The 72,089-nt window shown below is 37.8% G+C and overlaps 1 protein-coding gene and 1 pseudogene across 2 annotated transcripts; both read left to right on the top strand.

Moving 5' to 3' along the window:
• Positions 1-1,004: 1,004 nt before the first annotated feature.
• On the top strand, positions 1,005-3,776 carry LOC145802800 (uncharacterized). The gene is made up of 5 exons (XM_082895593.1): positions 1,005-1,013; positions 1,290-1,893; positions 2,011-2,194; positions 2,693-3,330; positions 3,718-3,776. The coding sequence occupies exons 1-5, from the start codon at positions 1,005-1,007 to the stop codon at positions 3,774-3,776; spliced, it is 1,494 nt and encodes a 497-aa protein (XP_082751719.1).
• Positions 3,777-15,704: 11,928 nt separating this feature from the next.
• LOC114283819 (peroxisomal acyl-coenzyme A oxidase 1-like) lies at positions 15,705-60,867 on the top strand (annotated as a pseudogene). Its single transcript, XR_014344847.1, has 13 exons — positions 15,705-15,896; positions 17,727-17,835; positions 17,956-18,017; positions 18,279-18,489; positions 18,787-18,874; positions 18,998-19,160; positions 24,734-24,932; positions 25,383-25,580; positions 32,816-32,936; positions 38,901-39,011; positions 39,085-39,154; positions 39,332-39,515; positions 60,386-60,867. The product of XR_014344847.1 is annotated as a peroxisomal acyl-coenzyme A oxidase 1-like (transcript).
• The last annotated feature ends 11,222 nt before the right edge of the window (positions 60,868-72,089 follow it).

Below are 72,089 nucleotides of genomic sequence, written 5' to 3'. Positions count from 1 at the left end.
ACCTACATATATATAGAGGGGTGAGTACAAAACTCAGTGAATGGTACTAAAAATAAAGGTTTTGCATGAATAAAGCCGAGGTCCTTCAAAACGAAACACATCAGAACTTTAACAAGACAAAGGATGAACCGTATTCATCAATCAATTATTACAAGTATCCAGAGATGTTTACTGACATAGGCAAAACAAGGGATGAACCGTATTCATCATTCAAGTATCATAACATCGGCGAAACAAGGGATAAACCATATTCATCATTCAAATATCATAACATCGGCGAAACAAGGGATGAACCATATTCATCATTCAAGTATCATAACATCGGCGAAACAAGGGATGAACCATATTCATCATTCAAATATCATAACATCGGCGAAACAAGGGATAAACCGTATTCATCATTCAAGTATCGAAACATCGGGGAAACAAGGGATGAACCGTATTCATCATTCAAATATCATAACATCGGCGAAGCAAGGGATGAACCGTATTCATCATTCAAGTATCGAAACATCGGCGAAGCAAGGGATGAACCGTATTCATCATTCAAGTATCGAAACATCGGCGAAGCAAGGGATGAACCGTATTCATCATTCAAGTATCGAAACATCGGCGAAGCAAGGGATGAACCGTATTCATCATTCAAATATCATAACATCGGCGAAACAAGGGATGAACCGTATTCATCATTCAAGTATCGAAACATCGGCGAAGCAAGGGATGAACCGTATTCATCATTCAAGTATCGAAACATCGGCAAAACAAGATGACATCGGCTCAAATCAAGAATCCGGCGACAGGATAGCAAAACATCGGCTAGGGAGGACGACACTTGACTAAGCTGTGCCACACCTTGGTCGGGGTGTGCCACATCTCGGCCTAGGCCATTCCTGCCTGCGGACAAGGTTCAAGTGTAAAACACCTCGGCAAAGAATGCCCGAGGTGAAGATGGGGTTGAACAAGATCTCAAAACAAGTCTAAGTACAAAGGTTCAAGGGCGGACTATGCTCAAGGTGATCTCGGCTACGCACACACATACACAAAGCAAGGAACAAAATTATGTAAGCAACTTAAGCGAATCAAGGCAAGATAAGACCTTCAAATTAACATAACAAGCAAGACCATGCAAGAATGTATGCAAGTATGGCAAGAGTAAGGTGAGGGTTGTTACACATTGGATGGATGAAAAATTGACAAAATCATCTATAAAGCGTCCCTTATTCGGAACTTGATGTTTGGAAGGGAAGATTAGGCTACCTTTACTTATTACACCCCCTCCACCACTTCAGGCATTGTATGATGGGAATAATGATCAATCAAAATCCTTTCGAAGTTATACTCGAGTGTACAATGCAGCCAATGCTTTTACGAGTCTTGGTGCTACATTGGATCCTAGAGTACTCAGTGGAAGGGGCCCTACATCATTCACAATTCATGGGGAATTGCGACATCGAACAGGATCACTACAACCACAACCAGGGCAGGATGCGAGTTATGCTCAGCTGTATATCTATGACCCTTATTCAGCTTTAGAAATTCGTAATTGTAGAAATCCTAACTTGAGAAAGGATGTTCTCAAAACTATTCAGGATAGTTTGTTGCAAGTCAATGCATTTATAGATAAATATCGCCAGGCTCGTGCCATTTTACATAAATTAGACTCGGCAGGACATAATCTACTTGCTCATCTTCATTACAGTTCAACAACTGATCGACGTCGATATAACCTACCAACTACAAATGAGATTGCAATTGTAATACCAGGTGATGGAACAGAGGTAAATGGAATGAGAGATATTATTTTACATTTCCGGGGAAATAATGAGTTGATGCAAATTAATGAATGTCACCCAGCATACTTGCCATTACATTATGTTCTATTATTTCCATATGGTGAGCTTGGATGGGAATCTGAGTTGAAATTGTGGAATGTTCAGTATGATCGACCTTCAACTGATCGACTTACTCAAATGAATTTTTATAGTTATCGTTTGTTTGAACGACCCACAGAGTATTCAACAATTTTGAGAGGTGGGAAACTATTTCAAGAGTTTTTGGTAGATGGTTGGGCTGCAACTGAGCAAAATCAATTGACATACTACAAGCTTAATCAAGGGAAACTTCAGGCTGAGCTTTACCAAGAGTTGTCAGATATGGATCCAGATTATGTGCGACCTGGACAAATTGGTCAAAGGTTTGTTTTGCCATCTTCATTTACTGGTAGTCCTAGACATATGTTTGAAATCTTTCAAGATTCAATGGCTATCACACGATACAACCAACACTCAGATATTTTTCTTACCATGACTGCAAATCCCAATTGGCCATAAATTACTTCAGCATTATTACCATATCAAAAACCTATTGATTGTCCTAATTTAATTGCCCGTGTTTTTGAGTTGAAAAGAAAATGTTTGATGAAGGAGATAGAAACAAATAAAGTGTTTGGAAATAAAGTTTCACATTTTTTTACAATTGAATTTCAAAAACAAGGCCTCCCTCATATGCATGCACTTTTATTTCTCAAGGGTCCAGACAAAATTCGGACATGTGCTCAAGTAGACAAATTGGTCTGTGCAGAATTTCCAAACCCAAAAGATGATCCTATGCTTTTTGAAACTATCAAATGTTGTATGGTACATGGACCATGTGGTGCTCGAAATCCACAAGCACCATGTATGGAAAATGGTAGATGCACTAAGAGATACCCTCGAACTTTCACAGAAACAACAACTATGGATCAAGATGGATACCCTATCTACCGTCGTCGCAATAATGGTCAAGTACATACTGTGAGAGGGCAAGAAGTTGATAACAGGGATGTCGTACCATACAATGCATATCTTTCAAAACTTTTCAACTGTCACATAAATGTGGAAGTTTGTGCCGGAATGAGATGTGTCAAGTATATACATAAGTACATTTATAAGGGTTATGATCGTACAACGATAGTGTTAGGAATGATAAATGAGATTCAACAATATCTCGATGCAAGGTATATTGGACCTCTAGAAGCTTCTTGGCGAATATTTGGTCATCCTTTGCATGCAGAGATGCCAACAGTTGTACAATTGACACTTCATTTACCTGGAATGCATCGTGTTGTTTTTAACCCAGAAGAGTCATTACAAACGATTCAATCTAGAGCTGATCAGCAAATGTCAACTCTTACTGGCTTCTTTGCATATTGTGCTGCCAGTGAAGATGAATGTCCATTCACTCATCAAGAATTTCCACAACATTTTGTTTGGCTCAAGTCAGAAAAGAGATGGAAATCAAGAGAAAGGGGATATGCAATTAGTAGAATATACTTTGCTAGCCCTAATTGTGGTAAAAGATTTTATCTACGTTTGTTACTAACCGTTGTCAAAGGACCAAAGTCGTTTCAGTCTTTACGCATGGTCGATAATGTTGTGCATGATACATTTAAATTAGCATGTGTTGCAAGGGGGCTTTTAGAAGATGATGAAGAATTGATACAATGCTTGAAAGAGGCTACAGTCATAAAAACTGGATATCAATTGAGGAGATTGTTTAGTATTATTCTCACACAGTGCTCTCCACTAAATCCATATGCATTATGGAATCAATTTTCAACGCATATATGTGATGATCTTGCACATAAGATTTGTACATTGTTTGTCATTTTTAAACCAACTGAGGCTCAAATTGAAGATTATGATCTCCATCTTTTGAATCAAATGCTTCATGAATCAGGAAAAAGTTTAATTGACTTCCCACCCATGCCACAACCTACTGCAAATTGGAGTGCGTAGTTGGTAATCGATTGATAGTTGAACATCAACAACTGCAGAGTGAGGCACAACATGCAGATCCACAAATTACTATTGATTGTCTCAATAATAGACAGCGGAATGCTTATAATACAATCACTTCTTCAGTTTTCCAAAATAAAGGAACTATTTTCTTTCTGAATGGGGGTGCAGGAACAAGGAAAACATTTATATACAATACGATTACATTAAAATGTCGTAGCATTGGGCATATCGTTGTTACTGTGGCTTTGTCTGGAATTGCATCACTGTTACTGGTAGGAAGTCGCACTATACATTTAACATTTTCCATTCCGTTAGATGTATTGAAAAATTCACTTTGTGGGTTTAGCAAACAATCATTACAAGCTGAGTTATTTAGAGAAACAAAACTCATAATTTGGGATAAAGTTCCTGTGCAACATAGACATTGTGTTGAGGCGGTTGATCGTACATTGAGGGATATTTGTGATAGTGAAAAGCCATTTGGGGGTATTACTGTTGTTCTTGGAGGAGACTTTCGACAAATTTTACCAGTTATACCCAAAGGAGTTCGTGAGCAAATTGTGAATGCATCATTAAGACACTCTGTTCTATGGAAGCATATATATATATATATATATATCTTTACTTTGGATTTGAATATGCGCTTGAATCATGAAGGCCATGAAAATGTTAATTTTGCAAATTTCTTGATAGAGGTAAACACTACTTTAATCTGTATTATAAATTGTAACGCCCTCAAAATAACAACAATAAACCCATCAGATAAGACATGCATTTACATATAAACTAACCACACTCTTTTATTCATTAGAGTTTCATTACATAAGTATTACATGTTACTATCAAAAACAAAATGCCCTACGGGCTTACAGCTTTCCAAGTTAACACTTGGTTACAACAAAAGAGTACTAACTCGTTTACACATTAAGCCCTAGGCTTGAAGTTACATGTAATACATCAAAAGTTAAGCGACAAAAGTATGTCCGCCACTAGCCTCCCAGCTATGTCCTTGGAGGTGGCATGCTTCCTGTACCTGAAAATGATATTCCCATATAGGGTGAGCCACAGCCCAGTAGAAATACACTAAACCAACCATGGACAATGACTAAAATATTAGCAATTGATAGATGGTCAACACTGATACAATCACATAAATCACATATTTATGTCTTACAACTTATGAGTCTAAGTTACCTTTCATTTTCCCTTTTTCAACAGATAAGCATGCTAGCTCTATCATCATTTCCACAGATATGTATAAAAACTATATCTCACATTCAGATAAGCATAAAAACTATATCCACATTCTCAACAGATATGTATAACAACAATATCCCACATTCACAGATAAGTATATAAACTGTATCCACACTTCACAAAGATAAGCATATGAGCTCTATCTTCACTTCTCTAGACAAGCATATGAGCTGTGTCTACGGAGTTCATCCCCTATCTCCTCCCAATACTTATCCGGTTTAGAGGTACATCCCCTATCTTCCCCTAAACCGCGGAGTACATCCCCTATCTCCTCCTCTACACATAACGTATATAAACACATTGGTTCTATATACAATCATCCAATACATACAATTAATGTATTCTATCAACCGTCAAGTTCCATGACACATTTCATTGATTAGTTTCAGTTTACCTAATCATCATGCATTGTCTACAACAATCACGACTATCCTCCACCGATAGCCCAAAGCAGTTATTTCTAAACAGAAAATAAATGCACAATGGATATTCAATCAACATTTCATTTCTTCATTCTTCTCAATTAATTATCCCAATTAATTAAACAATGTAATTAGGTCAATTCCCATAATTAACATTTCAACCCTTAGGTCCCATTTTCATCAATGATTCAACAATCATTCCATTTTTTTCATGCCAAACATGCATCTAGGTTTATTATGAATAAAACCCCAACTTTTGTAAAATTACACAAAAGTCCCAAACTTTCACAAAATTACCAAACCAAGCCCAACATCTCAAATACCAATATTTAAAGACAAAACCCATAGAGAGGAGTAGGATATCCCTACCTCAAATTCGGAGTCCCAAAGGAGAAGACGACAAAACCCAACGTGCTCCAAAACCCGAGATTTTCAGATTAAAATGAAGCCCTCGACGATCAATAACTTTTTTGTAAAGGCCAAAGGAGAGTAAATCACTCATACTAGATCAAAACCTAGAGAGAAGGTAGAGTCTAGAGTGAGAGGCTCAACAATGGTGATTTTGGAAAAGTAAGAGAGAGAAGAGAAAGTAAAAAGTGATTTGAAGAGTCACAAATTCGGGACTTTAACCCAGGTCTCCGCTCGAGCGTAAAACACCCAGCTCGAGCGGCCACTCACAGACTTCCGCTCGAGCGGCCAACCGCCCGCTCAAGCGCAGAATGCACTCGCCCAGCACTTTTGCAGAACCAGGCCTCCGCTCGAGCTTCCAACTCTACGCTCGAGCGACACTCAGACAACCCCGCTCGAGCGGCCAATAGCACGCTCGAGCGTACAACGCTGCACAGGAAAATACTGAAAGGGTGTAATCTCCGCTCGAGCGCCAACACCCCCGCTCGAGCGTACAGGCCAAAACCTGGGCAACTAGTTTTGGTTTCTAAACTCAACCAACCTGAAACAAAACCGCCCAATACATCCTATAACTCAAATACGAAGTAAAAGAATGTAAACAAAATAATAAACAACTACCAACATCCACGGACACATGTCCGGATCACGGTATAACAAGGGTAAACCCGGGATCGCTATAACCTCCCCCCCTTAAAGAATTTCGCCCCCGAAATTAAGCACACGTTTTCAAAACAAGTTTTCCTTCATTTTAGACAATGTTACAATTTAACATTCAACAATTCGACCCATTACCGGTCATCCCATCCCTTTAACAAGAGACATATCACAATATGTAAACAACATATGTATTTTCAATATGCATCAACATTATGCACTATCTTTCCAATTTCAACAATATATTCAACACATATAGTGTCACATTCAACTTCCATATGAGGCAAGTTCCAACCATACTTTCAATAATCAAAACATTTTCAATGTTTCACAACTTAAGACATATATAAAAGCTCTTAAGCTCAACAAAATGTAAAATTTAAATACAAGATTACATATCAACAAACAAGTCCGGATATTTCTCACGGACTCCCAACTCACGTTCCCAAGTGGCTTCCTCCACTCCGTGATGTTTCCACAAGACTTTTACCAAAGGAATGGTCTTGCCACGCAGGATCTGATCCCGCCTATCCAAGACCCGTACCGGTCTCTCCTCATACGAGGCATCCTCATCTACCTCTAAATCAGTCCAATCCAACACATGTGATGGATCTGGCTCATACTTCCGAAGCATACTCACATGAAACACGTCATGCACTCCGGACAACTGCGGTGGTAAGGCTAATCGATAAGCAACCTCACCAATCCTCTCAAGGATCTCAAAAGGACCAATAAACCGAGGGGATAACTTCTCACTCTTCCCAAACCTCATCAGGCCTCGTCTAGGTGATATCTTCAGAAAGACATGATCACCTACCTCAAACGCCAAAGGCCTCCTCCTACGGTCGGCATAACTCTTTTATCGACTCTGGGCTGTAACAAGCCTCCTACGGATAAGCTTAACTTTCTCCGTCGTCTCTCTAACTAACTCTGGACCCAACAAAGGTGCATCACCCACCTCGGCCCAACACACTGGAGACCTACACGGTCGGCCATACAAGGCCTCAAACGGTGCCATACCGATGCTAGACTGAAAACTGTTGTTGTAGGCAAACTCTACCAATGGCAAGTGCCTCTCCCACGTCCCACTGAAGTCCAGGACACAACCCCGAAGCATATCCTCGAGGATCTGAATAGTACGCTCGGACTGCCCGTCAGTCTGAGGATGATAAGCCGTACTAAAGGTCAACTTAGTGCCCAGGGCACTCTGCAAACTCTGCCACAACCTAGCAGTAAAACGAGGATCTCTATCTGAGACGATCGTCACTGGGACCCCGTGCAATCTCACTACGTCCCGAATATACAGGTCGGCAAGATGATCTACCGAATCTCTCACGCGCATAGGAATAAAGTGCGCCGACTTAGTCAACCGGTCTACAACCACCCAAATAGCATCACTACCCCGCCGAGTCGTCGGAAGACCTACAACGAAGTCCATAGTGACATGCTCCCACTTCCACTCGGCAATAGGCAAGGGTTGCAACAAACCCGCTGGCCTCTGAAGCTCGGCCTTCACTTGCTGGCAAGTAAGGCACTTCGATACGAAAACAGCCACATCTCTCTTCATACCCCGCCACCAAAACTGGCGACCCAAATCCTGATACATCTTAGTACCTCCTGGATGCACCGCAAGGCGCGAATGATGAAACTCTCGGAGTACTTCCTCTCGGCAAGACTCTGGTACAAACAAACGGTCTCGGTATCTCACACTCAGGTCGGGATACACCGTCAAACCCTTCTCAACTGTCCCACTAGAGATCTTCTCTCGGAGGGATTCTACCTCAAGGTCACCTCTCTGTGCCTCTAACACTCTAATCACAAGTGTAGGCTGCGCAACAACAGAAAACAAGGCCGCAGCCTCAACAGATTCGCCCAGTAGCAAATCAAACTCGCCAAGTGCTCCCAACATCTCCCATTCCCGGATGGCTATACTAGCTACATCACTAATGGTCTTCCTACTAAGGGCATCGGCCACAACATTGGCCTTTCCCGGATGATAATGCAACTCAAAATCATAATCCTCGATGAACTCCATCCACCTCCTCTGCCTCAAATTCAAGTCTCTCTGTGTAAACAGATACTTCAAACTCTTATGATCCGAGAATACCTCGAACTTCTCACCATAAAGGTAGTGCCTCCAGATTTTCAAGGCAAAGATCATTGCTGCTAACTCTAGGTCGTGTGTAGGGTAATTCTTCTCGTGTATTTTCAACTGACGTGAGCCATAAGCTACCACTTTTCCCTCTTGCATCAACACACAACCCAAACCCTCTCGTGAGGCATCACAATAAACCGCATAACCCAACCCTCTCTCCGGAATAATCAACACCGGAGCGGTGGTCAATCTAACTTTCAACTCTTGGAACGACTTTTCACAAGTCTCACTCCACACAAACTTGACTCCCTTCCGAGTCAGTCTAGTCAACGGTGACGCTAACCTGGAGAAATCTTTCACAAACCGACGGTAATACCCAGCTAATCCCAGAAAACTGCGGATCTCAAACACACTCTTAGGCTGTGCCCAATCCTGCACTGCCTCAACCTTGGATGTATCAACAGACACCCCTTCCCCGGATACCACGTGGCCTAAGAATTTGACTTCCCTCAGCCAGAACTCACACTTCCCAAACTTGGCATACAGCCTATGGGCTCTAAGTAACTCAAGCACCACTCTCAAGTGTGCCTCGTGCTCCTCCTCAGAAGGCGAATAGATAAGAATGTCGTCCACGAAGACGACCACAAATCGGTCTAAGAACTCCTGGAAAACCCGGTTCATCAAATCCATAAAGACTGCCGGTGCATTGGTAAGCCCGAATGGCATCACCAGAAACTCATAATGGCCATACCGCGTACGGAATGCCGTTTTCGGAATATCCTCTTCCCTGACCCTCAACTGGTGGTAACCCGATCTCAAGTCTATCTTAGAGAAACAACGGGAACCCTTCAATTGGTCAAACAAATCATCTATACGGGGCATAGGATACTTATTCTTAACCGTAGCCCGATTCAACTTCCGATAGTCAATACACAATCTCAAGGCACCATCTTTCTTTTTAACAAAGAGTGTCGGTGCTCCCCACGGTGAAACACTAGGGCAAACAAAACCCTTATCTAGCAATTCCTGGAGCTGAACTTTCAACTCAACCAACTCTGCTGGAGCAAAACGGTAAGGTGCCATAGAAATCGGCGCCGTGCCGGACACTAAATCAATAGAGAACTCTATCTCTCGGTGAGGTGGCAAACTAACAAGGTCTTCGGGAAAAACATCCGAATACTCACAAACCACCCTCGGCAATACATGCTGGGTCTCACCACTCTCACCACTCCCAAAGCTAGCAAGTAGACTACTAAGTTCACTTCGCCCTCGCGAATCATACCCCGGTGGCAAAACACTACCAACCCGGTCTCCCAAGAAATGGAACCACTCCCCGCTCAAGGTACATAACGTGACCCTCTGGCGGTAGCAATGACGATAGCCAGTCCATACCCAAAATAACATCAAAACCCTTCATGGGCATGACGACAAACGGAAAAGGAAGCCTATAGTCGGCGACCTCTATATCACATCCTCTAACACCCTGTTTCAGGATCAACTCACCACCCAAAGGCGATACCACACAAATAGGAGATGCTAACTGTGCTAACTCCAATTCCAAAATCGATGCAAATGCAGCAGATACAAAAGAATGAGATGCACCCGTGTCTATCAACACACTAGCAACTGAGTTGCAAAACAGAAAAGTACCTCTCACTACTGATGGAGCCGGTACTAAATCCTGCGCGGTAACAGCATACACGCGCCCCGTAGGCCCCTGGTCTACCTGCTCACCTCTCGGAGCAAAAGACTGCTGCACAGACTGGGATGACGAAACTCCCGGATTGGCCCTCGAGGCCTGCACAGACTGAGCTAGCTGAAAACCCTGCGTCTGCCTAGAACCAGACGCTCCCGAAGTGGCACTCAACTGTGGGCAAAACCTCTTCATGTGCCCAGGTTGTCCACACTGATAACAAGTCAAGAGCTGCCCCCTGCCCAAACTCTGACTCTGCGGTCTAGCTGAAGAAGAAGCAGCTTTCTGACCCCCACCCTTCTGCGGGCAAACCGAAACCTTGTGACCCAGCTGGCCACACTTGTAACAAGTGAATTCCCCCTGACTGCCTCTCCCCGAGCCTACACTCGGCACTGGAAAGGTCGATCTAGAGACTGCACCCTGAGACTGCTGAGGGTTATAACCCTTCTGTCTCCTGCCATCACTCTGACTATCCTGGCTCCTCTTGGAGCCCCTCTGTTCTTCCTCCTCCTCCTGCATCATAATCTCCATATGAGCAGCAGCATCAACCAGGTGTCTATACTCTCGAATGTAAGACCCACCAACTCTCAACTTGAGGCCCCGCCTCAACTTCCGCTCAAATTCATAGCAACGGCGTTCCTCAGACGCCACCAGTTCCGGTGCAAACCTGGACAGACTGGTAAAAGTAGCCTCAAACTCGGCCACTGACAAGCCCTGCTGTTTAAGCCGGCTAAACTGATCCCTCAGCTTCTCCCTAGCTGCTGCAGACAAAAACCTCTCCTGAAAAGCATTTATAAACGCCTCCCAAGTACTGCCCACACGAGCCTTCTCGTACTTCCACCATTGACCCGCATCTCCCTTCAGCTGGAAGGATGCCAAGGTCACTTTCAGTGCTCCGTCCTCAATGCCAAGCATCTCGAACGTCTTACTCATCTGTTCTAACCACTCATCAGCCTTCAGTGGCTCCTTCGGATCCCCGATAAACTCATCCGGATTAGACCGGAAGAACTCCCTCTTCAAAAAAGAAGGCCCTGTCTCAGCTGCCTGATTCCCAGCTCTAAGAATACCTAAAGCTCCTGCTATCTCTCTGGCCAAGTCACCCATAGCCTGCTGACCTACTGGCTCGGCCACAGTGGCCTGCCCAACCCCCTCCTGTACTGCCGGAATCTCACCAGGTAACGGTACTTCCTGCCTCGCAGGTCTACCACGCCTAGCACCTCTTCCTCGTCCTGACATCCTAATAAAGGCAACACAGAACATTAGCACATTCATAAATGTGCCAAAACTAAACACTCACGTCCTAACACATGGACAACTGTAATTCACTCCACATAAGCACATAAACACATAAGCACTTACGAATTTCATTTCCCGGATAATGATAGTCCCGAGGCGTTACTAGAGTTCCGGTTAGAAACAGCATTGATCAAGTGCTTTTCCAACAAGACTCCCAGAAACTCAAGGATCCAATCAATATCCCAGAAATTAAATCCCATACCCACATAGTCACATAAGCATGTTATCACTTAAGCCCATAGCATATGATACTACATCTAAGTCTCTATCAAGCGAGACAAACCCATTGTGATACTAATCACTTCCCACGTACCCAAAGTATTCGAACCCGGTACGCTCTGATACCAAGTTGTAACGCCCTCAAAATAACAACAATAAACCCATCAGATAAGACATGCATTTACATATAAACTAACCACACTCTTTTATTCATTAGAGTTTCATTACATAAGTATTACATGTTACTATCAAAAACAAAATGCCCTACGGGCTTACAGCTTTCCAAGTTAACACTTGGTTACAACAAAAGAGTACTAACTCGTTTACACATTAAGCCCTAGGCTTGAAGTTACATGTAATACATCAAAAGTTAAGCGACAAAAGTATGTCCGCCACTAGCCTCCCAGCTATGTCCTTGGAGGTGGCATGCTTCCTGCACCTGAAAATGATATTCCCATATAGGGTGAGCCACAGCCCAGTAGAAATACATTAAACCAACCATGGACAATGACTAAAATATTAGCAATTGATAGATGGTCAACACTGATACAATCACATAAATCACATATTTATGTCTTACAACTTATGAGTCTAAGTTACCTTTCATTTTCCCTTTTTCAACAGATAAGCATGCTAGCTCTATCATCATTTCCACAGATATGTATAAAAACTATATCTCACATTCAGATAAGCATAAAAACTATATCCACATTCTCAACAGATATGTATAACAACAATATCCCACATTCACAGATAAGTATATAAACTGTATCCACACTTCACAAAGATAAGCATATGAGCTCTATCTTCACTTCTCTAGACAAGCATATGAGTTGTGTCTACGGAGTTCATCCCCTATCTCCTCCCAATACTTATCCGGTTTAGAGGTACATCCCCTATCTTCCCCTAAACCGCGGAGTACATCCCCTATCTCCTCCTCTACACATAACGTATATAAATACATTGGTTCTATATACAATCATCCAATACATACAATTAATGTATTCTATCAACCGTCAAGTTCCATGACACATTTCATTGATTAGTTTCAGTTTACCTAATCATCATGCATTGTCTACAACAATCACGACTATCCTCCACCGATAGCCCAAAGCAGTTATTTCTAAACAGAAAATAAATGCACAATGGATATTCAATCAACATTTCATTTCTTCATTCTTCTCAATTAATTATCCCAATTAATTAAACAATGTAATTAGGTCAATTCCCATAATTAACATTTCAACCCTTAGGTCCCATTTTCATCAATGATTCAACAATCATTCCATTTTTTTCATGCCAAACATGCATCTAGGTTTATTATGAATAAAACCCCAACTTTTGTAAAATTACACAAAAGTCCCAAACTTTCACAAAATTACCAAACCAAGCCCAACATCTCAAATACCAATATTTAAAGACAAAACCCATAGAGAGGAGTAGGATATCCCTACCTCAAATTCGGAGTCCCAAAGGAGAAGACGACAAAACCCAACGTGCTCCAAAACCCGAGATTTTCAGATTAAAATGAAGCCCTCGACGATCAACAACTTTTTTGTAAAGGCCAAAGGTGAGTAAATCACTCCTACTAGATCAAAACCTAGAGAGAAGGTAGAGTCTAGAGTGAGAGGCTCAACAATGGTGATTTTGGAAAAGTAAGAGAGAGAAGAGAAAGTAAAAAGTGATTTGAAGAGTCACAAATTCGGGACTTTAACCTAGGTCTCTGCTCGAGCGTAAAACACCCAGCTCGAGCGGCCACTCACAGACTTCCGCTCGAGCGGCCAACCGCCCGCTCGAGCGCAGAATGCACTCGCCCAGCACTTTTGCAGAACCAGGCCTCCGCTCGAGCTTCCAACTCTACGCTCGAGCGGCACTCAGACAACCCCGCTCGAGCGGCCAATAGCACGCTCGAGCGTACAACGCTGCACAGGAAAATACTGAAAGGGTGTAATCTCCGCTCGAGCGCCAACACCCCCGCTCGAGCGTACAGGCCAAAACCTGGGCAACTAGTTTTGGTTTCTAAACTCAACAAACCTGAAACAAAACCTCCCAACACATCCTATAACTCAAATACGAAGTAAAAGAATGTAAACAAAATAATAAACAACTACCAACATCCACGGACACATGTCCGGATCACGGTATAACAAGGGTAAACCCGGGATCGCTATATAAATTGTAGATTTTAAATTAATAAATTGTGTTTACACTTACTTTTTTATTGATTTCACTTTTTTTTAGATTGTGACCAATTCTCAAGAAATCGTTAACCTTCCATCAACAATACACAAATGTCAAGATTTGAATAAATTACTCTTTACAGTTTATCCACAATTGAATATGATACAGACGTCAACCCTAACATTTTTAATTGAACGCACAATTCTGTCTGCGCGTAACGACGATGTCAGTGACATTAATACTACTGCGTTGAATATCTTTCCAGAGAGATTATATATTTATCTTGCCGCAGATAAAATGTCTGAAGATAATGAAATTGATCCTATCATTACAAATAGATATCCTAATGAATATTTAAATTCATTGGATCCTCTTGGGTTGCCAACTTTTAAGTTAGAGTTGAAAGTGGGTTGTCCTATAATATTGTTGAGAAACATTGCACCGAAAGATGGACTATGTAATGGTACAAGATTGATGGTTACTAGGTGCGGCACTCGCATAATTGAAGCTCAAATTTTAACTGGAGAAAAGTTTGGCAATTTGGCATTCATGCCAAGGATATCTTTGACACCATCTTCTTCAGAAATGCCTTTCCAAATGACAAGACGTCAATTTCCAGTCCGATTGGCATATGCCTTGACCATTAATAAATCTCAAGGACAATCTGTGAAATTTGTTGGGGTTGATTTGCGTATACCAGTGTTTAGCCATGGGTAATTATATGTGGCATTGTCTAGATGTACATCTTTTGATCCTATAAGTATTCTCCTCCCTAAAGATAATTTGGATTCTACTACAAATATTGTTTAACCGGAAATGTTGCTGTAGTATTCTATGCAGATTAAATGACGTTTTATTATAAGGTAACCATGTAGATTTATGTCTGTTGATTATATAACTTTTTAAAAAATTTCAATTTAATAATATTTTGAAATTTGGACTTTTGTAGGATTGGACCGAAAAATCTATGGAGCTTAAACAGAAAAATACGACTACCTTGCTTCGATGGGAATGTAATAAGGTAATTTCAATCTCAAAGTATTTTGACATGTATATTTCCAACAAATGTACTAATCTATATTTTTTTTGTTTCCACAAATCATCATATTGTTGTGCATATTCCTCATTGGGGATATATAAAAGTTGATACAAAGACTTTTTGGAAAGTAATGAGGAGGAAGTTTAGGCAAACGCATATTTGAAGACATGTTATTGACACATCTTTTGTAAAGCATACATATTTTTGGTATATGACAATATAATTTTTGGTGTATGACATGTTTGTGACACATCTTTTGTAAAGCATATATCTTTTGTAAAGTTTTAACCCACTTTTTGTAAAGTTTTAACCTACTCTTTGGTGTATGACAGTATAACTTTATTTCTGTTTTTCGTTCAGTGTTTACACATTTATTTACGGCTTTTTATATTTTGATATGCAATATAACTTTAAATCCTATATGTTTGTTTTTTAATTTACATTAAGATTAATGAGAGTTGTTATTTTATTTGAGTTTTATAGAGTGTGTAATACAAGTAAAATTGTTATAAATTCTTTAAAAAAAAATATTTTAATATATTTTTTCAGTATCTTTATCAAAAATGACACAAACTTTATAAATTTCAATATAATACGTATAAATTATAATTACATTTTAATCTTAAAATTATTTACGCGCGTGCTATACACTAGCACACATATATATTGCGATTTGTGAATTAGGGTTTGTGTTAATTTTGATCTGAAGAGAGAAATGGAGGTAGTGGATCATTTAGCTGAGGAGAGGAGTAAGGCAGAGTTCGATGTTGAAGCCATGAAGATCGTCTGGGCTGGTTCTCCACAAGCCCTCGAAGTCTCCGATCGCATTTCCAAGCTCGTCGCTAGCGACCCTGTGACTCTCCCTCTCTCTCTCTCTCTCTCCCTAAAATTTCTTGGTCAAATTATATGAATCTAATTTTGTCTCAATTTAGTCCACTAATTATATCAATTTTGTCCTTTTCAAATTAAACATTAATCCCTCGGTCACTTTGAAAAGAGAGAATGTGCTATTTTATCCCTTGGTTTTGGTTTAATTAGTTTACAAAATGTGATGTTGAATTAAATTGACACAATGTGAAAATGTAAAATGTAAAATCGCTGTAATTACAGTATCACGAGGACTAAATCGAGATAAAGAGACAAACTATAAAGACTGTCAGATATAATTTGTATAAATTTATTTATTATTTTTTCATATGTTGACGGTGTTGCTGAACTCAGATCGTTTATTGAAAATGCTCACCAGGAATTATGTGAAAGGTGTCTTCGAAATGTTTTTTTTTGTTTTTTTTAAAAAAAAAAAAAAAAAATCTTGTGAAGAAGTGCTTTGAAATTTGTGAAAATATCTGTGCCCTTCGTCATTTTTGTCTTTTTCTTGCGCGCAAGGGCACTGATTAGCAAGATCCTTGTTTATCTTATTGGGTTAATCCATCTGTGTTGTTTATTTTGTTTCTCTTTGATGTAGCTTTGGTCAAATTTCTGTTTTGGTTGGAGTACTATTCTGTTGGTGAAATGTGTTATTTTGTAGCAAGAAATCAAAATTTGTTGGTTTTGTAATTTTAATACTGATTAGAAGCAATTAGCATTTAATGGGCACATTCTCTGTTCACCAAATTCCTATATCGGGGGACTAAGATAATATACTAAAGATATCCACACAAAAAAATTAAAAATTAAAATTAAAAAAAAAAATTGGTGGGTTATAAATAGATTTTTTTTTTTTTTTTTGTGAATATAATTTAATTTTGGTGCTTTTGTATCCTTAATTTTAGTTTTTCATTTTTTTATGAGCATCTTTGGTGGTAATATTGAAGGGATTACTGTTTATGGATTTGTACAGTTCAATTGAACTAATTTCTCATATGGAACATTGATTAGGCACTTTGATTAGTTAGTTCATTTCAGATGGTCTTTCAGGGTGAGTCCATCTTTTAATTTTCTAGTATCCTTTAGTTTTAATTAATTAACAATATATCTTTTGGATCGAGCTAGTGCATTGGACAAGCATGAAAAAAAGCTAAACTGATTAGATGTTATAATTTTTATGCTACAAAAAGCTCAAAAGCGAAAAGGTTGGAATGGGGGACTTGTGCTCAAATTGAGCGTCATCCTTTTTGCTTTTTTCTTTTTTTGAAAAAAAAAGATAACTATTGTATTACAAAGGCACCAACATAAGGGGTTCACATAAGGGGGCCGAACCCAATATACCATCATTCTTATTTTTTGAAAATGAAAAATGGTTTTAGAGTCATCGGAATATTTTGGACCTTATAGAGGCTTGATAGATAAGTTTTATAGAAGACACGGATCAACATGTGCTCGTTGTCTAGAAATGTTAGAACCCGCTATTTCGTTGTCCATTTACTACTTTTTTATTTATATGTTTCGGGTTTGGGGAACCCACATTTAGTGTGACTTGTCAATATATTGGATCATGAGATTTCTCCGTTTTCTGGCCCGACCAAGATATACTCTACTTCGGCCAAAAGAAAGATTAATTAAATCCCTTAAAATTTGGAGTGTGAAGTGCAATTAGATACCTTTTTGGGAGGAATCCTATTAGCATCTGTATGCTGCTTTTATATTCTGAATTTAATGAACAGTGATATGATTCTTATTTATTGGCACTTTGGTGGTTTCAGGTATCTAATTTTTATTTTTTCTGCATTGTTTTGGGATTTAGGTCTTCCAGAAAGATAACAGACCTATGCTTAGCAGAAAGGATTTGTTTAAAAATACTCTTAGAAAAGCAGCTTATGCATGGAAGAGGATCATTGAGCTCCGCCTTTCTGGTATACCTTCATCTCAGGTTTTCAGGTTATTGTCATAAATTTCATTGGCTGATCAGATTTATGGGACTTTTGAATTTTGTCTCATTGTGTAATCTTGGAGCTCAATTTCCATTATTGCAGAAGAAGAGGCAGCTACGTTAAGGTTTTTTGTGGATGAAGCTGCTTTCACTGATCTTCATTGGGTACATTCTAATTCCTAATTTTTGCCATTTTGTAATTGTTTGTGGGTCATTTTCTTAAGTTCAAGTGTATTGAAGCCAAATTGAAGTGTATTGACATCCTCGTACTTTTAACTGATCTTTTAATAACTTGCTTGATAGTTACTAGTTAGTTTTAGGGTTCTTCGGAGTTATAAATTCTTCTTTCATGCTACAAGGCTTTAAAAATATGAACGCATATTTCATCACTCTCACTTATTCTCTTGTTCCCGACTACATCTGTAGGGAATGTTTGTACCTGCTATAAAAAGGACACGGCACTGAGGAGCAGCAACAGAAATGGTTGCCATTGGCATATAAAATGCAAATTATTGGCTGCTATGCACAAACTGAGCTTGGTCATGGCTCCAATGTACAAGGTCTTGAAACCACTGCAACATTTGATCCCCAAGCCGATGAATTTATCATTCATAGTCCTACATTGACTTCAAGCAAAGTGAGTAAAATGGTTTATAGGAGTTTTTACTTGATTACTGGGTAAACATACATAATTTATTTAGAATGTGCATAAGATAGCATGGAGAACCAATGCCTACTCGTTGTTCATTATAGGACATCTTAACTGAAAAACAAGTAATCCTTCTGCATCTGCCTTATATAGTTAGCTTTTCTTATGCTCTGTTTATTGTCTATTAAGTGTTTTCTTCATTACCTTCTGTTGCTAGTTTTGATAATTTTATTGAAGTATCTCATGGTGGGTTCTTATAATTCTTACTTGTACTGTTGTGTACAGTGGTGGCCTGGTGGACTGGGGAAAGTGTCCACACATGCTGTTGTTTATGCCCATCTTATCACAGATGGTCAGGACCATGGAGTGCATGGTAACTACCTCATCCTCTGTTTTTAAGCATGACAAAATCATCTATTTAATTTCATATGCTAAACATCATATTTTTCTCAGAATAACTATTGTGACTTTCTTTTCATTTTTTTTTTTCTTTTAGGTTTTATTGTCCAACTACGGAGCTTGGAAGATCATTCACCTCTTCCTGGCATAACTGTTGGCGATATTGGAATGAAATTTGGGAATGGAGCATACAACTCCATGGACAACGGGGTCTTAAGATTCGATCATGTGCATATCCCGAGAGATCAGATGTTGATGAGGTGTGTACTTGACCTTCTATTCTATTTACTTTGCCACAATATTTCTAGAACTAGCTATCTCATTAAAGTTTGGAAGGCTAAATTATTGTATCCAAAGCAATTATGGTGTGGTCTATTACATGGAATCAGACACAAGGTTGTTGTTGTTAGAATGTATTAGGAATGGTAAGATATATTAGGAATATTTCCTATTTCATCTTTATGTATATTTGGTATCTTTATTTCTGCCTTAGAGAGCTCTTGTATTTTTGGCTAATGATCTAATATAAAAGGGGATGAGATAGGACTCATACCTCTACCTTTTCTCTTCTCAAAACTTACATGGTATCAAAGCCTCTCTAAAAATAAAGGAAAAAAAAACCCTAGCCACGACAGCACCACCAACACAGCACCGCCACCATAGCACCGCCACCCCAGCCACAGCTCCCCTTCGGGCTTCGCCAGCACCAGCGATCTTTCCTAGGGCTCCGACAGTCCTAGTCGAAGCCACCTAGGGCTCTGTCAGGCACAGTCGGCTCGTTGGAGCCTTCTTTCTCCAGCCCAGGTCTGTCGGCTGGCTTGGCAAAAAACAAAAAACAAAAAACCAAAAAAAAAAATAAAGAAAGAAAGAAAAAAAAAATGTTTGCTTAAATTCATTTGTTTAAATTTATTAGTATATTCTCCCATTTTCCGGGTTTGTGATTCTTTGTTTGTGAGGGTTCCGTCGCAAAGTCTTCATGGCCGAATTGACTAGTGAGTCAACCACTTCACTGCCTGCTACACAGGGCGCGAGTCCTGTTTTGACTACTCCTATGACCGATTCTCTCCACCCTAGCCAGAAAATCACCACTTCTCTCTTTAATGGTCAAAACTATCTAGTGTGGTCGCAGAGTTTGACTATATTTTTGAAGAGCAAAGGGAAGATGGGATATGTTGATGGGCGAGTTCAGACTCCCAGTATTACCAATGCAGGGTATGATTAGTGAGAGATTACTAATTCTCTTATCATGGGTTGGTTGATACACTTCATGGTTTCGGAGATTGGTGAAGGATACTTGTCTATGGACACAACACAAGATATTTGGGAGGCTGTGGCCGCTATGTATTCCCGCAAAGGCAATTTCTCACAAATATTTGAGTTACGACGCTCCATTGACCGATCAGTTCAGGGTGAGATGACTATTCTCTAGTATTTTACTTTCCTTAGCAATGGGTGGAAGAGACTTGATCATCTTTAGGACTACAAGCCTATCTGTCCCACAGATTCTGCTGGTTACCGGAAATTTGTTGAACAAGTGCGGGTCTTCAAGTTCTCGAAAGGTTTGAATGTGGAGTTTTATCCTGTTCGGAGTCGTGTGCTTGGTATGGATGCGCTTCCTTCTCTCCAAGAAGCGTTTGCTTATGTGCAGAATGAGGAGAGTCGGCGTTCTGCTATGCTTTCAGCTGCCTCTTCTGATCGGTCTGCCCTTATTTCTGCCCCCACTCGAGATGGGTATTGTGATTCCCGTCTTCTTTCTGAGAGGATACCTTTTTCTGTGATTTTTGTCGTTGCCCTTGCCACACTCGTGAGACTTGTTGGAAGTTGCATAGGCAGCCATCTAGGGGTTGTGGTGACCGTTCTGGTTCTCGAGGAGGTCGCTCCGATTAGTCTCGAGGCCGAGGGCCCAATGCCTAGTTGAGCCACAGTCCACCACTCCAGTTGATCCATCTACTGATATCTCTGAGTTTTCTACTTCTGAGTTGGAGGTTGCTCTTTGCCACTTGCTAGATTCTCGGGCATCTAGTTCCTCTTCAGGTAACATTGCCCATTCAGGTAAGTTAGCCTCTTCTACAAGTGCTTTTCTCTCTCATCAAGCATTGCCTTGGATTATTGATTTTGGTGCTTCCGACCACGTCTGGGTCTTTTGATTTGTTCTCTGCATATACCCCTTCTTCAGGATAGGATGCAGTTCATATTGCTGATGGTACATCTCTTCTGTGTCTGAGAAATGTTTAATTCATGCCACTGTTTCTCTTCTTTTATCTTCCGTCATACATGTTCCCAATTCTAGTGTTAATCTTTTATCTTTGAGTCGTATTACTCGGGACGTAAATTGTAGTTTGGCCTTTTGTCCTGATCATTGTCTGTTTCAGGACCCTATCATGAGGAAGATAATTGGTAGTGGTAGAAACGCAAATGGTCTCTATGTCCTGGATCAAGCAGACAAGCTGGCTCATTCCTCCATTCAGTTACCATCTACGGAGGAAGACCTATGGCTGTGGCATTGTCGTCTTGGGCATCTATCGTTTTTGTTACTTAAACATCTTTTTCCTTCAGTTGTTTTGAAATCAGTTTGTTTGGTTATAGTTTTCAAAAAACAGTTTTCAGAAAATTTTACTTTTTTATTTTTCATATTTTAATGTTTTCAATGATTTTTTTAATATTTTAAGCAAATTTTTTTTTAAAAAAAATATTCACTAAAAACAAAAAAATACGAAAAACAAAAAGCTCAGTTTTCAAAAAACTGAATTCTGAAAACTGAAACCAAACTCTGAGTTTCACTGTGAGTCGTGTCAACTTAGAAAACGACACAGAGTTTCTTTTGCTCCTATTAATAAAAGTTTAGTCCTATTTTCATTGATTCATTCCAATGTATGGGGTCCATCTCGTTTTATGTCTTTAAAGGGTCAAAAATGGTTTGTCAGCTTTATTGATGATTGTTCTAGGACCACCTGGGTATATCTTATGAAGGACAAATGTGAGGTTTTTTCTGTGTTTCAACATTTTTATAAAATGATTTGCACTCAGTTTAGGGCAGTTGTCGAAATTCTGGGTTCTGATAATGGGGGGGAATACATTGACTCTGGCTTTGCTAGTTATATTTCCATTCATGGTATTATTCACCAAACTTCTTGTACCAATACCCCTCAACAGAATGGTGTTGCCGAGCGTAAAAACCGCTATCTTCTTGATATTGCACGTTGTCTGTCCTTTGAAATGCGTGTTCCTCGATCCTATTGGGGGCAAGCTGTTCTCATTGCAGCCTTCTTCATCAATCGTCTGCGTACCCAAGTTCTCCCTAAACACACTCGTCTTCAGGTTTTATTAGGGTCCTCCTCTTCTGGTTTCTCCATTCCTCCCAAAACCTTTGGGCGTGTGTGCTTTGTTCATAACTATTCTTCTATCCGTGGTAAGTTGGATCCTAGGTCTCTTCAGTGTGTCTTCCTGGGTTACTCTGCCACCCAAAAGGGCTACAAGTGTTATCATCCACCCTCTCGAAAATAGTTTGTCTCTATGGATGTGTCGTTCTTTGAGTCTCAGTCCTACTTCTTGTCCTCACCGGTGTCCCGATCATCTCTTCAGGGGGAGCCTTGGTGTGAAGCGCTTCCTGTATCACTATCATCCGTGATTGATCAGGATGTTAAGGTGACTTAGCTATTGAGACTGTTGAGTCTAAATCTGAATCCACAGTGAATGATGGCAAAGTGTATGTCAGGGACAAGAATAGAAAACAAGTTACTTGGGTACAAGAGAGCAATACGGATTCTCCACTGCTATCTTCTCCTTCTGATGAGTGTCCAAAATCCTCTTCTGCTGATGAACCTCTAGGTACCTCTATTCTTTCTGATCTAGATGTTCCTATTGCTCATAGAAAGGGGGTTAGGTCTTGCACTCAACATCCTATTTCTCATTTTGTCTCCTATACTAATCTGTCTTCTTCCTATAAAGTTTTCCTGTCTAAAGTTTCTTCTGTGAGTCTTCCTTCTCATTTTTAGGATGCTCTTTCTACTCCTAAGTGGAAGCATGCCATGATGGAGGAGATGAGAGCTCTTGCAAAAAATGGCACTTGGGAATTGGTTGAGTTACCTAAAGGCAAATGACCTGTTGGATGTAAGTGGGTGTGCACTATGAAGCGCAAAGCCGATGGTTCAATTGAACGTTACAAGGCAAGGGCTTTACTTAGATTTATGGAGTAGACTACCAGGAGACATTTGCACCTGTTGCTAAGTTTAACCCTGCCAGAGTCCTTCTCTCCCTTGCCTCTAATCTTGACTGGCCTCTTCATCAATTTGATGTGAAAAATGCTTTCCTCCATGGAGATCTGGAAGAAGAAGTGTACATGGACATTCCCCCAGGTTTTGAGGATGTCAAAACCAAAGGCAAGGTGTGCTGATTACGCAAGTCACTTTATGGTCTTAAGTAGTCTCCTAGGGCTTGGTTTGAGAGGTTTACTCAGGCCATGCTGAGATATGGTTTTAAACAGAGTCAAGTTGATTATACTTTGTTTGTGAAACACTCCTCACATGGTAAGACTACAACTCTTATTGTCTATGTGGATGATATTATACTCACAGGGGATGATGTTGAGGATGTTCCTCGGTTAAAGGAGTATTTGGCTAATGAGTTTGAAATCAAAGATTTAGGCAGCTTGAAGTACTTTCTAGGGATTGAGGTTGTTCGGTCCAAAGATGACATCTTCATATTTCAACGAAAGTATGTACTTGATTTGCTAGAAGAAACGGGAATGCTTGGAAGTAAAGTTTGTGATACACCACTAGAGCCCGGATTAAAGCTTGGTGAGGATCCAGATGGCGAGCCTGTAGACAGGGGGAGATACCAGAGACTAGTGGGTAAGCTTATCCCATTCGCGTCCTGATATTGCTATTGCAATAAGTATGGTTAGTTAGTTTATGCATGCTCCACGTGTAACTCACTTAGAGGCGGTTATGCGGATTCTGAGGTACTTGAAATCTTCTCCGAGAAAGGATCTCTATTTCTCAAAGCATGGTCATCTTAGTGTGGCGGCATATACATTGGGTTGGGTCAGTCACTGATAGAAGATCCACCTCTGGCTATTGTACCTTTGTCGGAGGAAATCTAGTTACTTGGAGAAGCAAGAAACAAAATGTTGTTGCGAGGTCTAGTGCAGAGGCCGAATTCAGAGCTATGGTTCAAGTTGTGTGTGAGTTTTTATAGATTCGATTGTTCTTGCGGGATTTGGGGATTTATCATACAGATTCTATAAGACTATACTGTGACAATAAGGCCGCCATCAATATAGCTCACAATTCGGTTCAACATGATAGGACCAAGCATGTGGAGATTGATCAGCATTTTATCAAGGAAAAACTTACTAGTGGCATTATATGTACGCCATTTGTGCGGTCTGGGGATCAATTGGCTGATGTTCTTACCAAAAGATTAGGGACTAAACCATTCCGTGACATTCTCAACAAGTTGGGCATGAGAGATATCTTCGCACCTGCTTGAGGGGGAGTGTTAGAATGTATTAGGAATGGTAGGGTATATTAGGAGTATTTTCTATTTCATCTTTATGTATTTTTGGTATCTTTATTTCTGCCTCCTGTATTTTTGGCTAATGATCTAATATGAAAGGGGATGAGCTAGGACTCATACCTCTTAACTTTTCTCTTCTCAAAACTTACAGTTGTATGCGAGTGTATTTCGGTATCAGTTTCAATAGAGTTAAAAGAACTGAATTTACTCTTCCTTCATACCATTTAAATGATAAATCAGAGTCTTTAGTCTTGCTACTATTTGTATATTTGAATATATAGGATGGCTGTCTTAAAGCTTCTTTTAAATGCCTCAGGGTTTCACAGGTTACACGGGAAGGGAAATATATGCAGTCTAATATTCCCCGACAGCTAGTTTATGGTACTAAGGTATATGTCCGACAAACAATTGTAGCCGATGCTTCCTGTGCTTTATCACGGGCAATTTGTATTGCTACTAGGTACAGTGCTGTTCGTAGACAGTTTGGATCACAGAATGGTGGACCTGAGACCCAGGTAATCAAGAATGTTGAATGCAAGCTATTAAGGAATTTGACTTTCTTTGAAGAATATATTGGTGTGGAGTTCATTAGAAACATTGAACATCATCAGATTTGGTTTTTGTGAACTGTAGAAGAAGCTTTGATATTATGCTTTAGTAGTTAGGCTCTTGCAAGTTCTCAAATTTAGTTGAATTGACTACTGTTTTTTCGCATTCAAAATAGAATCTAATCATGCATTGTAGTGGGTGTCTGGTTTGGACAACTAGGGTTATTCAATCGACATGATTGTGTCTGAGAATATCCTCCTCTTGGTGAATTTCAGAAATTAGTTCTTGATTGTTGTATCAGCTCTAAAGATATCACTAAATTAGTAATTCAGCTCTGGAGATATAACTACATTACTAATTCAGCTCTAAGAATATTACTATATTACTAATGCTTTTGTTGCCTGGTTGTTCTATAGGTGATTGATTACAAAACTCAGCAAAGTAGGCTCTTTCCTTTGCTGGCTTCTGCCTATGCTTTCAGATTTGTTGGTGAGTGGTTGAAATGGTTATATATGGATGTGACCCAAAAATTGCAAGCCAACGATTTCTCGACATTGCTAGAGGCTCATGCTTGCACTGTCGGCTTGAAGTCTTTGACTACTTCTGCTACTGCTGTAAGTTATAAAAACTGACTCTTATTACTATGTGCAAGCGCATGTGTACGCCTGAATGATAGGGGTAGTTCTTGAAAATTTTCATTGATTGATATACTCATATATATGATTGTTAATCACTTGAATCTCATAAACTGGCTCCTTGCATTGATAACTATATTTTGAAGACAGGAGTGTGGTAACATACCAGCATATATTAGCCCCTGATATTATGAACTCTAGATACTGACTCTAGCCAATTTTCTAAATGAATATGCTATTTCCTTCAGCTTTGACACACTGGTAGGTTTGCTTTTTATTGACCAATGTATGGTGGAATAGATCAGACTTGTATTATTCATCATCTCATATTTTTGTTTTCATTATGAATAATCCCCACCACTACATGCAGTTAATGGTGGTTCCCTGTAGCATTAGACTTGTACCTGTGAAGCGAGGTTCCACATTGCCTGAATACTAAAGTAATATTAAGCATATAAGGATGAGGGCACCCTCATCTTAATAGCTAGCTTTTGGGGTGAGTTCTATCTAAGACCATGTATCATGGTATCAGAGCCGCAGAGCCGCAGTAATCAGGGATGGGTAGAGTGCATGTCCCTGGCTTGCACACTGCAGGTGTTGCCGAGTGAGCACGCTAGGGTGAGAGAGGGTGTGAAGCGAAGTCCCACATCGCCTATGTATCAAAGTAATATTAAGCATATAAGTGTGAGGGCACCCTCACCTCTTGAGCTAGCTTTTGGGGTGAGTTCTACCCAAGACCGTGTATTAGTACCAACACACAAAGCATCTGTTAATATTTTCCAGCTAATCTTTGTATATCTGGATTTCTTGTTCCTTCAAAAATTTTTAGAATTTTACTCTTGAGATTATTGACTCAAAAACAGCAACCAAGAATGCTCTCATTGATTTTTAGGGTTTGATGACTTATCATTATTTTTTTAATTGACTATAACCACATGTTTGATCTTTCATATAAGATGTATTTGTTGTTGGAAAAGTAGAGTGTTTTTTTCTTCTTTTGGGAAAATAAATGGTAGCACTGGCCTTGAGGTTGTATTTTGTTTTGTTTTGAGGTGGGTTGGGTTTTTTCTTCTTTGGGAAAATAAATAAAGTGAATTTTGTTGCTTTTTAGTGACCAATGTATGTAGCACTAGATTCTTGCAACCTATTTGTAGCATAGACTAACAGGTAATAACAAACTGAACCATTATATTTTTTTGCATTAATATTAAACTACTGTAAGCCTTAAAGATGTCAAGTAGTCCAATGCGGGGAAAATGTATGAAACTGATTTTTGTTCTATTAAAGATCCTTAATTTTGCACCTAGGGTATGTGTTGTATGGCTGCTCTGCCGAGTTTGTTTATTCCATGGGTACCATAATGTGTATACACAGACCATAAGTGAGAAGTACCTACAGCGATTCATTGATTTTTATGCATGTTGTGCTGCATAGGCTACGATAATGACAATAATGCTTGTCAGTATTTCACAACATCTAATGTTTCAATTTTTGTCAACGATAGTTGATTTATAGAATTGCATTACTCTGGAATTATGTGGTGGCCATGGCTACCTTTGTAGCAGTGGGCTTCCTGAATTGTTTGCTGTTTACATCCCAGCCTGTACATATGAAGGAGCCAATATTGTGCTGCTTTTACAGGTACATGAAATGAGTTATTTATAACGTTCTTCTTAATTGCTTTTATTTCTCTTATATATTTCACATGGAAGGCTTTGAGATGCAAGATACTGAATAAACTGCAATAGTAGTTACATGGTCAATTTCTGTTTCAAAATTCTAGCCTGTAATGGCACTAAGTTGGACACTTAGTCTCAGCCAAATATATGAATACACACACACAAAAGTGCTATAACAAATAAGAGAATAGGCAACAAGTGATTACAGGAAAAACTCCCAACCTTTATTAATTGTACCAACAATACAAAGGATGCCTATGGAAACTCTTATCAACACTTAGTTAATTTTCGAGTTCCATGGCTTATGCCTAAATAGGCTTACAATCAGTTTCAACTTACAACCAGCATTACAAGGAAAGCATGCCAAGTGGCATGGCAGTTGACACCCCCAACTGCCTAGGGACTTAGGAACATTTTTGGAGCATAACTGCTCTTAACTGCTGCTATGTTTCAGCCTTGGTTCCAGATGTCCAGACTTGCCTTGTCTTTGCCCATCATGGATAACTGCTGCCAACTGACATGCATAACTGCTAGAAACTGCCATGTTGTTTGCCTCATCAAGTCAGCCACGAATTTGGTTGTCTTGGCCCCCAGACCAAGTTTTGCCTACTGATTGCTTTGAACCCCCAAGCATGCTACAGCCCACATTCGGGTCATGTTAATGCCTTGCATCTGTGCAACGGCTGCACATACTTTGGCCAAGGGTTGTGCTGCTGCCTCAGCACTTGGACAACACTTCGCCTTGCTGTCTTGGCATGCCACCATCATGCCTTGGTCTTGGTTGGTCATGGGCACAAGGTGCTGCCAATGCCAACCATGCAGCCTTCAAGTAGAAGGTGCTAACAAACCACCCCCACCAGAAGAAGCCGACGTCCTCGTCGGTAAAGCCTCTAAGTAGTCCGTAATTTGCTTCTCAAACTGCCATAGAGTCACATCCTTTTCCCAACTTGCATTTGCTTCAGGAGAACCCTTCCACTTAACCAAGTAATGAGTTCTTCGATTTTTCTTGCTTTGCCCCTCGGTCTTGTGATCCAAAATCTGTTCCACCTCTTTGTCAAACTGTTTCCTGATCACCGGAGGGGCGCGTCGAGCTTGCGTCCGTGTTAGGTTAGCCTGATCCTCGTTATAAGGTTTTAGGTAGCTAACATAGATTGTTGGGTGTATCTTCAACCGGTCAGGCAATTTCAGCTTGTAAGCAACATTTCCCACACGTTTTAGAATTTCAAAGGGTCCATATTTTGGAACTAAGCCACGGTGCGCTGTCTTGCTACTGATCTTTTTCCAAATCTGTGGAGTAAGCTTCAGCAGCACCTTGTCTCCCACTTTGAATTCCAAGGGTCTTCGCCCTTTGTCAGCATACTTTTTCATCCGCTTACTTGCCTTAGCCAACCTGTCTTGTGCTTCATCTAGCATGTCTTGTTTATCTCTTGCAAACCGGTATGCTGCGGGATATCTACCTCCTGAGCCAGTCCTTGCCACTTCATGCGGAGTGAGGGGCTGCTGTCCCGTGGCTAATTCAAATGGACGCATTCCTGTGGCAGATGACCGATGCAGATTATAACAAAATTGTGCCCTATCCAACAGGTCAACCCAATTCCTCTGACTTGCAGTCACATAATGTCGGAGGTATTCTTCCAGCAACGCATTCATTCTCTCGGTCTGTCCATCCGTCTGAGGATGATTTGCTGTAGAAAACTTTAATTCGGATCCCATCAAGTTAAATAGCACAGTCCAAAACCGTCCTGTAAAACGGGTATCCCTGTCGCTAACAATATCCTCAGGCAAACCAAAGTATTTCACCACATACTTATAAAAAAGGTTTGCCACAACATCGGCGGGACAAGCATGAGGAGCAGGGATAAATACAGCATATTTAGAGAAACGATCAACAACAACCATAACAGAACGCATACCATTTACCTTTGGCAACCCGGATATGAAGTCCATGGAAACAGACACCCATGGCTTCGTTGGAATAGGCAACGGTTGCAGCAGTTCAGCGGCCTTCTTTCTTTCTGTCTTGTCCAATTGACACACCAGGCAAGTTTTGACGTAGGCTTCTACATCTTCCTCCATTTTTGGCCAGCAGTAGGAACGAGACAGTAAAGCCATCATGCGTTGTTGTCCGGGGTGACCCGCCCATTGCGGATCATGAGTTTCTCTAAGCAACTCTAATCTTAGTCCACCAACACTAGGGACATATAGTCTATCTCCTTTGCCGTGGAGTAGATCGTTTTCCAACCAATAGCGACGCACAGTGCCATCTTTCACTTGCTGAACCAGCCTTCGATATTCAGAATCAATTGCAGCACTTGCCCGAATTCTTTCCAACAGTTGAGTTTCAATGTTTGATATCGCAGCAACATAGTCCACAATTTCCTTCTGACTCAAAGCATCAGCAACCTGGTTGTGGCGTCCAGGTTTGTGTCACCATTCGAAGTTATACTCCTCAAGGAACTCTTGCCATCTGGCCTGCCTTGGAGACAACTTCTTTTGTGTTTTGAAGAAGGTATTTGCCACATTGTCCGTCAATACCATGAATTTGGTTCCCAGCAGGTACACTCTCCAAATCTGCAGACAATGCACAACCGCTGTCATTTCCTTTTCATAGGCAGAATACTTCTTCTCTGCATCATTCAGCTTCCGACTTTCGAATCCAACCGGGTGCCCCTCTTGCACCAACACACCGCCAATAGCCTTATCAAAGGCATCAGTATGTAATTCGAATGGAAGTTCAAAATTAGGTAATCGCAAAATCGGTTTACTTGCAACAGCCACTTTCAATTTGTCAAAGGCCGTTTGACAATTTTCATCCCACTTCTAGGGTCTGTCTTTCTTGAGCAAATCTGTGAGAGGTGCTGCTTTCTTTGAGTATCCCTCAATGAATTTTCTATAATAGTTGGCCAAACCCAAAAAAGAACGCAACTCAGTCACTTTGCTTGGTGCTTGCCAATCCATGATTGCATGCACCTTCCTGTTGTCCATCTTTACGTGGCCTTTGCAAATTACATGCCCTAAGAATTTAATCTCCCGCTAGGCAAACTCACATTTTTCCTTCTTGACATACAACTGGTGTTCTCGTAACCGAGTGAACACCTTCCGAAGATGGGACAAGTGATCCTCTAGGGACTCACTATATATTACAATATCATCCAGATAAACAACAACAAACTGATCGACATAATCATTGAACACATCATTCATAAGATTACAGAATGTAGCTAGGGCATTAGTTAACCCAAACGGCATTACTAGGAACTCAAAAGACCCATACCTAGTAACGCATGTGGTCTTTGACTCGTCTCCTTCAGCCACTCGAACTTGCCAATAGCCAGCACGTAAATCCAATTTTGTGAAGTAATACCAAACTGTCACGCCCCAAAATTTGGACAATTAAATATTAAATTAGGACTAAACCCCAATTAATATTCCATCATCCAAATCCTAGGGGTGAACCAAAAAAAAACTAAAACGCCAACCAAACCATTCACCATAAATTCATAACTATCAAATACCTCCAACATTAAAGTAGCAACTAGTCCAAACAACTTAAATAAAGTACGGTTACAAATCATGCCAAATTATTCCAATACTAAAGCCATATAAAAAAAATAATAAATACATGAACTACTAACAACCCTAATCTCAAGAAAACAAAAGAAATCCAAGAGATATGCCCAAAACCTATAGTTACTTCTCGTCACCACCGTAGCCTCAACTAATCCTGCAAAGGAAGCTCAGCTGCGCTCAAACAGAACGCACCCTAGTTGCCAAGAGACAAAACGGGTCAGTATACGGGTATACTGGTATGAGTATAAGATTTAACACCCACGTGTCCACCAAACATAGACAAAAATACATTTAATTCTTATCACGGTACAAGACAAGTAGTTCCAACCGTACCGAGACGAATGGGTAGTTTCCCGAGATACGATGACATTTAGTTTCTTGTCCATACACAATGAAATATAAATTGATTATAAAATAGACAAAATAGAAATAAAAAATATGGTGGGTCAGCCCTGCATAAAAAGTTAGTAAGACCCACCATCCTACAAAACAAATAAAGTTAATATAATTTAATCATAAGTAACTTATAAAAAAAAAATATAAAATTACACCGTTTCATACTTAAATAATTCGAATTGATCAAAACTCAAAGAACGAAAGTTATACAGAATCAAATTTCCTATAAGACATCGCGAACGAATTTAACAGAAACTGAACAGGTTAAGAGAAATATTTGGGTGTAAACAAGATTTGTCTTGATGTATTGAAATACTCTAGGAAGTATTCTTACATTTATAAATAATTTAATAGGTATGGGATTAGTGATATAGTTGTCATTGTCAATAGAGAACTTCCAGAGTAATCATAAACAATGTTTTCAAATCGAGAGCCTACATGGAATCATTGGGAGAGTCTCACAGATCGGATTGTAGAAACTGATCGAGGATCGCATGATTCTACTTTCATTACAAAATAAAGTGAAATTTTATTAATAATGATAATGTATGTTAAATATTCTCTTCAAGTTCCCAAATCTTCCTCATAAAATGAAACACTTGAAGAAAATGTTTCTCAGCAGTGATTTAGACCCCCTCAAACTTTAACCCCTACCACCCCCCACACACGTGGTGGGTGGTGATTGGAGGAGAAGAAAAAAAAGAAAAAAAAAAAAGTGACCAATCAAAAAAAGAAAAGGGGTCAAAGGGGGTGAGGGGAAAGGGGATCCTAATCTTTATTCAATGTTTCTAGTCAAAATTTTGATATATATACTCACACACATACACATGCATATATAAGAAATAAATAATAAGAAAAAAAGTTGGTAGAATCGAGGTTGTAGTGCGATTTTGCACAATTTTGTGACTAGGATGATAGTCACTCTTTAAGATTCTACACACTTTTAGATCCTAGCGCAATCCAGATCAATTTGCCAAACTGGAGTCATAAAATCGTGAGATCCTAAAATCTTTATCGGCAACCATAAATCATAATTTTGTTTTATAATCTGTGCCTTGCATATAGAATCTGAACCTCATCAATCACTTGGATGTTAGTTTGAGAAATTGAAATTTTGACTTCTAATTTGCAAATTTGCAATTTTTATCTTTGGATAGATGGATTAGGGAGTGATAGAGAATATCTGGTTTGAGTCTGCACTTTGGTTGAGATTCAGTCGACCCAATCTGCCTAAATAAGGCATAAAATGTCTTGGATTAGGGTGTGCATTTTTGTGGTAAATGCATGCTATTGTTTATTTTTGGAAAAGGTGTACAAAAGAATTGTTTTCTTCTTATTGCATTGATTGCTTCTTCCGATGAGTTCAAGCATTGTCTGTAATTGTTTAGGGAACTAGATATATATTTTATTCATTACTCCTATGTTGACTTGAGTTGGATATAGCTTTAGACCACAATAAGTTTCTGCATATACCAGTTGAGCACTAGGGTATTAATATGTGGTTATATCTCTGTGGGGTTCTTCCATCACAATCAGGGATCATTTTGTTCATGTACTTTTCTTCTATAGGTTGCAAGGTTTCTCATGAAGACTGTTTCTCAGTTGGGGTTTGGAATGAAACCAGTCGGTACAACATCTTACATGGGGCGAGTTGAGCATCTTATGCAATGCCGTTGCGATGTTCAAAGAGGTAATTGGTTCTTTTCAGTGCATCGATTATTTCACATTGTTCAAAGCTTTCAGGTGATTGAAAAATACAGTGTAAAGGCTCAACCTAACCATGATGATTTACATCTCTTTTTTTTATTATTATTGTTGTTGTTAGGTTTTATTCTTGGCAACCCTGTTTGACAAAACTCCTTTCAGTTGTACTTGTTTCGCACCTTTTATTTCAGTAAGGCTTTGAGTTTTTTAGATGCGAATCCAACCCGAATCGTGCCTTAGACAATTTCCATGGATCAAAACCGAGGTTGTAACAGGATTTAGTTTTTCAGATTTTCCAATTTTGGTCTCCCCGCTCGAGCGGGGATTGCAAGCTCACAGCATCTCTGTTTCGCCTGAAAAAGTACTGGATGGTGTGATTCGACGCTCGAGCATGGAAACTTCCGCTTGAGCGTGAAGCCTATATGAATCACACAATTTTGAAGCCTCCACTTGAGCGGGAATTCCCACACTCGAACGGACCGCGCAAACACAGATTCTTGGATTTCTATAAGGAATTGATTTTCTTCCAAAACTAGGATTACTTTGGATTTCTATAAGTAGTAGGTTTTCTTCCAAACCTTGGAGAACTTTTCCATAACTTCTTTTTGGGTTTTAAGGTTTATATTTGGGGATATTTTGCTAGTGTTCTTTGATTTTTTTTTTGAGTATTCAACTCATGGTTTAAGAAGCATACATCAAAGGTTTGTTTGTTGATTCTACACAAAAGAGAGAGTTGTTCTTCGGTGGATTCTGAAGAATTCGAGCTTGAAGCTTTGGTGGATTCCGGAATGGCTCATCCTCAAGACAATTTCGAGGTGAAGACGGGGTTGGAAGAGACACATAGAGGTTGGTTCAATTCGGGCGTGGATTCGCTAGGTAATTGAGAGTATACCTGTGTAATTCCTTTATATTTTCTTAGTGGATTGTTTTGTGGCTGTTGCCCGTGGTTTTTTTTATCACAATTGGAGGTGTCTAATTGTGGTTTTTTCACGTTAAAATCGTTGTGTCGATTTGTTTTGATTGTTTGATTGGGATTGTTATATACTGCTTAAAATTGATACATAATCAAAAATCAACATCTAGGGGATTTCTAGAATTTTCAATTAGTATCAGAGTGGGTTGTTCGTTTGTTTTTTAAAATTTTTGAGCGAGATCTTGTTTGATTTGTGATAATGGATTCAATTCGTGAGGGAAATTCTATGGTTCGACCACTCCTACTTGACGGATCCAATTATTCTTTTTAGAAAATTCGGATGAGATCGTTTTTGAAATCTATAGATGAAAAAGTTTGGCAATTTGTCATGAATGGGTGGACCGAACCAACAATTACCGTTGATGAAGTAACTTTCCCCAAACCAATTGATAAGTGGGACACAATTGATTACCAAAATAGTAGCTGGAATAGTAAAGCTATCAATTCTCTCTTTTTCCCTGTTACACTTGAAGAGTTTAGTCGTATTTGCAATTGTGAAGTCGCAAAAGAGGCTTGAGATATCTTACAAACTATTCATGAGGGCACTCCTTCTGTTAAATGCTCAAAACTTCAAAGGTTCGCGTCTAGTTTCGAAAACCTTTCAATGAAAGATAGTGAGACCTTTGATGAATTTTATGCGAAGTTGAGTGACATTGTAAATTTCAATTTCAATTTAGGTGAAAAAATACCAGAATTCAAAGTTGTGGGAAAAATTTTGAGATCCTTGCCCAATCGGTTCCAACCAAAGTTACGGCTATCGAGGAGGCTCAAGATGTTGACAACCTCAAGCTGGATCAGTTAGTTGGAAATCTCTAAACTTATGAGGCACATAGGAATTTCAAAAAGAAATAAAAAGATATTGCTTTTAGTAGTGCTCATAGAGTTGGAGAGGATTCTGATGAGGATTGTGAGATAGATTCCAAGATTACGGCTGCTTTTGTTAAAAAATTTAAAAAATCTTTTTTGAAAAAGAATCCTAATATTTTGGAATCTACTCATACTCATAAATCTAAAGGCAAAGATAAACTCAAAATTAATTCTATAGTCAAGAAGGAGAAAGGAAAGATACAAGGGAACTCTGAAAGAGTCCAATGTTATGAATGCCAAGGATTTGGCCACTTTGCTTCAGAATGCCCTACTCGTTTAAGGAAGAAGAAAGCCCTCGCTATAACTTGGGATGACGAATCAGAATCTGATGAAGATGAAAGTGACAATGAAGATCAAGGTGAAGAGGGACATAAACAATTCCTTGCTTTCATGGTGGCTTCTGAAATTGAAGGACGAACAGAGTATCCGAAGAGGCCGGTTGAGAATACCACTGATGATGAATCCTCGGGTAGTGATGATGAAGAGCTTGAGCAAGCTTATGAAAAGTTGTGTAAGGAATCTCTTAACTTATCCAAATTGAATGACAAACTCACTATGAAACTCAAAGCATGTGAAAGTGAGAATGTCAAATTGAAGAAAGAGATTTCCGAGGCTAGGAATGATGCCTTTAAGATTTCTAATGATCGACAAGTTCTTTGTACAAAACTCTTGACTTGTGAGACAGAGAGGAATGAGCTTCAGCAAATCTATACAACATATGAAGAAAAAATTGAAACTCTCGAGATGTCTCAAGTTGCTTTGGAAGAACTAATGATTAAGAAAGAGGAAGAACTCAAGTGTGCTATGGCTGTCATTGGTCTTTGGAACAGAGGATCAAAGACTTTGGACAATATCATTGGGCCTCAACAAATTTGTTCAGACAAGAGTGGCATTGGCTTTGGTGATAACAAAGAGCAAAAACAGAGTGCATCTACATCTCGTGATACAAGAACTCAAGGAAAGGGAGAACAAAAATTTCAACATAAGGATGGACTTTTCAAACTTCCTAGAGTTGGTAAGGTAAAAGAAAAGAAGGTACACCCTGTTTTTATTTGTCATCATTGTGGTATGCATGGTCATATTCGCCCTTATTGTTATAAGTTGCATGGGAGAGTGTATTTGCCTAGACCTAGAAATAAGAAGTTGGAAACCATGTCGAGACAGGTCCCCATTGAAAGGGAAGGGAACCACAATGTCAAGACACCACCCAAGAACCGCAATGCTCACAACTTTGTTCGTACTAAAGCAGTTTGGATGAGAAAACTTGACTTATGTTAATTTGTTGTCATTTTAGTTTTTGGGTTTCTGTGTGTTTTTTTTGTCATTACATGTGTGCTCCATTTTTTTTTTTTGCTTTAGTTAAAAAAAGAAATTGAAAAAAAAAAAAATCCCAAAAAGGTTTTCTTGATATGGTTTTGCAAGCTTGAAATTTTTGAGTGGTCCTTGGTGCATATTGGTATTGATAAGAATATCTATTACATGTTAATATATGTGTGCTTTCTGTGGTCATTATTCATTTTGGAGTGTGTGTTTTTTTATTAGTATGTCTTATTCTGTACACACTCTTGGATTAGTAAATATTGGAGTCTTCCGCCTTGATGATTATTTTTTTTGGACTTCTGGCATTACATCTTTTGCTCTTCTAGAGGAATTGACCTATACTAGCATATCATGGGTGATGTTGAGTCTTTTAACCACCTTTCATCTTTTTGCACCTCCACGGCTTTCCTCTCTATTCTTTGTAGTCTAGCCATGAGGAAAAGGCTACCTCAGAGTCACCAACCAGGCCATCCTTATTATATTCATGCTTCTCTGGTTCGGTTTCCATACTCTTGAGCGTGTCAGCCGCCAATGAGTGTGAAAAAGAAAAAAAAAAAAAAAAAAAAAGGAAAAAATGTGCAAAAGAAAGAAAAAAAAGGATGTGCAAAAGAAAGAAAAGAAAAAGATGTGAAAAAAATAAAATAAAATAAAGGATTCATTGATTGAGGGGGAGCCTCCGCCTTTACTCACCAAATACCCCTTGATTCCTAGTGGTTTGACTTTTCTTTGTTGTGCTTAGATTCTCTTGTCGGAGGTCCAACTTTCAGATCACTACTAGGATTAAATCTAGTGTTTGTCGAACTCCAAGAGTCATACACACACACACTTTTATCATGGGATCTATGCTTTTCATATAATGCATCACTTTCTTTCATAAGAAATCTTCTACAGACTGTGCACATTGTGTTTTCAAGTAATTGTGTTTCTTGGATAATCTTGTGTGTTCTAAGGTACAAATTTGAGATTTCTTGTTTGCTCCACCATATTATTTTTTGTTTTTTTCTTCGTTTTCGCTGTTTTCAGTGTTTGTGGTTGCTTTTAGTGAGGGAGAGTTTGGTTCATCTTGATTTGGGTTGGTAAGGGAGTTTGGTTTATCATTGCAAGAGTTTGTTAGCATGAACACTTTGATTTGTTTGGTAATGGAGATTGGCTATAGTTGTTTTGCATGTTTCTATGCATTGTTTGCTAATTATTTCCTTCTTGCATGTTCCTGGTATTTACATCGTCATATCATTGCTTGGGTTGGTTTATGATCTTGCTTTTGTTGTTTGAGAGTTGTTTTTCATGAGTCTTAGTTTTCATCTATTCATGTTTTCCATCTCATGTTTCAAGATAATCGCGTCATATGTCTATTGTTTTTTCATATACTCTTGTGGGACTAATAGTTGTTTTGGAGATTGTGACACTAATAACTATTTTGCAGATCATGACCTTGAGAAAGAAGTTGGCTTTTGTTGGCTGTAATGGGTTGGGGTGTTTAGGATTTTATTTGTTAAGTATGTTTTGTCACGGCATTACCAAAGAGGGAGATTGTTAGGTTTTATTCTTGGCAACCCCGTTTGACAAAACTCCTTTCAGTTGTATTTGTTTTCGCACCTTTTATTTTAGTAAAACTTTGAGTTTATTAGATGCGAATCCAACCCGAATCATGCCTTAGACAATTTTCATGGATCAAAACCCGAGGTTGTAACAGGATCTAGTTTTTCAGATTTTTCAATTTTGGTCTCTCCGCTCGAGCGGGGAAAGTGACGCTCGAGCGGGGATTGCAAGCTCACAGTATCTCTGCTTCGCCTAAAAAAGTACTGGATGGTGTGATTCGACGCTCGAGCGTGGAAACTTCTGCTCGAGCGTGAAGCCTATATGAGTCACACAATTTTGAAGCCTCCGCTCGAGCGGGAATTCCCATGCTCGAGCAGACCGCGCGAACACAGATTCTTGAATTTCTATAAAGAATTGGTTTTCTTCCAAAACTAGGATTACTTTAGATTTCTATAAGTAGTTGGTTTTCTCCCAAACCTTGGAGAACTTCTCTAGATCTTCTTTTTGGGTTCTAAGGTTTATATCTGGGAATATTTTGCTAGTGTTCTTTGATATTTTTTTTTAAGTATTCAACTCATGATTTAAGAAGCATACATCAAAGGTTTGTTTGTTGATTCTACACAAAAGAGAGAGTTGTTCTTCGGTGGATTCTGAAGAATTCGAGCCTGAAGCTTTGGTGGATTCCGGAGTGGCTCATCGTCAAGACAATTCTGAGGTGAAGACGGGGTTGGAAGAGACACATAGAGGTTGGTTCAATTCGGACGTGGATTCGATAGGTAATTGAGAGTGTACCTATGTAATTCCTTTATATCTTCTTAGTGGATTTTTTTGTGACTATTGCCCATGGTTTTTTTTTATCACAATTGGAGGTGTCTAATTGTGGTTTTTTCACGTTAAAATCGTTGTGTCGATTTGTCTTGATTGTTTGATTGGGATTGTTATATATTGTTTAAAATTGATACATAATCACAATTTAACATTTAGGGGATTTTTAGAATTTTCAGTTGCCTCAATACATTGTTGAACTGTTGAAGCTTAACTTTGGCTTTAAGTGATTTTAGGTTATAGTTTTGGTTAGAAGTTGACACAAGCTAATAAAAGCGTCCGCAAAAAAGAAAAAAAAAAAACGACTATAAGCTGTAACAAAAACTCAGTCATACTAATTGTATATCTGAACTCAATAAGACATCTTAACGAGTCAGTTTTCGAAAGATTTGCATGGTAATCTTTCTCTTCTTTAATGACATGCAGCCGAGGATTGGGCAAAGCCTAGGGCAGTATTGGAGGCATTTGAGGCAAGGGCTGTTAGAATGTCTGTTGCTTGTGCTCAAAATTTAAGCAAGTTTGCAAATTCAGAAGAAGGTATTTCTGCTGTGATAAAAGTCAAATCTTTTATGTTTTCTACCAAATTTGTTTAATCTTTTCTTCCATTCAGGCTTTGCAGAACTCTCAGCTGATTTAGTGGAGGTAGCGGCTGCTCACTGCCAATTAATTGTAGTTTCTAGGTAAGTTGCTTTTACTCTCTCATCTTCGCTGACAGCGACTTGTCTTTTTGGTTCTTCACTTCTTCTTCGTCTTCATTTTTTTTTTATTATTATTATTATTTTATTTTATTATTATTATTATTATTTTTTTGTGCTTTTTTGTTTTTGTTGGAAATAAGGAACTTTCATGTTACTCAGGTTCATTGAGAAATTGCAACAAGTCATTCCCGGAAAGGGGATCAAACAACAGTTAGAGATGCTCTGTAATATCTATGCCCTATTCCTTCTTCACAAGCATCAAGGCGATTTTCTCTCCACTGGCTGCATCACTGCCAAGCTAGCTTCGCTTGCAAATGATCAGCTCAGATCTTTGTATTCCCAGGTTTGCCCTAATAGTTTTCCTTAATTACTCTTGTTAACCCTACTAGTACTAGATAGGAAAATGCCAATCTGCTTAACAGGAGTACTAAATAAGAAGTTTTTCCGCTAACAAGGCTAAAAATAAATAAGTCTGTCTGAGATGGTTTATCAATAAAGTGAAGCGCTCTTAGCAAATTTATCAAAAGACAATTTGACCCTCAATACTTTATGAAATTCCACTGTATCCCTATTAGGACTCTACAATACTCGTTAAGGGTAAATATGGTTACCTCTCACCAAAAAGCAAGTTTGAAAATACTAAAGTAACTTTTTAGTAATTACCAAACGTATCAATTTTTTTAGACTCTAAAAAAATTAAAAAACTACTAAAAAAGCAATTGCCAAACCTTATTTGCTTAGTAGCTTCAAACTCATGTTTTGTTTTTAGGTTTGTCCAAATGCAATCGCTCTTGTTGATGCATTTAGTTACTTAGACCACTACCTTGTGTCACGAACTGAGAAATCCTGATGCTGCCCTCACTAGAAAACATTGGAAGCCTAAGGAGATTACTAAGGGTTGGTTTGGGATATTCTTAAAAAGTGCACTTTTTAACTTATTGGCTTATATGGGTTGAGTTTGGGTTGGATTTGATGTGATGTGTTAGAGAGGTGATGTGATTTAAATAAGATGATGTGACTTAAATAGGATAGTGACTTTTTGACTTTTTGTATTATTTAGGTCATGCCAAACTTGGCCTAAAACTCTCTAGAGAAGGGCTAGAAGATGAGAGGCTAATAGAAGAACCTAGAACTCTCTAGAGCAGTCAAGGGGATGGTGGAACTAGAAAGCCTTGGGAGATTGGAGAGCATGCTGGATGCTTCTGGAACTCCCTGGAGTATCGTAGAAACTTGTACATAGTTAGAGGCTATTGTAGAATCTTCTAGACATGTACATACTAGAATAAGAATACTCTAGCAAGGGGAAGTGTCTAGAACACTCTCCAACATAGTAGTTCTAGAATAATCTTTGTAAGGCTATATAAAGGGGAGGCCCTCATTTGGCCAAAAAACCCAAGTAAACCTAAGTAGACCCAAGCATTGTAAAGCATTCAAGAAATACAAAGCTAGCATTCTCCAAGTGTTCTCTCTAAAGTTCTCTAAGTCTCTTTTGTGCAAACTTCTTCTAGCTCCCTTCTACAAAAGGCTTACTTAGGTGCAAGCAAGGCGTGCTACAAGCATCTAAAGCGGCACGGTTGGCTTGGAAAGACTGAGGGTTGGTTCAGAAAATCCAAGGCCGTGACAGTTGGTATCAGAGCCAAAGGTTGCGAAGGCGTCGTAACTAAGGAAGGAAGGGCACTATGTCGAAAGTAACTCACACCGAGGAGCACCGCGGAAGGGAGACTGCTACAAACTTGGGCAAGAAGGCGAAAGAAAAGTCAAGGGACGTGATGAGTGCCATGGAAACCAGAGTGGTCAAGTTTGAAGTGGCTATGGCCAATGTCAAGGAGTGTCTTGATCGGCTGGAACAAGGGATGGAGCAACTCGATGGCAAGGTGGAAGGCCAAGTTGAGGAATTGCTTGAGTCAATGCGGGACACCATCCGGATCAACTTTGAAGCGCAGAGGCAAGAAAGCTATGACTTCCAGGAACGGATCCTGAAGGCTATTTGTCAACTCCAAGACCAAGTCCAAGAGCTGAAGGAAGGCTTGGAGGAGACATGGGCGGATTGGGCCATATGCAAGCGAGCTGTGGCTAGTGGCGGTGCTGCCACCAATGCGGGATTCACTCCAAGGCTAGAGGCACCAAAGCCTAAGGAGTTTGATGGCACGCGGGAAGCCAGAGAGCTGGATGACTACCTTTGGCACTTAGAGAGATACTTTGAAGCTTTAAACTTAAACGATGAGATTGCAAAGGTACGCACTGCTTCTCTCTACCTCACTAAGTTAGCTGGAGTTTGGTGGCGTCGTAAGCACGCTGAAATGGAAAGAGGCATTTGCACTATTTCTTCATGGGAACAATTCAAGAATGAACTAATGAGGCAATTCTATCCTGAAAATGTGGCATATGAAGCACGTTTGAAGATGAGGGAGTTGAAGCACACCCACTCTATCCGGGATTATGTCCAAGAATTCTCCGGGTTAATGCTTCAAATCCCTAACATGAGTGATGATGACTTGCTCTTTAACTTCACATCTGGGCTTAAGTAGTGGGCACAATTGGAACTACAACGAAGAGGCGTTAAGGATATCTTCACTGCACTCACCGTGGCTGAGACATTGGTGGAATACACTAAGCCGGAAGCTTCTAACTTGGAGTCCACCAAGGAGGGTCAAGGCAAAGGTGGGGGAGCCACATGGGCCAAAGAATGGAAGGATTCTAAAGCTCCAAGGTACAGAGAGGGTAGAAGCAAGTCACCAACGGGCAAGGATTGGAAGAATGAGGCGAAGAAAGAAAGCAAGCCCAAGGACAACTGCTTCATCTACGATGGGCCACATTGGGCGCGCAATTGCCCAAAGAGAAGTCTTAGTGCAATGCTGGAAAGGCAAGAAAGGGAAGAGCAGGCTTCCATGGGATCTCTGCAGCTGCTTGGTGCCATAGAAGTGAAGCCTACTGCATCAACCCAATGGGACAAGGGTTTGATGTACGTAGAGGGCAAAATCAATGGGAAGGCGGCCCAAGTCATGGTAGACACAGGGGCTTCCCACAACTTCATCAAGGCAGAAGAGGCCAAGCGGCTTGGTCTAAGACTTGACAGGGGTCAAGCATTAATGAAGACAGTAAATGCCGAGGCAAAGCCTGTGGATGGCATGGCTCGAGGGGTCGAGTTGCACCTTGGTGGATGGCGCGGGAAAGTGAACTTCTCAATAGCATCACTCGATGACTATGATGTGGTGTTAGGGATGGAGTTCCTGCGAGAGTTCAACGTGGCAATGTTGCCTCGCGACAACAAAATGTGCATCATGGAGGGCGGGCCTTACATGGTACCACTAGCGAGTAAGGAGAATACTAAACTCCAACTTCTATCAGCTATTGAGTTGGGAGCGGGCAAAGACTAGGAAGAAGGCGCTACCAAAAAGATGATTAGCGGGCAAGCGGCCAAGAAGGTTCTCTCCACACCACAAGTCAAGGAAGACTCAAAGAAGGGAGAGCCTACCTATCAAGCTATCCTCCAAGGCAAAGGAGGAGCAAGACCTAAGAGACTTCCACCGAGGAGAAAGGTGGATCACAAGAAGAAGAAAAAGCAAGGCGCCAAGACACCTTGTCAAGCACAAATGGCAAGTGCAACTCCTTATAGCAAGGAGGCAATGAAGATTTTGCAAGGAAGGCGCGACAAGGGCGTCGCCGCATTAGGTGGGGGAGAATGTCACGGACTGAGAAATCTTGATGCTGCCCTCACTAGAAAACATTGGAAGCCTAAGGAGATTACTAGAACTCTCTAGAGAAGGGCTAGAAGATGGGAGGCTAATAGAAGAACCTAGAACTCTCTAGAGCAGTCAAGGGGATGGTGGAACTAGAAAGCCCTAGGAGATTGTAGAGCATGCTGGAAGCTTCTGGAACTCCCTGGAGCATCGTAGAAACTTGTACATAGTTAGAGGCTATTGTAGAATCTTCTAGACATGTACATACTAGAATAAGAATATTCTAGCAAGGGGAAGTGTCTAGAACACTCTCCAATATAGTAGTTCTAGAATAATCTTTGTAAGGCTATATAAAGGGGAGGCCCTCATTTGGCCAAAAAACCCAAGTAAACCCAAGTAGACCCAAGCATTGTAAAGCATTCAAGCAATACAAAGCTAGCATTCTCCAAGTGTTCTCTCTAAAGTTCTCTAAGTCTCTTTTGTGCAAACTTCTCCTAGCTCCCTTCCACAAAAGGCTTACTTAGGTGCAAGCAAGGTGTGCTACAAGCATCTAAGGCCGCACGGTTGGCTTGGAAAAGACTGAGGGTTGGTTCAGAAAATCCAAGGCCGTGACAGTTGGCTCAATTCTTGGCTGCCGTGATGGAGATGTATATCCAAAACTGTACGAGGCAGCGTGGATGGATCCTCTGAATGAGTCAGTTGTGCCTGATGGCTACAGCGAATATATCCAGCCTATGTTGAAACAACAGCTCCATGGTGCCAGACTTTGAAGGAACTTCTCTCATTCTCCATACATTTTTGAAAATTTTAATTTTCCTGTGTTACTATTTGCTACCCGCCGATACTGAATCAATTTTGACATTTTTGTTGATAATTATTATTGCTTGCCTTGAATGAAGTTAAACTTAAGGCAGGAGAATAATATTTATTTGTATGCGGGTGAACTCCCAGCATAGGTTTTACGTAATGCACCATCATAATTATTCCATCATTTAATTTGACGAAATTATGATCCAAATTCAACCACATTGTTTCGTTTAATTCTGATCTGCTTCCTTTTAGTACTCCCTATTTTCAACAAATTATGGGGTTAACATTAAATTTGTGGGCTTATTGAGCCAATGTAGCCTTCTTTTTAGTTAATAGAGTATATTTCTCTGGAACAGTAAAACAGGCTTATTTGTATTTATTTGGTCAAAAGCTCATTTAAAATTAATTTATTATGTAAACAAGTTATATTTAAAAAAAAAAAGAAGGTCTCGTTGAAAAACAAACTCATTAAATTTTGTAGCTCCACTCATTGAAAGATTTGTATGCAAATTGGCTTGTAATGTCATGACTAACAAACCAAATCAATTCAAAAGTTATATGTCTTACTAAATGAGATTGGTTATATAAATTCTTTTTTTCATCAACTGTATCAAAGGTCATTTGGTTAATCAAATTAAAGAAATTTGAACATATTTTATAATATAAATAAATCATATATAAACACTCTTTGATTCTTATTGAAAGAGCTTGATATGAACGCTTGAGCAATTTTCTAATTGAAAAAGGTTTTTCTCGTGGAAAACTTGATACCACTCTTTTCATAAAAATAAAAAATTATGATATGCTCACGGTTCAAATTTATATCGATGATATCATATTCGGAGCTACTAATGAATCCTTGTGCGAGGAATTTGCTAAGGATATGCAAGGCGAATTTGAAATGAGTATGATGGGAGAATTGACATACTTTCTCGGATTGCAAATAAAACAAACCCAAGATGGTATTCATCTATCTCAAGCAAAATATATCAAAGATCTCCTCAAAAGATTTGAAATGAATTTATCCAAACCCACAGCAACTCCTATGAGCACATTGATTAAAATCGACAAATATGAGCAAGGTAAACCAGTAGACGAAAAGAAATATCGAGGTATGATTGGTTCTTTACTCTATCTAACAGCTAGTAGGCCCGATATCATGTTTAGTGTATGTATGTGTGCTCGTTTTCAATTAGCTCCAAAAGAATCACACATCACCGCAATAAAATGCATTTTTAGATATCTTGTTGGCACTCCACTTTTGGGTCTTTGGTACTCTAAAACAAATGTTTTTGATCTTTATGGTCACTCAGACGCCGATTTTGCGGGATATAGACTTGACCGAAAAAGCACTAGTGGTACTTGTCAATTTCTTGGAAATTCACTCACTTCATGGTTTTGTAAGAAACAAAATTCAGTGGCTTTATCTATAGCTGAAGCAGAATATATTGCCACTGCTAGTTGTTGTGCTCAAATACTTTGGATGAAACAACTACTTTTTGATTTTGGATTTCACTTTGATCACATTTCCATTAAATGTGATAACACTAGTGCCATTAATCTTTCAAAAAATCTCATGCATCACTCACGCACTAAACACATTGAAATAAGGCACCACTTTCTACGAGATCATGTACTTAAAGGTGACATTGAACTCAAATTTGTGCCTAGAAGCCAACAACTAGCCGATATCTTTACCAAGCCTCTCAATGAGGAATAATTTACCTTATACGAATTGAGTTTGGCATGTTAAATATTCCTATATGATGGTTCCTATGCATTATTATACTCCCTTGTGAAATTTGTTGTGAATTGCACTAGTCTTTTGCTCTTTGGGACCCCTAAGAGTCGGCCCCTTACTCTATAGGGTCGACACCCTGTGAATCAGCCCTGCGTTTTTTATTACCAAGGGTCGACACACGTCTTCTCTGGTGTCGACACCACTCGGTTTTTGGTTCACTACCTTTTTAGGGTCAACACCTCTCTTCGAATGTGTCGACACCTGATGTTTTTGAGGGCACTGCTTTTTAGTGTCGACCCCTCGTTCCTAAGGGTCGACACTTGTTTGTTATCTAAGGACTTGCCGCGTGATCCTTTCATATTCGAAGGGTCGACCCCTCTCTTTATGAGGGTCGACACCCTCTCAAATATATATATATATATATACTCCTCGACCCTTCATATCTCTCTTACGACACCATTAAATCCCTAGCCCTAACCCCCTTTTCCTATTCCAGAGATCCACATTCCGATCCTCTTCCCTCCTCCTAGAGACCGCTCCTTCTTCTCATCATGGAGTCTCAAGGTCCTCCTCCAATTCAAACAAGAAAGCGTCCTCGTTCCTCCACCTCCTCAGCCGTTGCTGCTACCTCTTCTTTTGTCCAACGCTTTAAGAACAATGAAGCTCGATCCTTCTTCAACAAGGATTTCAACCGACGAAAGGTAATTTTTGGCAGAACCATTGATCTTGCATTCTTTGACAAGCATTCCATTCTTATAAAAACTTGGTTCGATAACCAAAAACGGTCGTCCTTGTTAAAACTTGACTGTGTCATTTACCTCACACTGATCAAGGAATTTTTTGCTAATCTCTCTTGTGATACCCAATCTGCTCCTCATACCCTCGATTGTTTTGTCAAGGGTGTGTCCTTTACTTTAAATCCCATTATCATAAACTCTATTTAAAAAACTTCCAATGACGAAGAAAGGGTCACACCAACTGTTACTACTCTTCACTTACCCAATTACTCTCATCTTATCAGTCTTCGGTTCCTCACAAATAATCCCGAGTTACATGATCATGTCACCGTCTCTGGGAAAGACCTTTCCCTCGAACTGAGACTACTTCATTACATTATCACACACAACATCACTCCCCGTTCTAGCCGTTTCGATGCCATCACTTACGGTCATACGTTTCTCATTTGGGCCCTAGCCACTGGTTACCTCATTGATTTTGGTTTTTTGGTAACTCACTGTATTATTCATGCTCACAAACAAACTAATTAGGCCCTTCCTTTCGAAATGATTTTTCACAAAACTCTTCGAGCATTTCAACATTGACCTCAAGGGGGAAGAAAAAGTCCCTCAAGACCCTTCTCGGTATGGGGCTAAAACTCTGTGTAATATGGGATACTCTCTTATCAACCGAATCTGGACCAAAACCAAGAAACCTAGTCTCTTTTCCCCTGGTTTCTCTACCCTTGGTTCCTCCCTTCCCAGTTGCTCCACTCGTCATTTCTCCTCTCCTGATCTCTCTTCTCCCCCATCTTCTTCTAATATCTCCTCTCTATCTCTTAAAATCAACCATCTTGATTCCTTGGTTCAGGGTCCCCTCTTTGATGGGGTTGCTTCAATAAACTCTAGGCTCAAAAATCTAAACCTAGGGTCCACTTCACTCCCTGCTTCTAATATCCCATCCTCTTCTCATACTGTCTCTGCCTCCTCATCCTCTGCAATGGAAGAAAAGATCGATGAATTGAGTGCCTTGGTTCTACAACTTGTCACTCAGCGGACCGTCATGCAGAAAAACATTGACCACATGAAGCTGTAGCAAGAACAAGTCATTATCGCTGCGAAAGAAAGTGTTAAGAGTATGGTAACTGTTGTCTACGGGATCAAAGCCTCCAATGAAGAATTTAGGCAAATTTTTCAGCAGCGCCGGGACGACGCCAAGAAACCTAGTCTCTCTTCCCCTGGTTTCTCTACCCTTGGTTCCTCCCTTCCCAGTTGCTCCACTCCTCATTTCTCCTCTCCTGATCTCTCTTCTCCCCCATCTTCTTCTAATCTCTCCTCTCTATCTCTTAAAATCAACCATCTTGATTCCTTGGTTCAGGGTCCCCTCTTTGATGGGATTGCTTCAATCAACTCTAGGCTCAAAAATCTAAACCTAGGGTCCACTTCACTCCCTGCCTCTAATATCCCATCCTCTTCTCACACTATCCCTGCCTCCTCATCCTCTGCAATGGAAGAAAAGATCGATGAATTGAGTGCCTTGGTTCTACAACTTGTCACTCAGCGGACTGTCATGCAGAAAAACATTGATCACATGAAGCTGTAGCAAGAACAAGTCATTACCGCTGCGAAAGAAAGTGTTAAGAGTATGGTAACTGTTGTCTACGGGATCAAAGCCTCCAATGAAGAATTTAGGCAAATTTTTCAGCAGCGCTGGGACGACGATTTGGATGAGCAAATCCGCAAATTCATGTTGTGGTTTGCCCAAGGGTGGCAAGAAGTTGCCCCACATTGGCCTTGCACTCCTCCTCCCTTTCACTGAGGCTAAGAACCTCTTTTTGTTGATAACAAAGGGGGAGAAGAATCTCTGGTAAAATGTTAAATATTTTTGGTGTCTCAATGTTAAATATATTTGGTGTCTCAAATGTTAAATATTTTTGGTGTCATTCAAAATATTGTTGAAGTTATTTCTTTTTTTAAGAAACCACCTTACTTCATCTTTTTAGTTGTTGGTTTGCTATATATAGATATATGTTGCACAGTTTGTATCTCTCTCAAGGGTAGCAATTAGATAAAATAGATGTATTCGCAACAAGACATGTGCGGGTAAACAAGACATGCACATACATCTATTTCATCTAATTGATACCTTTGAGAGAGATACAAACTGTGCAACATATATCTATATATAGCAAACCAACAACTAAAAGGATAAAGTAAGGTGGTTTCTTAAAAAAAGAAATAACTTCAACAATATTCTGAATGACACCAAAAATATTTAACATTTGAAACACCAAAAATATTTAACATTGAGACACCAAAAATATTTAACATTTTACCAGAGATTCTTCTCCCCCTTTGTTATCAACAAAAATAGGTTCTTAGCCTCAGTGAAAGGGAGAAGGAGTGCAAGGCCAATGTGGGGCAGCTTTTTGCCACCCTTGGGCAAACCACAACATGAATTTGCGAATTAGCTCACCCAAATCGTCGTCCCAGCACTGCTGAAAAATTTGCCTAAATTCTTCATTGGAGTCTTTGATCCCATAGACAGCAGTTACCATACTCTCAACACTTTCTTTAGCAGCGGTAATGACTTGTTCTTGCTACAGCTTCATGTGGTCAATGTTTTTCTGCATGACAATCTGCTGAGTGACAAGTTGTAGAACCAAGGCACTCAATTCATCGATCTTTTCTTCCATTGCAGAGGATGAGGAGGCAGGGATAGTGTGAGAAGAGGATGGGATATTAGAGGTAGGGAGTGAAGTGGACCCTAGGTTTAAATTGTTGAGCCTAGTGTTGATTGAAGCAATCCCATCAAAGAAGGGACCCTGAACCAAGGAATCAAGATGGTTGATTTTAAGAGATAGAGAGGAGAGATTAGAAGAAGATGTGAGAGAAGAGAGATCAGGAGAGGAGAAATGACGAGTGGAGGAACTGGGAAGGGAGGAACCAAGGGTAGAGAAACCAAGGGAAGAGAGACTAGGTTTCTTGGTTTTGGTCCAGATTCGGTTGATAAGAGAGTATCCCATATTACACAGAGTTTTAGCCCCATACCGAGAAGGGTCTTGAGGGACTTTTTCTTCCCCCTTGAGGTCAATGTTGAAATGCTCGAAGAGTTTTGTGAAAATCATTTCGAAAGGAAGGGCCTGATTAGTTTGTTTGTGAGCATGAATAATACAGTGAGTTACCAAAAAACCAAAATCAATGAGGTAACCAGTGGCTAGGGCCCAAATGAGAAACGTATGACCCTAAGTGATGGCATCGAAACGGCTAGAACGGGGAGTGATGTTGTGTGTGACAATGTGATGAAGTAGTCTCAGTTCGAGGGAAAGGTCTTTCCCAGAGATGGTGACATGATCATATAACTTGGGATTATTTGTGAGGAACCGAAGACCGATAAGATGAGAGTAATTGGGTAAGTGAAGAGTAGTAACAGTTGGTGTGACCCTTTCTTCGTCATTGGAAGTTTTTAAAATGGAGTTTATGATAATGTGATTTAAAGTAAAGGACACACCCTTGACAAAACAATCGAGGGTATGAGGAGCAGATTGGGTATCATAAGAGATTAGCAAAAAATTCCTTGATCAGTGTGAGGTAAATGACACAGTCAAGTTTTAACAAGGATGACCATTTTTGGTTATCGAACCAAGTTTTTATAGGAATGGAATGCTTGTCAAAGAATGCAAGATCAATGGTTTTGCCAGAAATTACCTTTCATCGGTTAAAATCCTTGTTGAAGAAGGATCGAGCTTCATTGTTCTTAAAACATTGGACAAAGGAAGAGGTAGCAGCAATGGCTGAGGAGGTGGAGGAACGAGGACGCTTTCTTGTTTGAACTGGAGGAGGATCTTGAGACTCCATGACGAGAAGAAGTAGCGGTCTCTAGGAGGAGGGAAAAGGATCGGAATGTGGATCGCCGGAATAGGAAAAGGGGGTTAGGGCTAGGGATTTAATTGTATCGTAAGAGAGATAGGAAGGGTCGAGGAGTATATATATATATTTGAGAGGGTGTCGACCCTCGTAAAGAGAGGGGTCGACCCTTCGAATATGAAAGGATCACGCGGCAAGTCCTTAGGTAATGAACAAGTGTCGACTCTTGGGAACGAGGGGTCGACACTAAAAAGCAGTGCCCTCAAAACATCAGGTGTCGACACATTCGAAGAGATGTGTTGACCCTAAAAAGGCAGTGAACCAAAAACCGAGTGGTGTCGACACTAGAGAAGACGTGTGTCGACCCTTGGTAATGAAAAGCGTAGGGCTGATTCACAGGGTGTCGACCGTATAGAGTAAGGGGTCGACTCTTAGAGGTCCCGAAGAGCAAAAAACTAGTGCAAATCATAACAAATTTCACAAGGAAGTATAATAATACATAGGAACCATCATATAGGAATATTTAACATGCCAAGCTCAGTTCGTATAAGGTAAAATTGGTTCTCATTGGGAGGCTTGGTAAAGATATCGGCTAGTTGTTGGCTTGTAGGCACAAATTTGAGTTCAATGTCACCTTTAAGTACATGATCTCGTAGAAAGTGATGCCTTATTTCAATGTGTATAGTGCGTGAGTGCTGTATGGGATTTTTTGAAAGATTAATGGCACTAGTGTTATCACATTTAATGAAAATGTGATCAAAGTGAATCTAAAATCAAAAAGTAATTGTTTCATCCAAAGTATTTGAGCACAACAACTAGCAGCGGCAATATATTCTGCTTCAGCTGTAGATAAAGCCACTGAATTTTGTTTCTTACAAAACCATGAAGTGAGTGAATTTCCAAGAAATTGACAAGTACCACTAGTGCTTTTTCAGTCAAGTCTACATCCCGCAAAATCGGCGTTTGAGTAACCATAAAGATCGAAAACATTTGTTTTAGGGTACCAAAGACCCAAAAGTAGAGTGCCAACGAGATATCTAAAAATGAATTTTACTGCGGTGATGTGTGATTCTTTTGGAGCTGATTGAAAACGAGCACACATACATACACTAAACATGATATCGGGCCTACTAGCTGTTAGATAGAGTAAAGAACCAATCATACCTCGATATTTCTTTTCGTCTACTGATTTACCTTGCTCATCTTTGTCGATTTTAATCGATGTGCTCATAGGAGTTGCTGTGGGTTTGGATAAATTCATTTCAAATCTTTTGAGGAGATCTTTGATATATTTTGCTTGAGATAGATGAATATCATCTTGGGTTTGTTTTATTTGCAATCCGAGAAAGTATGTCAATTCTCTTATCATACTCATTTCAACTTCGCCCTGCATATCCTTAGCAAATTCGTCGCACAAGGATTCATTAGTAGCTCCGAATATGATGTCATCGACATAAATTTGAACCATGAGCATATCATCATTTTTGATTTTGATGAAAAGAGTGGTATCAAGTTTTCCACGAGAAAAACCTTTTTCAATAAGAAAATTGCTCATGCGTTCATACCAAGCTCTAGGAGCTTGTTTTAAACCATACAAAGCTTTAGAAAGTTTATAAACGTGGTCTGGGTGTTTGTGGTTTTCCAAACCGAGAGGTTGTTCAACATACACTTCCTCCAAAATATAACCATTTAAAAAGGCACTTTTCACATTCATTTGGTAAAGTTTAAAATTTCCAAAACAAGCAAATGCAAGCAACATACGTATGGCTTCAAGGCGTGCAACGGGTGCAAATGTTTCGTCAAAATCAATACCATTTTCTTGGTTATAACCTTGGGCTACAAGTCTAGTTTTGTTTCGAATAACAACACCGGATTCATCCATTTTGTTTCGAAAGATCCATTTAGTTCCAATAACGGAATGTTCTTTAGGGCGAGGTGACAAATTCCAAACTTCATTTCTTTCAAACTAATTTAACTCTTCTTGCATAGCAAAAATCCAGTTTTCATCGAGTTCAGCCTCAGAAAAAGTTTTTGGTTCAAAAAAGCTAAATTACCATAGATATTATTAATAGAAGAGTGAGTTCTTACTCCTTATGTGGTGTCTCCTATAATGAGATCTTTGGGATGTCCATGAGCATGCTTCCATTGTTTGGGTAGATCATGTTCCTTTATGGGATGGGCATATTCTTTTTGAAGATCTTCCATAGAGATTTCAATATTGGGTTTCGAAGAATGAAGTTCATCATTTTCTAATAAATAAATGCCTTTAATTCTTGGTTTTGAATCTGCACCATCATCAACAACAATATTCTTGGAAGCAAATGAGTTAGATTCATCAAAAGTAACATGTATGGATTCTTCAACGAGTAAAGTTTTTTTTATTAAAAACGCGATATGCTTTACTAGAATTTGCATAGCCAAGAAGTACAGCTTCATCAGATTTTGCGTCAAATTTCCCAAGATTCTCTTTATTATTATTGAGTACAAAGCATTTACAACCAAATGCACAAAAGTGGCCAATGTTGGGTTTTCTACCTTTCCATAGTTCATATGGTGTTTTCTTCAATATGGGTCTAATCATGGCACGATTAATAACATAGCGAGCAGTATTGACGGCTTTCGCCCAAAAATATCTTGGCAAATTATTTTCACAAAGCATAGTACGTGCCATTTCCTCAAGAACTCTATTTTTTCTTTCTACCACACCATTTTGTTGAGGAGTTTGAGGAGTAGAAAAATTATGATCAATGCCATGCTCATTATAAAATAAAATAAACTCATCATTATCAAATTTTCTACCATGATCACTTCTAATGGTACAAATAGTAAGACTAACCATATTTTGAATACGTTTACAAAGAGCTGAAAATGCAGAGTACGTATCACTTTTGAGTGCCAAGAAAATCACCCAAGTAAATCTGGTATAATCATCCACACAAACAAGACAATAAGATTTTCCTCCAAGGCTTAAAGTTCTAGATGGCCCAAATAAGTCAATATGAAATATTTAAAGTGGTCTAGATGTGGAAATGATATTTTTGGATTTAAAAGAGACTCGTGTTTGTTTTCCTTGTTGACAAGCATCACAAAGTCTATCCTTTTCAAAAACGATTTTTGGTAATCCAACGACCAAGTCAAGTTTTGAAAGTTTTGAAAGCAAATCCATATGAACATGTCCTAGCCTTCTGTGCCACAACCGTCCAGATTCATTTAAAGCAGATAAGCACTTAACATCATGATTAGGAGATAAATTATGCAAATCAAATATATACACGTTCTCATCCCTATGTCCAACAAAAAGCACTGTGTTATCAGTAGAGTTTTTAATAGTGCAGTAGGATTTATCAAAAGAAACATGATTGCCTTTATCACACATTTGACTAATACTAAGCAAGTTATGCTTCAATCCTTCAACAAGAAATACGTTCTCGATAATGGGTGAGGAAGTTTTACCAATACTACCTTCACCTATGATCTTTCCCTTACTATTGTCTCCAAAGGTTACATGACCTCTTCCTTTGGATTTAAGAGTTGAGAACATTGTTCTATCGCCGGCCATGTACCTTGAGCAAGCATTGTCGAGGTACCACCGGTTGTTGCTGAATTTAGACCTAAAGCACACCTACAAGAATCAGATTTTTGTTGGCTTTTTTGTACCCATTTTTTCTTGGGTCCATGAGAGTTAGACGTTGAAGTGTTTTTGAGAACCCACTTCTTTTTCATTCTATTAAAAGAATTTCTCGTCTCAGGACATAAAGGAGAGATGTGGCCTTTTCATCCACAGTAATGGCATGTGAGATGAGAATGGTTAGATGATGCATATACAAATGATTTTTGGGAAGTTTTAGCTTTCAAAAACAGTTTATAACCGATCCCCATTCTTACAAATGTTTGAGTTTGACTCTTGAGAATTTTGTCTAAGGTATTTCCCCCTTGAGTAAATTTTGAAAGAACATTTTTTTAATCTTCTATGTTTTCATTTAAGACATTTTTCTCATTTTTCAAGATTTCATTTTCTGTTTGTAAATCATCTACCTTTTTACTTAACATGAGAAATTCTTTTTCCTTTGAGAATTCTTTCTCCTTTTCCATTGTCAAGACTTCATTTTCTAAAGTAATGATCTTAGTAGTTAAGGATTTCTTTTCTTGAGATAAACTTGAAACCATTTTCTTTTGATAACTACTTTTCAAACTTAATTTTTTAAATTCAGCATGCAATTCATCAAAAGCAGTTTGTAATTCATCAAAGGTAAAGGAGTCATCATTTACCTCATCTTCAAGTGCCATCAAGCATAGATTTGCGACTTCATTTTTGCAAGCATCCGTCTCTGAGTCGCTGTCATCACTATCTTCTCCCCATGCTGCGATCGTGGCTTTCTTTTTATCCTTCTTGAATTGTTTTTTAGCTCGGGACATTCCGATTTGTAGTGTCATGGCTTATTACATTCATAGCATATCACTTCGGATTTTTTATGACTTTCTCTTTTTTGAAGATCTTTGTTGAAGTCTTTTATGAAAAACTTCCTTACGCCTTGTTTCTTCTTCACAAATCTTTTGAATCTTTTGGTAATGAAAGTCATTTCTTCATCTTCCTCTGAAGCATCTTCTTCTTTCTCTTGAGATTTTGTGGTGGACTTGAAAGCTATCACTTTCTTCTTATTTTTGTCTTCTTCTTCTTTTCCTTCTCGCATAATGATCTCATGGGTTAGGAGAAATCCCATTAGCTCATCAAGGCTCAACGTTGACAAGTCTCTTACTTCTATCACTGCAATAACTTTGTTCTCCCAACTTTTTGGCAATGATTGAAGGACTTTTCTGACAATTTCTGCATTAGTGTAAGTTTTCCCAAGAGATTTAAGACTGTCTATAATATCTGTAAAACAAGTGAGCATTTGGGATATGTTTTCATCTGGTTTCATCTTGAAGAACTCATAGTTGTGAACAAGTAAGCTCATTCTAGATTCTTTAACTTGGGTGGTTCCCTCATGAGTTACAACAAGTTTATCCCAAATTTCTTTTGTAGTGGTACAAGTGCATATTTTGTTAAACTCGGTAGCATCAAGTGCACAATATAACATATTAATAGCTTTGGCATTTAATTAAATGTCTTTATAGTCAGCACTAGTCCACTCACTCTCAAGTTTGGGTACTAGCATACCATTTATGGTTTTTGTGGGTACCTTAGGACCCTCACATATGATTTTCCAAACTTCATACTCGGTAGATTGAATATGCATAATCATGCGAGTTTTCCAATAGTTGAAATTTGTGCAATTGAAGAAAGGTGGTCTGTTTGAGGCTTGACCTTCTGGGAGAGAGGAGCTAGGGTTTGCCATAGATCACTCTAAGATGGTTAAGTCACACTACTTAGAGACATGGCTCTGATACCAATTGTTAACCAGGAAAGCAACCCAAGAGGGGGGTGAATTGGGTTATATAAAAAAAATTGGTCCAAAAATAAAGTTCAAAAGACTTATGAAATTAAATGCAGTAAATAATCAATAGCTTCATAGAAAGTAAAAAGAAAAGGAAAGAAAAACTTAACGCAAGGATTTATAGTGGTTCGGCTCAACGGCCTACGTCCACTCCTCAAGAGTCCTCCTTGAGAATTTCTTTACTATGAATTAATGCACCACCAAACTTTTCCCAACTTGTGGATTTTTACAACTGACTTGCTTCAATCTGTTGAGGATCTCTCAACGAAAAGCCTCACTTTACAAGTGTTTCACTCAGAAACTAATGAACTAGGAAGAGAGGTCCAACTGTCCTCTTTGACAAATACTATCTCTCAAAAGATGGATATGGAGGTGTAAGCTCACAAGTAAGTTTAGGACTTGCTTAGATATGAAATAGGAGAACACAAGTGAAATCACAGAGATTGAAAATGATGCTCGGTATACTTAAGTGTATTTGTAGTGAGTATCTTCTGTCTTTTTCAGATTTGGAAAAGATACAGATTTATAGCCTCCATCCGACTTATCTCTTGAAGTAAAAAACACACCCACGTGGGTCTATTAGCCGTTGGAGCTAGACAAGGAAAAAGTTTCCAGCTGTTGTAAGTGGAGCATGGATGGTACAAGTTCTTATCTAACCATTGGAGATGGAGCTTCCTCAAAGGAAGTGATGCCCATGTTTGGGATTCAAAACTATGGTGGATGGATATAATGTTGTCTCCATGCTTTTTCTTTTTCTAATCTTGGGAGTGCTGTGAGTGGAGAATGTTTCCTCCATTAAGTCAGAGATTATTGTCCCAAAATTCCTTTTGATTAGAATAACATTTGTCTGATGATGATGTCACTGAGACCCTTTTTGAATTGGAAGATGGCGGCTAGGCTTTTTTTTGCAACCCAGACATAAAGGTGTCAACCCCTGCAGATTGGGTATCGACCCTTTGTTCTGTCTTTTCTTTCCTGAGTTGATTTACAGGTGTTCCTGGTGTCAACCCTTATCTCATTTAGTGTCCACCCTTGCGGCTGAAGTGTATACTGCTTTTTGGTGTCGACCCTTGCTGCTGTTGGTGTCGACCTTTGCATCTGAAACACTTAGTTGTTTTTTCAGCTTCTCCCTGGTGTCGACCCTTGCTTTTCTGGTGTCGACCCTTTGTTCTGGAACACTTAGACTCTTGAAGATTATTCTAGTGTCGACCCTTAGACTTGTGTTAGACAAAAATAGAGTTTTGCAACCAAGAGCTAATGCTCATTTTTTTGATATCCCAAAAGTTATTGAAACATAATTTTCTAGAGTCACAAAACATTTAGAATCATGAAGCACATATATTAATTTGAAAACTTCAAATTATCAGAAGAATAGAATATTTATCACTAATCAAAATCAATAGAAATTCATGTTTGAATAACTTTGGGGCTAACAATTGGTATATTTTTGGTGTCTCAATGTTAAATATTTTTGGTGTCTCAAATGTTAAATATTTTTAGTGTCATTCAGAATATGGTTGAAGTTATTTCTTTTTTTAGAAACCACCTTACTTCATTGTTTTAGTTATTGGTTAGCTATATATATATATGTTGCACTATTTATGTCTCTCTCAAGGGTAGCAATTAGATGAAATAGATGTATGTGCATGTCTTGTTTACAAACTTCTTTTGGTAACACTAGTTGGAAAGATAATGTTTGGTGTTGTTTTGGACATTATACAATCTTTGAGCTGTATGAATCTTGATAACATGAAACATGTCGATGAGTAAGTAATGATTTATTGGGTGTCGACCCTTTGATTTGTCTTTTTTTTCTTGAGTTGATTTACAGGTGTTCCTGGTGTCGACCCTTATCTCATTTGGTGTCGACCCTTGCGGCTGAAATGTATACTACTTTTTGGTGTCGACCCTTGCTGTTGTTGGTGTCGAACCTTGCATCTAGAACATTTAGTTATTTTTCCAACTTCTCTCTGGTGTCGACCCTTACTTTTCTGGTGTCGACCCTTTGTTTTGGTACACTTATTACTCTTGAGGATTATTCTAGTGTTGACCCTTGCACTTCTGGTGTCGACTCTTAGACCTGTGTTAGACAAAGATAGAGTTTTGCAACCAAGAGCTAATGCTCATATTTTTGATAGCCCAAAAGTTATTGAAACATAATATTCTAGAGTCGCAAAACATTTAGAATCATGAAGCACATATATTAATTTGAAAACTTCAAATAATTAGAAGAATAGAATATTTGTCACTAATCAAAATCAATAGAAATTCATGTTTGAATAATCTTGGGGCTAACAAATTTTTTTGTATTTTATATTTTTTGTCTATCTTATTGATGTCTTTATATTAATTTATATTTAATTTTTTTATTTAACATGAAATTATTTATTAAAAAATATTTAAATTTTAGATATACGTATATACAATATGTATGAATAATTCAAAATGAAAATTATTTGGTTCTGTTTTTCAGAAAAGAGTTTTCAAAAAATTCTACTTTTTTATTTTCTGTATTTTAATTTTTTTAATAAATTTTTTTAATATTTTAAGCAATTTTTTTTTAATTTTTAGACACACATAACATAAATACACTTAAAAAGTATCAAATACACTAAATACCAAAAAATACAAAAAATACAAAAAAAAAAAAATTGAAAACTCAGCAGTTTTTTTGTATTTTTGTGTATTTATTAATTTTTTAAAATATTTTTTACAAATATTTTACTATTTAGATATATCTAAGTAAGGTGCATCTAAAAAAGTAAAAAAAAAAAAAAAAATTCTGAAAATTTAAAAAATATTCTCTAAAAAAAATGAAAAACAAAAAACTCAATTTTCAAAAAACTGAAACCAAACACCTTGAATAATACTCTACATAATTAATTTTTTGTTTTCTTCTTAATCCAATCATGACATTTATATTTTAATCTTTTAAATAAATTTGGTGTAGTTCTATCTCTACCTATCTTTATCTTCCACAAAAATAAAAATAATTAATTAGAATCACTTAGTTTAACTAATTCTTTTCCTAATTTAACTATTATTTTTAATATCAAAATGAGCGTTTATTTTACTATCTTTTAATTTAATATAGAGCATATCATATAATATCATTATATGATAATTACACGTTTATAGCATAATAAAACTAAAATTATCAAAATAAACAAATAATTTAACTAAATTTATTATATATAAATATTCAAGTAATACTTTATAAAACGATAAGGTTAAAATTATTAAAATAAAATTAATATTATTCTTTTGTAACAGATATCATAATATAAAATATATTACATTAATTAAAATTAATTCCATTATGATTTTATGTCAGATATCATATTTCTAGTAGTGATTTACATATATGTGTAGCGTTCAATTTGATATTATTTGATTAAAATAATGGAACTCAATGAAATTGACAAATGTCAAATGATAAATAGTGTGGAGTATTATTTTAAAGAGTAATGATTCATCGAAAATGATTGTGTATATTTAAGGAATCTATTGATGTTTCTTGAATAATTTTTAAATTTATAGTACTACTGATAATACATCACTACAAAGAATTAAGATTTAAGAGACCAAATTTAGACAGTTATTTTTTATTGACCAAATATTTTTGTTGCTAAAAGTGTCGTCATTATATTTTTAGTAACAAAATTGGACATTAACGATGAATTATTAAATAAATTTTTTAAATTTATAGTACTACTGATAATGCACTACTACAAAAAAATAAGATTTTAGAAACTAAAATTTAGAGACAGTTATTTTTTAGGGACCAAATATTTTTGTTGCTAAAAGTGTTATATTTTTTACAACGAAAACTAGACATTAGTGATGAATTATTATCTTTTTGAAACTAATTTTTTTGTCTCAAAAAATAAATCATTTTGATACTTAATTGTTTTATCCTTAAAAGTGTATTTATTAGTAATATTTTCAAATTTTTGTCGCTAAAAGTCTTATTTTTGACTTTTTAGGACGACCCTTTAGCGACTATTCTCATAACGATAGAAATTGATCCATAAATGTCTTTTGCAACAAAACCAAAAAATTTGGTCTTTTGAACTCTTGTTTGTTGTAGTGCACCCTCATGAGTTGTACCAGAAAAGATATATAAAAATAATTTGGCTGGAATAAAAATTGTGTAGTTATTATGAGTTGTTACATAATTAATCAGAATTCCTTTAAGAATTGAGATTGTTAAGGTTATAGAGATTTTGTCCTGATTCCCTTTGAGGACACTATTTATGTTGAATTTATAATTTTTTATGCATCAATGTGAATAACTCTTGAGCATAAATCCTATCTTTGAGTCAATCTACCTTAAACACATTTTCATGTAATAAAATACTTAAATATAGATTATAATCAAGCACCACTTGAAATATAATTAAAGACCCGATGTACCACTCAAGACATAACAAAAAACATTAGAAATTAGCAAAGACTTTTTTTTTATTATTATTAATAACCAAAATAATGCATCATGAGTTATAACTAAGTCATAATTTGTATATTATAAATTTTTTTGTTGTTTTTATTTTTTTTTTCAGGAAAAAAATATTTTGATACAAATGGAATTCATGATTGGTAATTTGATTAACACAAATGAGGATTTGATTTCAAGTTAAAAATACACTCTGTTTTTTTTTTTAACTTTGAAAGAAATTATTTTTCTGAGCCTATTTTGCATAAGATTACATATAGTGACAAAAATTTTCAGTAGCCATTAGCAAATCTATTTGTATTTAGCTTTCAATTATTAAAATTTTCTATACATAAAATATTAAGACTCAAAATTAAATAATTTTCATTTTAAAAATAAATTCACGTGCATCACACGAATCAGCTACTAATTTTTTTAAAATTTTACACCATATACTTTTATCTTTAGAATATTTTTCTTTCTTTCACTTATAAATTGATTAATTTTATTATTTATTTATTTTATGTAGGAAATGGGGAGATGTGGTACAAAATGTGGTGGCAGAGGAACCAGTTGGAGGACAAGCACCTCTATATGGGCGGGTCATATTCAAGTGGCCCATGATTATACCGTTAGTACTCAATGGTCAGCCCAAGGCTAAGTTCATCGTGGGCCGAAAACATCTCAGGGCCCGAATCTATAAGCCACGTCGTAGATAAACGGTGTCGTTGCTTTGATTTTTTCTTTTCTAATTAATTAACTACTCTGTCAAAAACCTAGCTCTTTATTTATTTAATACTAGTATCGTAGTTTGAAGTTTCCAAAAAATAAAATAAAATAAAATAGACACGCAAATTAAATTATCAATTTTTCATAAAATTAAAACAATTAATAATTTTATTTGTAGCTGTAACAAAATTTTTGTAATTTTTATTTTTCAACACAATTTATTGTAAGTCTTACATATTTACTTACTTAAAAAAGTGACATTTCTATTTTGAAATGTGTAAATTATATTTATTTTGAGTGTGAGTTATATCACATCAAATTTAAATCGAAACAATAAATGTAAGTTTTGAACAATACTTATTTTTGTGTAACAATACTATTGTAAGCAATTTATTATAACCAAAAATGACTTTTGACTCCCCTTGTTTTTAGTTCAATTGTCGCACTTGTACTTGGTTAAGAATTACAACATGGATTTTAATAATACTAATAGTAAGTCCACACAATTTGATCAAAAAAAATACTAAGTCCACACACGTACAACCTGATAAGGTTAGAGCCAACAATGATAAAGACAATCACATACTTTGCAATTATTATTAGCTCCAAAATCAGCTTCATCACTTTAAGGACACATCATGTTAAAGATGTTTTTTACAAAGACCCTACTCAAATGACCAAAAAAATAAAATAAATAAATAAATCTAAAAGAATGATATTTTCCTTCTAATGTTAGTGGTTTAAGTTTTGGTATTTTGGTTGTGTTCTGCTGGTTTTTGTGTGCTTTATTCCTTTTCTTTGGCTGTGTAAGGCCTTCAACCATCTAAAAAAAAAAATTCAGTTTGTTTGGTTTTGGTTTTTTGAAAAGTGAGTTTTTTACTTTTTGTATTTTTTTATTGTTAGTAAATATTTTTAAAATTTTAAGCATTTTTTTTTTACTTTTTTAGATGCACCTTACTTAGATATATTTAAAAAGTAAAATATTTGTGAAAAATATTTCAAAAAATTAATAAATACACAAAAATACAAAAAAAAAAAAATACCGAATTTTCATTTTTTTTTTTTTTTGTATTCTTGATATTTAGTGAATTTTTTAAAGATTTTTTTCACGAAAATTATACTTTTTAAGTGTATTTATGTTAGGTGTGTTTAAAAATTTTAAAAAAATTAATTAAAATATTAAAAAGATTCAGTAAAAAAAAAAATAAGAGAATAAAATTTTCTTTAAAATATTTTTAAAAAATTTAAACCAAGCAAAGTGAATGGCATTTTGGTGCAAAGGTCTATGGACAAGAAACATGGACTTACTGGCGTCTAAAAATGCTAATAAAAAAAAAATTGAAAATTTAATTTTTCTTTTCTTTTTTTTTTCAGCACATAACATAGGGAGAATATTTTATTTTTATTTTTTTTCAAATTGCTGCTTGGGGAGAGTTTGCTAGTGTAGGGTGGTTTTTGGGGAGTCTGGATCTTCGGCCGCACAATCCTGCGGCCGTTCCTACGGCACCCCTAAAACGATGTCGTTTTGGGAAAAATTTCAATTTAAAAAAAAAAAAAAAAAAAAAGTCATAACAAAAACTAGAGGAGGAGAAGAAGGAAGGAAGAAGGGAGAAGAAGGAAGGCAGATCTGAGCAAACCAGAGGGGGAGAAGAAGGAAGAAAAAAGGAGGGAAGGAAGGCTAGCTTTCACCCACGGCCATCGCCGCCCACCTGCTCCTCTCTGTCTCCTTCAACATTGAGGCTCCGATCCGACCCCCCTCCATCTTCTCTCTCTGCAAAAAAGACCCAAAATCATAGTGAATGAGATAATCTGGACAAAATCTAGAAATCTTGCTTTTTTAGAGAGAATCAGAGGAGATGTGGGGTTGTTTGTGTGGTTGAGAGGAAGACAAACTTCATTTGGGTTTGTGTAAAGAGTTAGGGTGAGTTTGATTTTGGCCCCCATCTGTCCTCTCTCTCTCCTTCTCCTCTGGTTTCTGTTCTATTTTTTTTTTTAAATTGAAATTTTCCCTAAAACGATGTCATTTTGGGGGTGCTGCAGGGATCGCCGCAGTATTGTGCGGCTGAGGATCCGGACTCTTTTGTGGGAGGAGGTGTGGGAACACTTGGCGCAGGTGGTGGCTAAATTAGGGAGGCTACTCTCATGTCATGGCTTCTATATTATCTAAGGTCTTGTTCGGGAATAGATCATTTTAGTAATTTTTTAGTTTTTTTAGGTAAAATATGAGATAAAAAAATTATTATATTTGAAATAAAATTTTGATTTTTTTACAAAAAGATGTGTAAAAAGTAGAAAGAAAAGAGAATCTTTAATTTTTTTGTATAAATTATAAGATTTTTAATTTTTTTAATAACTTTTTGACTTTTTGAATAAAACAAACATTTGTCAAACGAAGCCTATGAGTCAATGTTTGTGTTATGTGATTTTAGTTAAACTTATCTACAATAACTCTACTAACGATTGGAATTAATGAAATTAAAAATTCTCATAAAAATTATACTTTTCGAATGTGATAAATGAGAAGTTAAAATTAAGTTGCACATAGCTCTCCAAGTTTCAAAAAGGTTTAGAGTGACAAACCTATAGGGTAAGTATACATGAATATACTACCAAGAACCTGTGATGTATATCTTGCTCAATAGAAAATTAGAGATAAAAATTAGAGAGATGACTTTTATTATCATAAATAAATCTACATGATTACGTCTTCATTATCCACTGCTGACGTACATGTCCACTACTTACTAAATCCATCAGTTAAAAAAAAAAAGGGGAAGAAAAAGACATTTTGGGGTGGGTGTTTTATATTTTAAAATTGTTGTGGAATGTGAAAATGTATTTTAAATCTTATTTGAAAGTGAGTTTATAGTGTAGTTTTGAAGTTAGTGAAATGTGTGTCATTCTCGTAATAAGTATATGGGGTACTTACGTATTGATCCTAATAAATGAATTTATTATTTAATAGGTTCTACGGGGAAAATTTGTTATAAAAAGAGTTACTAATTGTAAGTTTTAGCGATAATTTATAAAATTCATGACAAAAAAAGGTCACCGATTGTCAATTTTTAGCAACATATATAAAAAATTGTCACAAAAAAATTATTTTTAGCGACAATTTTATCAAGATTTATTTCAATAGTACTTGATGGGAATTAAGTCCAACTTTTAAGGCCTACTGGTAGTTTACACTAAATATATACCATTGATTTATTTTTGGAGTACTTACCTGTAGGTCTTAATAAGTTGACTTATTGTCTAATAGATCTTATAGAAAAAAATTTGTCATAAAAAAGTCACTAATTGTAAGTTTTAGCGATAATTTATAAAAATCATGATAAAAAAAGTCGCTAATTGTTAATTTTTAGCAACATATATAAAAAAAATGTCACAAAAATTATTTTTAGCGATAATTTTATCAAGATTTATTTTTAATAGGACTTGATGGGAGTTAAGTTCAACGATTAGAACCTATTAGTAATTTATCCTTATTAATATTATATAACATTATTTTTCTAGATAATTTCTTTTTGAATATGTATCTACTATTGTTGTTTATATTTAGATTATTGTATTCTTTTGATAGCTCCACAATCCTTACTAAAACTGAAAAACCTTCTTATTAATTAAATGGTCATCCCAGCCAAAGAAGCTGTGCTTAATAAGAGCTAGAAAAGTTATATATGCGGTCTCAATAATTTGTGTCTTGTGCTAATGCAATTACTGTGACTTTATCAATTTATTCTAATTGATAATGTCTTATTGGAAATTGAATTAAATTCAAGAGGAAAAATAATCTTTTTCACCTTTTTAAAGTGATTGATAGATTGACGTTCAATTTAAAATGATCAATTTTCCTTCTAATTAAATGGATTACTTTATCCTTAAATTAAGGGAGAATTTTAGCCCAGTGGACTTTTGAATAAATATTTGTAAATGCATAAAAAAAAATTATAATTATTAATGTTTATAAAGTTTATCACTGACGTGTAATTTTTTTTTCCAAATTTATACTAAATTGCTATTTTTCCAAAAATTAATACAATTTTAATTACAGAGTCTAAATTATTACTACAAGAGATACATTACAAGTACAATTTTCCTTAAGAAGTTTTTTTTTCTTTTTTTAAAAGAAAAAAAAAATCGATTTTCCCTAAGGGTTAAAACAAGTCAATAAATATTGTATATGGTTCAATGATTAAAATAAGAAGAGATAGTACACTAGAGAGTTGGCGAAAAATAAAAATGAAAAATAAAAAAAAATAAAGAAATTGAAGATCTACTTGTCCACTTGCAGGGCGTGGTGATGATCTTTTTCTTTCTTTATTTATTTATGTTTTGGGCCACATGATAATTCTACCAACATTCACCTCATTTGAAAAGAAATAAATAAGGTATCACTATATTCACAATTTTTTTTTTTTTTTAGCTCAATTCACAACCAATTTTTGTTTTATGATTTCAAAGTCCCTCTTACATGAGATTGGCTCCCGTCCATACCTTCATCTCTACATATTCCTCTCGTAATTCTCAATTTGGACCCATACCGATAATCCAAATTCATGAATAACCTTTTTTACAAAATTCATGAGATAAACGGTTTGGATTACTGGTGCGAGTCTGAATTGAGACTTACAAAAGGGGTATAGAGAGGTATAGAGAGATGAAAGTATGGAAGGGGAACTTATCTCCTTTTACATAATTGGAGCCCGTCCATACAAGTGAGGGGACAGTGATTGCATCAAAATAAATTAGGACAAATTATATTAAATTCCCTCTAACTATCGACCATTTACACTTTACCTCCCTAATGTTTTAAACCCAACAATTACCCCCCTTAAATTATTTAAATTTGAACATTAAGTCCTTATGTTAGTCATTTGTTAGATATTTAGATAAAAAATGTCAAGTGTTATGCATATGATGATTATATTAAATTTGTACAAAAGATAAAGTAGGGTAATTTGATCACAAAATTTAATATAATCATCATATACATAATACTTGACAATTTTTCATTCAAAGATCTAACAGATGACTAACAGAATGACTTAATATTCACATTCAAATAGTTTGAGAGGGTAATTGTTGGGTTTAAACCATTAGGGAGGGTAAAGTATAAATGGTTTATAGTTTGAGTGGGTTTAATATAATTTTCCCAGATAACTATGAATTTATCAGAATTGGTATTACGTAAGTCACACTCAAAATAAATTTAGTTGACACGTCATTTCATTTTCAAGGAACTTAATATGAATAAATGGTAATATTGTTGTATAGTTTTTCATGCACACATTCAATGTGAAAAAGCTTCAGTGGTTAATGAGGATTGAGTACATATATAGTTAGATTTTGCATGTATTATGATGATATTATGGACTTTTTCTAAGAATCTTGGATATATTGATTTCATATGATCACCAACAATTATTTTGGTAGGTAGAGCAAGAACTTGTGATAGCTCCTTAATGAAGTCTTGTCTTTCATATCTCGCATGCTGGCTATGGGACTATTCCAGGATTGAACTTAACAGATACTTAAAAATATTATAACTATATGGATACTCATATATTATGTGAGACCCTAATATGAGTGTTTATGTTTTGTTATGTAATTTGTTTTTGTATTGATATTGAACTGTTGGCTACATATTTTGTATAGACCAATCACAGTTCAACACGTGGCAGGATGAGGGCAATACGTGAAGACAATTCAAATCTTCAATCGTAATCACTCACGTGATAGTTAGTATTGATTATGGTGGATTTGCATAGCACTGGATCAGCAAAGAGATGCAAGATGACGTGGCTTTAACAGTTACTCATATATTTAAATTCAAAATCAGGAGGGAAGCCTGACTGCAGACATGGCGTAGTGGAGCTAACTGTAAGGAAACATGATCAACGATCATGGAGGGATGATTCGACGGTTAGAAGCTCATTTCGACGGTTATCATTGAGAAGTATAACTAGCAGAGAAGGCCCCAAGAAGAACCCCCGGACTCAGATCTAGAAACCAATTTTATCTACTTTATTTTCCTTCCAATTTTTACATTTCTTGTTCTTTACATTTTTGTACTTCAAATTCTTGCACTGCATTTCATTCATAGGAATAGTTTCAAGTAGCTTGTTGTTGTAAACCTCTACGAGGCTGAATTAGATCATTGTAAGTCTTTCATTTTTACTTAATGAAATGCTACAATTGTTCTTCATTTAATTATTGTTTGCTAAATTCTCCTAAACAAAGCCACTAGTAAAAGCCCTCTTCGTTGATGTTGAAAGAACTGAAACACAATCATCTGATAATTGGTTGGCAATTAATCTTCTATAAGGGCTGATTGATCCTTGTTGGCACACTTAAAATTACAATACTAACCTTCGAAAGCCAAAAAATTCAACATATATTTTTGGCACGCCCAGTGAGACTAATTGAAATGGCCAGACGTAGAAGATAAGGAGAAAATAAATGCTTAGAAGAATGTGTGGAAGGAGAGGTAGAAATACTTAATCCAGATGATAATGTGATAACACATCCTGTGGAAGTACTTGTCTTATTAGAACCTATGGTCGAACAGACCAGCACTTCAAAGCAACTACCACATGTTCAAAATATTGGATGAGGCCATGGAGTTGGACCATCCACTATTCCATCTACTCATCCAATAAACCCATGGGGAAGCCTAGTAGATGCCATGAGACAGCAGTTAATGAACACAATGGAAAGATGGGCAATATTCTTTATGGATCAAATGAATACCCATCAACCAACTAACGCAAGGCACATAAAGGAAATGTCAAATGTCCCTTAGCAAAGATTGGTTAGAGATAAATAGCCTATGCAAAGTAATGGACATACTAATGGTCAAACTAGTAATCAAAACTATGAAAGACCATCACCTCAGTCTTGGTATGAGCCTTTTTCGAGGCCTATGACAAATCAAAATGCCTCATTACTTAACAATGAAACCATGCAAATTGGTGGATCTGGGCCAACACAAGAAAATGGCATAAGGATGCTTCAAAATCCCATGTTCGAAGCCATACCTGGCACAAGAGGGTTCACTAATCCTTTGTTCGAATTTGTACCTGGGGGGTTGGAAGGGTTTCCTGGGACTGGAAGAAACACAACACCTGTTCCAACACCTTTCGCAGGACAGGCTCAGAGGGTCACCCATACCCTCAACAGCAGCCAGCACCATAGGGACAACCAGTCCCAAATATAGACCAAGAGGACCTCAGGCACAAGGTTGTCCACCAAATCCTGTGTTTGTTCCTCCAGTAGTGGTTCAGCAAGCACAAAATATGGTTCCTAGGAACCAAATTGCTGATATTGTTAGAGAGATGTATGGATCGATGACTCGGGGGGTTCAAACTCCTATGTACAGGAAACTATATCCAGAATGGGTAGATAGGGTACATGAATACCCAAAAGGGTTTCGAATACCAGACTTTGCTCTTTTTTATGGGAATGGAAACTAGTCAACGGTAGAACATATTGCTAGGTTCGCTGCCCAATGTGGTGAATTTACCAATAATGATTACATAAAGTTAAGATTGTTCCCAAATTCTCTAACTGGGGCAGCTTTTGTATGGTATATTAACCTTACACCCGGCTCTATCCAAACTTGGCAACAAATAGAGGAGGTGTTTTATGCCGAATTCTTCTAAACAGAGCTAGAAGTTTCCATGACAGACTTGGCAAGGTTGAGTCAAAGGCCTGACGAGAAAACTGCTCAATTTATTGCCAGATTCAAAAGAGCACGAAACAAATGTAGAATCATTCTACCAAAGCCTGAATTCGTGAGATTGGCTCAAAATAGTTTAGAGTTTAGGTTTCGAAAGAAGTTTGACTCAACTGAGTTTAGAGACTTAGTGGAACTAACCTATAAGGCGTCTAGGTATGAATCATTACTAGAGGAAGAACAAGATCAAAGTAATGCATCATACAAGACGTATTATAGAGATCCTAATTATGAGATTGATGCAGCAAAGATCGCAGGGAAAAAGCCTGTGATCTGTGAGGCATTAATTCGTAAAGACACTACAATAGACTAGCAGTTTAAAAAGAAAAACCTTCATAGGAAATATTCTTTCGATTTAACAAAGGCAGATGACATTTTTGATCATTTGCTTGCAGCAAACTTCCTAAAGTTACCAAAAGGAGTCAAAATTCCTTCTCCAGAAGAACTTAAAGGAAAAGTGTATTGTAAATGGCATAATTCTTGGTCTCACTCAACTAAAAATTGTATTGCTTTTCGGGACAGGATCCAAGAACAGATTCGAAATGGGAGTTTAAAATTCCCACCTAAAGCAGAAAAGGCTATGGGGATTGATACTAATCCATTCTTAGAAATTGGAGAAGTTGTTGCCAATGTTATTGTGCCAAACTTCCAGAACTTATCCTTGAAGGAATTGGAAGAGGTTAATGTGCAAATGCATGTTGCCAGCCAGACTACTGTCAAGAAAGATGCTAGAAGTTCATCAGCTGATGGACAGGGCTTTGCAAACCAAAGGGAAGACTCTGATGAGGAGGCACTGGATGATGACTCTTTAGCGGCAGCTGCCATGCAAAGAATGTGTCCCAGGTGCAGGTTAAGCTACAAGTGGTTGAAAGGGCTTCCGATTGATGGGAAACAGTATTACAAGGATGTGCAGAGGTGTTCTAAACCAACTAGTGCCTATAACAAAGGGCCATATCCAACTGGTCCTACGAAGCAGCCATTCCTGGCTAGGCCAACAATCACTAGAGTGCACTCCAAGGGCAAGAGACCTCTACATGAGTTTAGACCACCCAACTATTACAAAATGAAGGGCAATCATCCTGAGAAGAGACTTAAAGTGGGCTCAAGTTATGGGATCAAAGCCAGAGATTGGCCTCCTAGACCAGCCTCACACAAGATGGAAAGTGGACATCTTCATGGAAGGCCTGAATTAGGCCCAAAACAGGGAGTCAGGGCCAAGCAGTGGCCTTCACAGGCAGCTTCAAAGCTAGCTTCGAAAGAAGAAAGAGACAGTTCGACAACTGAGCTAGTGGATTCATGGGTACCTGGAGTTCCAGATTGGTTTATCATGTAGAACAAACCTAAGGAAATACCTACCCAAAGAAATGTTGTTGGAGACCAGGGTAGGATGGTTAAATCTCTCTTGGTGGCTCCAAATAATTGGGTGCTACTAAAGCATCCAAAAACAAAGGAACCAAATATGGTCCCAGTGATTTCTAGATCCCAAAGGAGGAAGATTCAGCGAAGGTACACTCAGTACTAGAAGGATCTGAAAGAAAGTGGGGAAAGCTTTTCATTGGTCCAGCCAAAGGGCCAGACAGAGGGAAGAAAAAGTCCAAAGTTAGATCATAGTCCAAAATCGGCTCCTCAAGACAAAAGGAGTTGCGACAAGGAGCAGTTGGCCAAAATTCACTCCGAACTGAAAGCCAAATAAAGATCCAGTTTAGCAGGATTAGAAAGGGATTTGATGGAAAGCAATAATGAGACAGAGGGAGAAGTTGGCCTAGGCCAAAGGAAGGAGATGGTTGAGGAGGAAATGTTTGAAGCCTTCATGGCTGAACAGACATTTTTGGTCGAAAAACTAGCAGAAACAGACCATTCGAAGGAAGTCACCAGTACTGAAGTGCCGGAATGCAGCATGAAAGATGTTTCTGAAGTATTTGAAAAAGTTGGCCTGGAAAAGAAGTAGGTACAGCCAGTGGTCCAATTTGGCTCGTTTCGTCCAGTGTCAGTGAATATGGTGCATATACTACCACAGGAGTTCCAGGCTGAAGATGAAAACCAATAAGGTCAGCAGATTGACCCAATTCTAGTTTCTAATAAAGATTTACAGGTTAGTATGGTGCAAGACGAATCCGAAGTGGCCACACTAATGGAAACTGAAGACGAGAGTGAGGAAGAGGTGAGTATTAACCTCTCACAGCATGTCAAACCCTTGTATATCAAGGCTTTCTTCGATGAGATACAGAAGAACCGGGTATTAGTGGATAATGGGGCAGTAGTAAACCTACTTCCATAATATTTTTTGAAGAAACTAGGAAAAAAGAATCCCAGTTTAATCCCAACCAGGACAACCATTGCTGGTTTCGCTGGAGACAAGCAGATGGCTCAAGGTATTTTGCCCATCAACCTGAGTGTGGGAACCAAGGATTGCATGACAACATTCTTCGTTATCGACAGCAATGCTGAGTATAATGCTCTACTTGGTAGGGATTGGATTTACACCAACAAATGTGTGTTTTCCTCTCTACATCAGAAGATAATGATGGCCTTGTGCAATTGAGAGACAGAGGAGATCAATGCAGACTCTCAACACTTCATAGCTTGTACAGACTTTGCAGAGGCCAAATTGTATACTGAAGGAGTCACACCACTCAGTATATTGAGAAAACCTGATGGATCAGCCGAAGTGACGGCTGATGAGGAATTAGCACACCTGAAGCACTTAGTCTAGGAAAGTGCTGATGAAGAATTTGTCGCCAAGGATGACAATGATGCCTGGTTGTAGGCAAAAGGATGGAACCCAGGAGGCTAGATCTTTGGCTTTGATTAAGTTCTCAATATTGGACATAAAATCAATAGTTCAGAAAGTGCAAGAGCAAGAGAAAGAAGCCATGGTAGTTGGCTGTAAACAGGAGGATCAACAGGTCAGGTTTTTGGCCTTTGATAAATACTGTGCGTTGGACATCGAAACAAAAGTCTAGGAGATACATGAAGAAGAAGCCTTATGGACAGACTTTGTCTATGAGGAGGAGGGCAAAGATGTTAAATCAAAGGAACTTGGAGCAAAACAAAGTAAAGGAATTGCTTCAAAGACGGAAGAAATTAAAAAAAAAAAGCATTAGTAAGCTCTCGGATACAAGACCCGTTGGAAGAAGTTAACTTAGGGGAAGGTTCTACACAACAGCCCACCTATATAAGTGTTCGGTTAAATGCTCTTAACAGAGACCAGTTGGTGGTGGTTTTAAAGAGATATAAATATTGTTTTGCATGGTCTTATAATGAACTACCAGGATTAAATAGGTCATTAGTAGAACATAGGCTCCCTATAAGGCCTAATTTCAAACCATACAAGCAAAAACCAAGAAGGATGAGTCCTGAAGTGATTCAGAAGGTCAAGGAGGAAATTCTAAGGCTCCTTAAGGCAGGCTTTATTAGGACAGCCAGGTATGTTGAATGGCTATCCAATATTGTGCTTGTAGTTAAGAAGAATGGTAAAATGAGGGTATGCATCGATTTCAGAAACTTGAATTTAGCAACTCCAAAAGATGAGTACCCTATGCCCATAGTAGATTTATTGGTGGATAGTTCAACAGGGCACAAGATTTTATCAATGATGGATGAGCACTCTGGTTATAACCAAATCTGCATTGTAGAAGAAGATATCCACATGACAACATTCAGATGTCCTGGGAATATTGGCACATTCGAATGGGTTAAAATGTCATTTGGCCTCAAGAATGTTGGGGCTACATATCAAAGGGTTATGAATATTATCTTTCACGAT

The sequence above is a fragment of the Camellia sinensis genome, chromosome 11, assembly GCF_055761805.1.
Source record: "Camellia sinensis isolate YWXY chromosome 11, ASM5576180v1, whole genome shotgun sequence".
Taxonomy (NCBI): Eukaryota; Viridiplantae; Streptophyta; class Magnoliopsida; order Ericales; family Theaceae; genus Camellia; species Camellia sinensis.
Note: the sequence above shows the minus strand (reverse complement) of the source record. Positions and strands in the feature narration are given on the sequence as shown.

What these genes read in the sequence shown, in the direction of transcription:
- LOC145802800 (XM_082895593.1), top strand. An exon ending in TGTTCTATTATTTCCATATG is followed by an intron (nt 1,894 to 2,010) that starts GTGAGCTTGGAT and finishes AACGACCCACAG; the next exon opens with AGTATTCAACAATTTTGAGA. An exon ending in CCTGGACAAATTGGTCAAAG is followed by an intron (nt 2,195 to 2,692) that starts GTTTGTTTTGCC and finishes GGAAAATGGTAG; the next exon opens with ATGCACTAAGAGATACCCTC.